This window comes from Lithobates pipiens, unplaced genomic scaffold, assembly GCF_037356315.1.
Source record: "Lithobates pipiens isolate NorthernLeopardFrog02 unplaced genomic scaffold, aLitPip1_a1.2 Scaffold_18, whole genome shotgun sequence".
Classification (NCBI taxonomy): Eukaryota; Metazoa; Chordata; class Amphibia; order Anura; family Ranidae; genus Lithobates; species Lithobates pipiens.
The window spans coordinates 473,210,158-473,282,246 of NW_027507758.1; the positions used below are offsets into that span (position 1 = coordinate 473,210,158).

At 42.4% G+C, this 72,089-nt stretch overlaps 1 protein-coding gene across 2 annotated transcripts; it reads left to right on the forward strand.

Moving 5' to 3' along the window:
* Positions 1–10,746: 10,746 nt before the first annotated feature.
* On the forward strand, positions 10,747–21,709 carry LOC143988629 (transcription cofactor HES-6-like). 2 transcript variants are annotated; one of them, XM_077488333.1, is made up of 4 exons: positions 10,747–10,956; positions 16,412–16,498; positions 17,391–17,472; positions 19,364–21,709. In XM_077488333.1, exons 1-4 carry the CDS (start codon positions 10,936–10,938, stop codon positions 19,738–19,740), a joined length of 567 nt encoding a protein of 188 aa, XP_077344459.1. In that variant the 5' UTR covers positions 10,747–10,935; the 3' UTR covers positions 19,741–21,709. The 2 variants fall into 2 exon arrangements, with proteins under 2 accessions (XP_077344459.1, XP_077344458.1); XM_077488332.1 differs by lacking the exon at positions 10,747–10,956 and adding an exon at positions 11,235–11,288.
* Positions 21,710–72,089: the final 50,380 nt, after the last annotated feature.

Consider the following 72,089-nt stretch of genomic DNA (forward strand, 5'->3'; position numbering starts at 1 on the left):
GTTTGAGAAAGACTGCAATAGAGTATGAATTTTCCTGCACAACCTCCAAAAAGTTCACAACTGTGCCCTGGCCATATTCATGCCACATGAAGAGCTCCTGATCATATAAAACCTAGCTCCTCTATGCTCCAATTGTTTTGTATACAGTTTTGAAGAAAGGGGAAAGGTCAGCCATTTTTCTATCAGCCACCATGGTATGTGCAAGGTGTTGTATAAACAAAAGGAAAGTTGACATAACATCTTTTTTCTTCTATTAACACATCGCTGGCTGCATGTTTCCTAAACAGAGGAAACAACTTTATAAACTCTTGTCTCTTTTGAATCTGTATTACCCCGTTGACACATAAGCCCAGCTGATGGCAGGACACAATAACCGTGACGCCCCCCTGCTGCTCTATACTTCTGTCATCTTTCCAATAAATATCACCCTTCCATTCATATCAAAGAGGATGTCAGAAGAGCAAACCACACATTAGAGCTAATTATTTCCCTGAAATTCAGTACAGAGTGACACTAAATGGAAAAAGGTGTCAATTATTTGAGCTTTATCGGAAGTGATGCTAGTGCAATATGTTATATGAAAAGAATTACTGTATACATTTACATTTATACATGTAGAATTAGTCACTGCTCTTTACAGCATTTCTATTAGCTAAACTGGGACACGTGAATTTATTTTATTTCCCCCTCTCTTCTTTATCCCTTTCCCCTTTTCTTCTCAATGTCTCCTTTTTTTAAAATAACAGTTCCGATCAGTGTTTCTCAACTTTATTTCAGTCAAACCACCCTTTAAAATTGTGGACAGTCTCGAGGCACCCCGTTCTAAAATGTAAAAATTATTCTAATGCCCTGTACACAAAGCCGGACTTTCCGCCAGAAAATGTGCGACCATTCTGTGTTGTCAGAACTTCCGATCGTGTGTGGGCTCCATCGGATTTTTTCTGTCGGAATTTCCGACACACAAAGTCTGAGATCTTGTTCTAAAATTTTCCGACAACAAAATCCGATCGTTTAAATTCCGATCGTGTGTAGATAATTCTGATACACAAAGTGCTACGCATGCTCGGAATAAATTACGAGAGGAAAGCTATTGGCTACTGGCCTCTTTATAGTCCCGTCGTACGCGTTGTACGTCACCTCGTTCTGAACGATCGGATTTTCTGACAACTTTGTGCGACCATGTGTATGCAAGACAAGTTTGGGCCAAAATCCATCGGAAAAAATCTGACGGATTTTGTCATCGGAATGTCCGACCGTGTGTACAGGGCATAATAGTTTTACATAATGCAGCAACATCCACACATGTAGGTCACCCAAAATTAGAGGTGATTTATTCCTCCAAAGCAAATAGTTTTGCACACTGGTACTGACTAGTATTCCAATGTTTCTCTTCTCCCTCAATTTCTTGACATCAGTCAGCTAATGTCACCCCAGTGCTGAGTTGGAGGGGCAGAGGACAGTTAAACAATAATGCTGTGGAGGCAACCAACATCCCCCTAATCAACTAATGATGTGATTGGTTGTTAGGATGACGGTGGCTAGAAATTCATAGTGATGCATAATGAAAACCTGTTGCTTTGTGTAACTAAAACACAAGATTGATCCACCTACGGCCTGGGCTTGTAAACATCTGCCTGGGCATCCTGTTTGAAAAAGGCTGGTTTAGGTCAACTAGTCCTGTGTTATGTCCATAATAGCAGGCACCCCACAACCATATCTTGCATTAAGTCAGACAAATAAAAATAGTAAGATTTTAATTGTCCTTCAAAAAAACACTTTCCTTTTGTAACACTCATACTGCAGATCTTTGTTCTTCTGAAGAACTACAGCCCTCAATAAATCTTCTGCCTGTAGCCTGGTCCCCTGCCACACTAGTCTCAGTATAACAGGGAAGTCATGTACGGACTGGTGGATAGAACCAATGAGAAAGGCAGGGGGATGGTGATTTTACTCTTGGAAGTGTCAGATGCTGAAAGTTCTTTTAAAACTGTAGCTCTTACTAAACCCTCATTTTTATTTATTTTTAAATAACAAACATGCCAAACTTACCTCCACTGTGCAGTTGGTTTTGGAGTGGCCCCAATCCTCCTCTTCTGGGGTCCCTCAGCAGCGCTGGTGGCTCCTCCTCTTCTCGAGTGCCCCGCCGGAGAAGCGTTTTGCTTCGGGACACCCGTGCGCGTGCGCTCCTGTGTCCTGCTTCTGCTGACACAGAAAGCAGAACTTGGCCCCGCCCCTACACTCGCATAATTGGATTTGATTGACAGCAGCGGGAGCCAATGGCTGCACTGCTATCGATCTATCCAATCACAACACAAGATACCAGTCATAGCTGGTGTGTTCGTCCCTGGGGTGAGAAAGACAGGGCTCGGGTAAGTAAAACGGGGGGTCTGGGGGTCTGCAGCATGAGAGAAGGTTTTTCACTTTAATGCATAGAGTGCATTAAGGTGAAAAAACACAAGGGTTTACAACCCCTTTAACGTCTCATTTACATGTGCAGCAATCATTGCAGTGGATTGCTTTTCAGAGGCATTTTACAAGCGGTCTAGAGGTGATATATTGCTTCTGTGTTAATCATTGGAAGCCTGCTGCACCATGGGCAACCACATGCATCACACATGGTTGCAGAGTGGTTGTGGCCCAACCCTATTCATTTGAAAGGGTTGTAATTGGTGACAGTAATGCCTGTTGAACACAACCTGTGGTATCCGTTTTGCTACAGCACACCATGGCAATGTGGCCATAATGTCTTTCAGCTCTGTACTTAGGGGTAGTAAAATCAGTTCTCAACTGCCTGTTTTTACTGCGACCATCCATCGAAGTGAGGCCTAAGAAAGTGAAGGCTGGCAGCGTGATTAGTAATAGTAATTTTGTTACATTTCAATAAAGTTAAAAAAAGGTAAAAGTTGCAATGAGTTGTAACAATGCATTGCACCACCCTTACACAACACACACATGGGGGTGGATATTATACACAGCCCTTGTGAGCAGTCTTACCTGTGAAAGTTTGTAAATATGTTCATACTGGGTGTACTTGGTCAAACTTGTGATTGGATGGTGAAGGAACAGCTCAGTGATGAAGTCCTCCTTGTGCTCTATCCTCCAATCATTAAGCACCATTTGTATTACCTTTACAGTACACAGTACAATGCAGTAAGCCCCCTCCTCTTCCTGCCTGATTGCTGAAGTGCAAGGACATCCAAGAGACTACTGCAAAGACCGACTATGCTAGTATTTTAAAGACATTTATTTTTTTACCCCTTTATAATGAAGGTAAAACTAACTTTAACACCTGAATACAGTTTTACAACTTTGGTCTGTGTTGTAACACTGAATATACATATAACATATTGTTGCATCTATTGCTTGTACGGGTGAATAATACCTTGCTTTATTCAGGATAAATTGGCTTCATTCGCTGGTAAATGTTTATTGGTAGCACCTGGTTTTCTGATTTTGATTTTTTTTTTATTATTATCACTGGAAAACTGGCTGAAAAAGATTAAAAAAAAAAAGTTAGCTCTATATTTCTTGCCATTACCATGAACCACCACCATCTAACAAACCAAAAATAAATTTTCCTACTTCTTATGTGCATGGGGATGTCAGATTATATGCATTATATTTATTTGTACGTGTTTGTACCATGCTCTGAGGGCTCACTCACAAATGCGGCAGTCTGCCTGATTTTACCACCCCTCCAACCTTATGTGTGAACGAGCCCTGAAGCTCTGATCTAACTGTTGTATCTTCATTTTTAAACAGACTTTTTTGTTTGAGACTCCTCTAGCTACGAGAAATAGCTACATATCTATTTAGCTACGAGAAATAGATACAATGTACCTGCAGTTAGAAAAAAGATACAAGAGAGGGTTCTAAAACATAGTGATCACTGTGAATGGCTTTTACTTGTTATCCTGAGACCAAGAGCAGTCAGTAATGGTTTGCACTCCCACCACAAAAACATGTCATATATACTGTATATGCAGCGCCACATGCACAAAGCTCGCTTTGTGATGCTGCATATATGTGTGTTACCTTGACGGAAAGGTGCCCACACTCACTGTTCAAAGAGACAGTGGGGAAACTGGAGCACACAGAATGTAGTGCACTTGTGCATAGTAACACATAATATAGTATATAATATTAGCAATGTATGTAATAGTTGCTTTTATATCAATTGTAGTAATGATTTTCCTTTGAAACAAAGAAAGATATATTAATTAATTCATTAATTCTTAGTCAGTCTATTTAAGTTTATCGGGGGTTAACCCATACTTATGGTCCATACACAAAGCTACAGGCATACCCCACTTTTAAGTACACAATGGGGTTTATTTACTAAAGCTGAAAAGTGCAAAATCAGGCTTACTTCTACATAGAAACCAATGAGCTTTCAGGCTTTATTACAGAACACACTGGGGTTAGAAGCTCATTGGTTTCTATGCAGAAATTAGCCTGATTTTGTGATTTTGTGTACTTAAAAGTGGGGTATGCCTGTATATGTATGAGGGTCGTGTTTTGTGCTAATATCTGTAGCTTTGTGACATACAGTGGAGGCTTTTTGCCTTTATTGCTTTCAAACATTTATACTAGCACACATTCTCTTTCACATATTTTTGTTTCTGTTTAGGTTAGGTTCACTCATTTATGAACACGTTCCAACATTATTATTATTAATACACTCATCTTAGACTATTTCTAATTGTTGCATACATCACATTTAACTTATGTATATGAGGGGTTTTCTCACATATACTTAAAAGTGATAAAAACAAAAATATTTTACACATCTAATATATATTTTTTTTTTTTCACGTATTCACATATATATTCTTTTCGCATACATATGGATTTGTTAGGAATTAAAAAGTGTTATTATTCATTTTTTATACAAACCCTTCCTTTGGGTCTGTATTCATACATTTACTCTTTCACATAGATATATTCACAAGCACTTTATTCAATCACATAGGTTAGTCATGTTTTTGATTGAGCCCACAGAATTTGTTGATTGGACTCAATGAATCACTTATTTGGTCACATGGTCAAAAGAGACAAGTATTTATATGAAATTCATGTTTGTGATTGTTAGCTATGGTTAAGCACTGTTTGATATTTGAAACGCGTCAGATCTTCTGTCTGTTCTGCTGTGGCATGTATTTTTGATCATATTTTCTACGATTAAAGGCAAATTGTTGGAGTGCGGCTGTCCAGAATTTTTTCTCATCCTCATTGCTATATGCATTGCCAGCATCTGTGGCTTCTAATTTAGAGGAGAGGTTCATTCCACTCTGATCTACCTGGAGCATTGATACACTTTTGCTTATTTGAGCAAGCTGAAGCTAGAAGCTGATTTGTTACTATGAACATACTGAAATGAATAGTAAATGAGCGCATCCTCATCAGGAGCTGGATGAAATTTGCTGTATTTGGCCAGCTTAAAATGGAACTTAAAAGCGGAGTTCCACCCAAAAGAGGAACTTCCGCTCATTGTACTCCTCCCCCCCTCCAGTGCCACATTTGGCACCTTTTGGGGGGAGGGGGGACAGGATTCCTTTCTTTCACAGGTATCCTGTTCCCACTTCCAGGAGCTCCAGGAGCTTCCAGGAGCCTCAGCTGCGGGTATTGACGTCACCGCCCAGGCTTCCTCCTCCTCCCTCTGCTCCCGGGCCAGTAGGAGAGAGGAGCGGAGCCTAGCGCATGCGTGGTAGGGTTCGGTTCCCTTACTCGCAATGGAGATGGCATGCACCCCCCGACAGCTGATGGAAACATCAGCTGTGGTGCCGACATTGCTAGACTCCAGGACAGGTAAGTGTCCGATAACTAAAAGTCAGCAGCTGCAGTATGTGCAGCTGCTGGCTTTTAATTTTTGTAGCGGTGGGCGGACCTCCGTTTTAAAGCATTTTTGTTTTCATTTTGGATAAAGTAAGGAAGGGTTAAAACCCCTGACAGTTTTTTTTTTTGTTTTTGTTTTTTTTTGCCCTCTGTGGCTCATTGGGGAGACATTCCTTCACTTCCTGTCCCAAAGTCAATACAGGAAGTGAGAGGAAATTCCTCCAAATTAAGGGAATCCCTGGTTGTCACCAGAACTAGTGTCCCTATTGGAAGATTTCCCCTTTAACACTGTCCTGATGACAATTCAAAATGTGGGAATTGCTTTCACTTTTTCTCTTGGTGATAACAATAAACAGAACAAATATATTTGATTTAATGTAAGTAAATAGATTTACTAAAACTGGAGCACACAGAATGTAGTGCACTTGTGCATAGTAACCAATCAGATTCTAGGTTTTACTGTCAACGTTTAACTGAGCAAGCTGAAGTTAGAAGCTGATTGGTTACTATGCACAGCTGCACCAAATTCTGAGTGCTCCAGTTCCAATAAACTTCCCCACTGTCACCTTGGCCATGCAGAGCAAAGTGATAGTGTCTTTGCAAAGCCTACCCCCCACCATCACCAACTCCCTTATACAGTCATACCCCACTTTTAAGTACACAATGTTTTTTGTTTTTTTTACTAAAGTTGGAAAGTGTAAAATCAGGCTCACTTCTGCATAAAAAACAATAAGCTTCCAGGTTGTATTACCAAAGCTAAATTGAACAAGCTGGGGTTAGAAGCTCATTGGTTTCTATGCAGATGTGAGCCTGATTTTACACTTTCAAACTTTAGTAAATAAACCCCATTGCGTACTTAAAAGTGGGGTATGCCTGTAGTTATCTTGCTTGTGATCCCTTGCTGCTTCTTAGTCTGTATGAATATTGGGAGCAAAGTGAGTAAAAAGTGGGTTGGGGGTACCCTTTGCAGGGATACTTTTATTTTGCCCTGCATGTACATTGTGACAGTTTGTCTTTAAGCAGGTAACAGGTATGTTTGCATGTTACTTTTCAACAGGGTATGCGCTGAAATATACTGTAGATGCAGAATTGAAAAAATTGTTAATAGTTGTCCTAGGGCCTATTTACCTATGTGCATGCCTTCTTGTGTTTTCGGCACATTGAGTGTGAATGTAGTCTAAAATTACATTCCTAAAAACCTCCCATCAAAACTTCTTCCTGTGTTTCGTTCTTTTGCATTGTAAAAGTTTAACGATGCAATTTTTAGTGGGCGTTTATACCTCTCTGCTTTCCTGCAATAAAATACATGTGCTTTACTGCAAAGGGAAATGCCATTTGTTGCTCTGTGGCTGCACTGCAGCTTAGCAAGTTTTGTCAAAACAATTGGCTAAAAAACACTTTAGAGCATGAATGCATATTGAGCAAGCCTATTGAAATGAATGGCAAAACTTTCTTTTTTGTTTTGGATAAAGTGAAGAGGGATTAGAACATTTGTCAGTTTTTTACTGCTGTCTGTGTCCCCTTTAGAGAGATTCAACCTCTCTGTCCATTTTACCATTGTCATTGAAAGTAAGAGAAATCCTACATTTTGGGTTTCCCCAGCAAGGTAATAGAGGGGAAATCTTTCAATGGGGACGCTAGTTCTGGTGACTTGGGTGGGGACCAAGAGATTCCATTAATTTGTAGGGATTTCCTCTCACTTCCTGTTTTGGCTATGGGACAGGAAGTGAAGGGAGATCTTCCCAATGTGACAAAGATGGCAAAAAATAAACCTTACAGGAGGTTCTAACCCTCCCTTACTCTATCCAAAATGAAAAAAAAAAAGTTTTGTCTATAGTTCTACATTAAAGTGCACCCAAATCCTCCCATACACCTTCCTTTAGAATATAATACCACATCCTAAGTAAGGCCGGGTTCACACTATAACCCGCTGTGGATCGCATGGGAGTGCTGTGCGTCCCTGTTCCCTGTTTCAGAGAGGAATCAGGGCTGATTCCATGCCTGAATCTGGCCCTGAAATGAAGCCAAAGACGCACAGTGTTTTTGTGCAGTGCGCTCCGCAGCCGCAATGGAGATATGTGAACCGGCTCCATAGGGAGCCAGTCACATTCTCCTGCTATGCGAATTGGATGCGGGGAAACACACATCTAATTCACATAGGTATGAACCCGGCCTAAGAGTGTGGTACAGTATTTCTATTTTTGTGCTGTGCCTGCCTACCTATTCTGCCTGTGCAATCCCAGAGTTTTATTCTGCCTGGAAAGTAAAATTTCAGTGCCTAGCTTGCAGCCTGTCAATGTCTATGACATGGAGCTAAACACTGTACTGAGTAGTGATAAAAATAGCCTTTGCATTACTATATATATGTAAAAATCCTACGTCTATGGTAAGACTAACAATGGACTTGAATTGTACTGAGTAGTACTTGCATTTAGAGCCCTATGCATTCAGCGATGTATGCCCGAAACGCAGGTATTCTGCATTCTGGGCATTCGTCCCTGAATGCATAGGGGTCCTAAACCCCTTATGATGAAGATGATGATGGTAGTAATCAGAATGAATGTTTAGCCCTGTTCAGTATACCTGTGATTAGATAAAATAGAATTATGTGCATCCAAGGGCTGAACTTGCTTGCATGCATGTAAACACAGGTACACTGAGGCTCAGTTCACACCTGTTTGATTTGTTGCACATTTGCTGAAGCACCAATGCACGACAATCCATTTCATATTATCTTCTTTGAGGCCCATTCAAACCTATGCATTTTCCTGCAGTACGTTTTTGGAAGAGATGCAGGCGATTCTTTTGGTGCAGGAAAGTGTGATTTTGGCCCCACAAACTTTAATAGGAGCTTGTGGAAAACACAACGTATTTGATGGGGTTTTGTGTTTAACAACCAGTCTCTTCTCCTCCTACTAAAAGAAAAAAACATGAAGCATGGAAACACATGAAACATGCGCTTGCAAATGTGACCCAATGTGCTACTAGGGCCAGAAGGATGGGGTCAGTGGGGCAGAGGATGAGGCGGCACTGCTGGGCACAGATGAGGTGGCACTAATGAAGCTGCACTGATAGGCAACACTGAAGGGCACTGATAAGCAGCACTGAAGGGCACTGATACGCAGCACTGATGGGCACTTATAAGTGGCATTAATAGTCATCACTGATGGGCACTAATAGACAGCACTGATAGTCAGGACTGATGGGCATTAATAGGCACTAATAGGCAGCACTGATAGGCGGTACTGATAAGTGGAACTGATTGGCAGCACTAATTAACAGCACTTATTGGCACTCATTGGCAGCACTGATGGGCACTGTTGGGCCTGCACTGATCATCAGGAGACTGATGATCAGTGCTTTCAATATAGATGTCCCCTTTTTCACTGGCTGGTTACCGGGTCTCTCCTCAAGCTGCGACAGCGCGAGAAAAGGAATGCCAATAACTGGCAAGTGTATTTACATTTTGATCAGCTGTGAATAGACACAGCTGATCACTTGGTAAAGAGCCGCTGTGATTGGCTCTTCACCCCAATCACAGAACGTGCCAGGTGCATGCTGCAGCAGGTGGGAGGGGGGCTCAGTTCTAGGAGGGTGTCAATAGAAGGTATCACAAAACTGGATGACCACACTGTAGCTGTCATTCGGCTATAATGTGGCTGCCTGGGGGTGAGTGTTGCCCCCCAGAAAAATGCCTTGTTTGCCTCACGGCAGATATGCCCCGACTAGGGCCCAATGCATAGACAAAGTAAGGATCCTTATTCACTACTAAGTCAGTTCCCACCACTGTGCTGCAATAGTGGGTGCAGAACAATGCAGTACTTTTTTCAGCACAGTGTGGTCCACTGCACCGTGGTCTATACAACGGAATTAAAGTGTCTGTTACCCCAACATTTCATATTCCTGATATGTCTGTTGTGCCGTGTACTTGGGCTAAACTGTATCCTTTTCTCTACGTATTGCTTCCTTTGTGTGAAATCCCTGGTGACCCTGCCAATCCCTCTGCTTTCCTATTTTAAACTGACCATGCCGACACATGTATGAAGTCCCCCCCCCCCCCCAGCCATTCACTGGGAAGATCAGTGTCCTGCTGTTTCTTTGCCTCCCGCTGACATACCACTCTAAAATCTCCATCTAATTTCTGGAATCCCCTTATGCAACCGAGAACAGGGATCATTATACAAATACAAAAAAAGCTATATATATATATATATATATATATATATATATATATATATATATATATATATATATATATATATATATATATATATATATATATATATATATATGCACTACAACCTTCATTTTATTTTTTACAACTTTATTGAAGTGTCACAAAATGACATTTAAAGTATATGTGAACCCTCACATTATGAAAAAAACGAATTCAGTTTAAAAATGAATATGAAAGGCAAATATATATATATATACATTTTGCCTTTCATATTCATTTTTAAACTGAATTCGTTTTTTCCATAATGTGAGGGTTCACATATACTTTAAATGTCATTTTGTGACACTTCAATAAAGTTGTAAAAAAAATGAAGGTTACAGTGCAGTGTTCTGTTTCCAGCACATTGCAAGTAAATATTGCACGCCAGCGGCCTGTGGTATTGCACGTCTGCAGTGTGAGCCGGGAAATTGAGGTAGGACGCATAAAGTATATTTACTCTCCTTGGGCTCGGGAGCCCAGTGTGAATACGGCCTAGAAGACTGGAAGTAAATGACCAGGGGAGAGTATGGTTGCAGACATGCACACACCTCGGAACACCAACTCAGCAAAGCAAGAGCGGGCGGCGCCGCCAACCAAACAATCTCCGTCCGCTCTCTGCCACCTTCTCCTGCCCTACACAGCAGCTGCCGCTCGGGACAATAGGGAGCGCTGCCATTGGGCCTCATGTCACGTGACGTCAGCCTCGGTCTCTCATTCACATGCAAAGAAGGCCGAGCGGCTGGGAGCAGCGAGCAACCGCAGGGTGACGTCACAAAGGGACCCGGGGAACGTTGTCTAGTCACATGGAGCGGGGGGAGAGGCAGGTGTGAGAGATCGCCCTATAAACACACACTGGGAGCCCACACTGTGCCTACAGTCACACCATGGATCGGGGGGAGAGGCAGGTGAGAGCTGGCTTCTCTATACACAGCATGGCCGCCAAGGCCCGGACCCACCACCACACGGCCCATACATTGCACGTACAGTGTGTGTACATTGTGTGCACATTGTGCTCTACCTGAGAGCTCATGCGGGTCACCTCCCTGCAATGCACACCCGGATCTCCGTGCACCGGGCTACGCTCTTCTCTATGTGCCCGATATAGGCATTGTTTCCATTGCTTTATGCATTGCAACATTTCACTCTCATTGTATTCAACTGTGATCAAAGCTGGCTTTACTGATCTCTGCTCTGTGACATGCAGGGGATGAGATGGAGGAGGAATTTGTATTACATGGTGAGATGGAGGAGGAATTTGTATTACATGGTGAGATGGAGGAGGAATTTGTATTACATGGTGAGATGGAGGAGGAATTTGTATTACATGGTGAGATGGAGGAGGAATTTGTATTACATGGTGAGATGGAGGAGGAATTTGTATTACATGGTGAGATGGAGGAGGAATTTGTATTACTTGGTGAGATGGAGGAGGAATTTGTATTACATGGTGAGATGGAGGAGGAATTTGTATTACTTGGTGAGATGGAGGAGGAATTTGTATTACATGGTGAGATGGAGGAGGAATTTGTATTACATGGTGAGATGGAGGAGGAATTTGTATTACATGGTGAGATGGAGGAGGAATTTGTATTACTTGGTGAGATGGAGGAGGAATTTGTATTATATAGAAGGACTGATCAGAAATTGGCATTACATGGAAGAATGGCTGAGGAATTAGAATTAAGTGGAAGGATTGATAGCTTTGTATTACATGGAAGGATTGATGAAGATCTGATATTACATTGAGGAATTTGCATTATATAGGATTGATCAAGAATTGATATTGCATGGAATGGTTAATGCAGAGTTTGTATTACATGGAAGCATTGATCAGGAATTTGTATTACATGGAGGAATGGCCAAAGAATTGATATTAAATGGAAGGATTGATAGATTAATATTACATGGAAGGATTGATAAGAACTGATATTACACTGAGGAATTGATGAGACATTTGTATTGGCAGGCTTTATAAAAAGTTGTATTACATGGAGGGCTTGGTCGGGAATTGGTATTAGTTGGAGGAATGGATGATAAATTGATATTAAAATGAGGGATTGATGAATATATATATATATATATATATAGAGAGAGAGAGAGATCCATATATCTTATGGAAGGGTTGATCAGGACTTTGTATTATATGGAAGGATTGCTGAGGAATTGGCATTAGATGGTGAGATGGATAAAGAATTGGTATTACACAGAAAGTTTGGCGAGGAAATGGCATTACATGGAAGGACTTATCAGGAATTGGTATTCGTTGGAGGAATGGATGAGGGATTGATGAATCTATATTACATGGAAGGGTTGATCAAGGATTTGTATTGCATGGAAGGATTGGTGAGGAATTGGCATTAGATTGTGAGATGGATAAGGAATTGGTATTACACAGAAAGATTGATGAGGAATTTGTATTGCATAGAAGAACTGAGCAAGAATTGGTATTAGTTGGGGGAATGGATGAGGACTTCACAATAAGTGGAGGGATTGATGAATATGAGATGAATAAGGAATTGGTATTACATAGAACTGATGAAGAATTGATATTCAATGATAGAATTGATGAAGAACTTGTATTACATGAAGGAATGGGTGAGGATTTGGTATTGCATGGCTTGATTGATGAATTTGTATTACATGGAAGGATTGATCAGGAATTTGTATTATCTCCCCTCACTTTTACATTGTAAGCTCTATGGACAGGGCCCTTCTAATTCTGCTGTGCTCTAACTATACTGTCTCCCTTTATAGTGCAAACTGGTGATATATAAATCCTGTATAATATTTAATTATATGGTATTGATGATGAATTGATATTACATGGAAGGACTGACTGGGAATTGGTATTACATGGAAGGATTGATCGGGAATTGGTATTACATGGAAGGATTGATTGGGAATTGGTATTACATGGAAGGATTTATTGGGAATTGGTATGACATGGAAGGATTGATCGGGAATTGGTATGACATGGAAGGATTGATCGGGAATTGGTATTACATGGAAGGATTGATTGGGAATTGGTATTACATGGAAGGATTGATTGGGAATTGGTATTACATGGAAGGATTGATTGGGAATTGGTATGACATGGAAGGATTGATTGGGAATTGGTATGACATGGAAGGATTGATTGGGAATTGGTATGACATGGAAGGATTGATCGGGAATTGGTATTACATGGAAGGATTGATCGGGAATTGGTATGACATGGAAGGATTTATTGGGAATTGGTTATGGAATTTGTGTGTGACTTTATTTCCCAATGTTAGAATCAAGTCTAAGTACAGCTCTGTCATATACAGGGATATGTACATGTATAGTGCCCATTGTTATTAATATGGTTATTCTAGTTTTATTTCTCTCAGCCCCTAGAAATAGATTTTTGTGATTGTGCCTATAGGCTCCACTGTTGTGTTTACGGCTAAGTAAAGTACACAAGCAGCTGTCAGAGCCCATTTAAATCTATGTAATGGTTTTGTTAAGCATTGTGCAAACTGTTGCTCATAATAATGTGTGTAGAGGTAGATGTTTTTGTAGTATTAGGTAGATGAGTTGTGTGATAACGGTGTCCTGTTATCTGTAGCATTAATGTGTTTTTATTAGGTTTTTGAATTTAGAATTCTGAATTGGGGTTAATCGCCGTTGACTAAGCCTTTATAATACCTGTTGTCAATACATTATATGCATTTTGATGTGCTGTCATTGGCCTCCCTATGCAATAAAACAGAAACAAATGGGCATTTATTTTTAAAAATGCACTACAGAGAAGAACAGATATTACCTTTATTATAAGGGACCGCCACGCATGCATTTTTGCATGTCGAAATGCATGTGTTAAAACCCAGTAGTGTAAATGAGCCCTTAAAGAATGCAAAACAAAAGCTTTAGGGAGAATAGCTTCCTTTTTTCTGTATTTAAATTAGAGTTCTTGTTAGCCGTTTTTTTAAACAATGAAAATATTCAACCCATCCATGAACTAATAACAATAGTTTGGGGGTTATTTACTAAAGGCAACTCCACTTTGCACTGCAAGTGCACTTGGAAGTAAAGTCGCTGTAGATCCGAGGGGGACATGTAAGGAAAATAAAAAACAGCATTTTATCTTGCACATGATTGGATGATAAAATCAGCAGAGCTTCCCCCTCATTTCAGATCTACTCCTGAGGTCTACAGCGACTGCACTTCCAAGTGCACTTGCAGTGCAAAGTGGATTTGCCTTTCGTAAATAACCCCCTTTGTGACATAAGGGACAATTATGTCAATTAAATTTTTTTCATTTGACTTTTATTTTATGCACAGTAACATAGAGGCATTTTAAAAATAAAATCGTACTATTTGTAAATAAAACAATAACATTGTTACTGGGCACAGTAAAGAACAAATAAATGGTGCCATTCCAGCCCAGAATTTCCATTGGTAAAAGATGATAACTTGTAGCAAATATAATTTCTCCCCAAATCCTATTTATACTTGGTGTGGGAATAGTTATAAATGATAAGGACAGAAATCTGTTAATCTGGCATTGCACTAAAATTGTTGTCTGTACAATAAACTGCATTTCAAATAGAACGTCATGTACATCAGTCCTCAGTATATAATGTGTACTTAGAAAATGTACAATCTGCTTATGTCATAAAACTAATAGAGAAATAAATGCCATTTTGTTTGTTGCTGTTAATGTATGTTTCTAGGCTTAAGGCTGGATTCACACCTATGCATTTTTAGTGCTTTTTGCATTTTGCAGATTTGCACTACAGAGCGTGTTCCATAGGAAACAATGTTAAATGGACTGTAGTGCAAATCTGCAAAATACAAAAAGCACTAAAAATGCATAGGTGTGAATCCAGCCTAAGGGTATTTTTAAGTGTTAGTTTATGTGTACATTAAAGTATTAAAAATACCTTTTGAATGCACTTTCCTGCAGAGAAATATTTAGATAGGATATTGTCAACCTTTTCACTGTCCACTATTTACCTGTAAAATTATTTTTAGATTTACTGTAAATGAATATGGCCTTTAAAACAACGGCTTTTCCCTTGTGCAGAATAGGAATATTTGTTTAATATTTATAAAGAGCAGAACCCTGGAACAAAAGCACAACTTTGTCCATAGTAATGAATCAGGCGTTATTTATTCCCTGTTGGAATGAGACGAGGAATATTACTATGAGTGACAACTCCGTTTTTGTTTAAATTTTCTTTTCTGCATTTGTTTTATTAATTTTCATGAAAAAAAAAAGTTTACAAAAAAATAAATAAAAGACCATTATCATGACATAGTTTACGCCGTATTTTCAATAAACAAAAGTGTTTTTTACCAAGAAGACAATGTCAAAGAGTTATACAAGGTCACATTGATGTAATCTTGCATCTGTGTGTGTTTCACATTTGGATAGTTTTGACATTGACAATAGCAATTGAGCTGGTATTCTTCAGTACATGGACATGACCCTAGCCTAGTAGGTGTTAGAGTTGAACGTTCTGGGGTTGATTTACTAAAACTGGAGAGTGCAAATTGTGGTGTAGCTCTGCATAGAAACCAATCGGCTTCCAATTATTTATTTATTTTCTCTTTTTTTGTCAAAGCTTAATCGAAAAAGCTGAGGCTAGAATCTGATTGGCTACCATTCACAGCTGCCCCAGATTTTGTACTCTCCAGTTTTAGTAAATAAACCCCTCTGCATTATACCCTTGTGTTAGATTAGGAGAGTTGCTCTGCTACATTTATGTGCGTTTGGCTAGTGGGCACGATGTTCAGTGTATATACAGATATAAGGTTCTTTGAAAAGTGTTTTTTTAAAGGCTGAGATAGATCTCTCTCAGGGTAACCTTAAAGCTATGGAAAAATAAAATTAAATTAAACTTGAACAGAATAATATACCCTATAGAAATAACAAGCTCAGTCTCCCTTGGATGTTTAAAGCATACCTTGTGTGAGGGTGTGCATTACCTAAATTAAAAATCAGGCAAGTGTAATGATTGTAGAATGTCTAACGCTAATGGCAGATGGCTTCTTGGTAAATGGGGCATTTAAGATGGTCCGGTCAATATTTTCCCTCCACTAGGTTGAGTGGAATAGGAAAAGGAAGGCATAAGAGCTCTCTTTTCTTGGGGAGTTAGTGCATTGGCTATATACAAAGACCACCTTTTGGTAAAACGGTTGAGATTGATATTCTCTTGTCTCGCTTACATAGTGACAGTTTTTTCTTAATTTTTTATTAATAACTTTCAACTGGTACAAAAGTCCTTACTTTCAGCCTTGTGCGTGTGTTTTACTTGTTATGGGTTTTCCATCACTCTCCTGCTTTGAAGGGGAGTGTTATTACATTTACTTAATTTTACATTTTCTTTTCAGACAAGAAAACCACTGGTTGAGAAGAGGAGAAGGGCAAGGATTAACGAGAGCCTACAGGAGCTAAGGGGAATCCTGGCTGACAATGAGGTGTGTGCCAGTCTAAGAGATTACAATCTAAAGTCCCTGTCATGCATACAGTACATTCATACATACTAAGGCCAATTTTAGACAGGAGGCAATAAACCTACCAGCGTGTCTTTTGGCCTGTGGGAGGAAACTGAAGTACCTAAAGGAAACCACGCAAGCACAGGGAGAACATGCAAACTCAAAACAGATAGGATACTGGTTGAAATTTAAATCGAAGACCCCAGTGCTGCAAGGCAAAAATGCAAACCAAGTGGTTGTAAACCCTCCTGAAAAAAAAAAAAAAAAACATCCTGTAAGATAAAGGCATAATGAGCTAGTATGCTATTATGGTATTACCCAAAAACGAAGTCCCCGCAGCCGTCCTAGTCTCCCCCTACGGCCAGCGACATCTATCCAGGAGGTTACTTCCGGGTATCACAGCTCCGGCGCTGTGATTGGCCTGAGCCGCAATGACGTCACTCCCGCGCATGCGCTGGAGCCGTCGGAGAGGACACAATACAACTGAAGCAACAGCATGTACGTGCCATTGCTTCAGTTGGCTTAAGTGCGAATGTGCCGATGACGTTGGCACATGCAAATACAGGGATATCTCCTAAACCGTGCAGGTTTAGGAGATATCCAGTGCAGCTACAGGTAAGCCTAATTATAGGTTGCCTGTAGTATAAAGTGGTTGTAAAGGGTTTACAACCACTTTAAGCCCCTATACTACCCTTTGCACAGTTTAACTTGTCCACCCAATAGAAATAAATAGCTCATAAAAATATAAACATAACATCTACTTCATAAAATTATAACTCCATTTAGATACAGGACATTAAAATGTACAGTAGGAAAGGATGAAAGAGATTGTAATGATATTAATGTGCATTTTTTTCTTTCTTTCTATTACTAGTTTCAGTCAAAGATGGAGAACGCAGAAGTTTTAGAGCTCACCGTGAAGCGGGTACAAAGGATTTTACAGAGCAGATCAGCTGGTAGGTATTTGAATTGTAAATATTTGACACACATTTACCATATAATCTGGTTGCAGCTGGATAAGTAATAGGCAATATTTGGTCCCATTTATGAAAACAGTGACCAATTCAATTTCTGGTAGTTATCCTACAAAATGAAGATAACAACCGATCAGCTGCTATATTCTGCAACATTGTTTATCTTTTTTTTTTAACTCATGTTCACTATTGTAATTTAGTAACAATGTATATATACATTAGCTACTCTAGAAGGAGGTCTTTCAGTTTGACAATACAGTACTGTATGTTACAAATATTTCTTAAAATGGAATCCTAGTCAAATATTAAAATAATAATAATAAAAAAAAACTTTCCTTTTTATGTTAACTAAAATCATTAAATCTATTTTAAAAGCATCATTTATAATACTGCTAGTAGAAAATTGGTTTTATATTATGCCTGCTCAGCAGCAATTAGAGTTGGACATTATAAACAGTGACCCATCAAACTGTATGACATTATCATTGGGTCACTCATCGGCACTCCTGGCTCCTCCTACCTGCTGTGTCCCCCCAGAGCAGGCAGCTTGCTGTAGGGGCACTCATGCATGCTCGCTTGCGAGGCAGCTCTGTGTGTCCATAAGACCTACAGCGCATGGCTCGGCCCTCCACACTACCCCGCCCCCTGCCCACTCCTCACTGGCTGTGATTGACAGCTGGACATCATCAGGAACCAATGGCTCCCACTGCTGTGTCTGGGCCAATAAGAAGAGAGAGAACTTCTGCTCTTGTGCACATTGCTGGATTGAGATCTGGCTGAGTAAGAATTTGGGGGGGAGCTGCTTGCAGAAGGTTTTTTAACCTTAATGCATAGAATGTATTGGGGTAAAAATAAAAACTTCTGTTTTTAGAACTACTTTAAAGGGGTTGTATAGGTTTGTTTATTTATATTTTTTTAAATAACAAACATGTCATACTTACCTCCACTGTGCAGAGTGGCCCAGATCCCCGTCTTCTGGGGACCCTCGGCGGCTGTCTCGGCTCTTCCCTGCAAGAGCTAATTCCCCTCTGGGAAGCACTCTCTCAAGGGGGTAGCTTGCAGGCGCGCTCCCGTGTGATACAGTCGCTGGCCATAGTGTGTCACTCGGCCTGGCGCACTGCGTCATTGATTTGATTGACAGCAGCGGGAGCCAATGGGTGCGCTGCTATCAGTCATCCAATGAAGAGCCCACAGGAGCTGGGGGAAAGCAACGCAGGATGGGGGATGCAAGGTGATTTTTCACCTTAATGCATAGGATGCATTAGGGTGAAAAAACAAAGCTTTACAACCCCTTTAAACTGAGCCCCAGGAAACTTGAAAACTTTCCTTTAAAGAAGGGCTGTGCCCACAAGGCGCCTGCGCTGCAAGGGTTATTTGGGGACCATAGCTCTGCTTTGGACAAGAGGGCATCAAACGACAGTCCACCACTGGAGCATGGGGGAGCACTGCCTGCTGGAGGAACTGTGGATCAGGTAAATAAAATTGGGAATGGGAAGAAATATTTCACTTGCTTAGTAAATAAAGCACACCAGTTTGCTTGCAAGTTTTCTCCCATGCACATGATCGGATATTCACGGTGAACATGTTTCTCCCTTATTTACTAATATAAGTCAACAGTCTCCTCTTTTTCCCCTTTTTAAATCACTCTAAATGAATCAATGTGATGCAGACAAGTTCAATAACAATAAAAGTTTGATCTCAATGCCCTCTGAATTTAGCAGTAAAGATGGCCTATAGATGGTATGATCTTTTTAGTATTCTGTGTTATGATACTGCTGAAGGTAGAGATGCTTATTCTGACGGCTGTATACATCATGATAACTAGCTCTGTGTGATATGAGAGTACTGATGTTTGCCTTGTTTATCCTTGCAGAGGCTGACCGGTTGCAGAGAGAGGCCAGCGAGCGTTTTGCTGCAGGCTACATCCAGTGCATGCATGAGGTGCACACCTTTGTGTCTAGCTGTCCTGGCATTGATTCTGGCCTGGCTGCAGAGCTGCTCAATCATCTATTGGAGTCCATGCCTTTAAGCGAGGGGAACATACAGGATCTGGTCCTTGATGTGCTTCTGGATTCTCCTGTCTCGGATTCTTCCTGTGGCCTGGGATTGTTGGGATCTTCTTCTGATGACAGCTGTTCTGATGCAGAGGAATCAGATATGGTCAAGGGAGGGACAGAGCCTGTAGAGGACAGTGACAGGACCCCCGAGATTCAGCCACCTCCTGCCCCTTCTATGTGGAGACCCTGGTGATCTAGACAAGTATATATGTACACTTGGGGACCTCTGCTGACCTGTACACCTATGCCGTGTACCTTAGTCCCAGGACAGCCAGTGCATGTCATGTCTTCACGTTTGGATTTTCTATACTGTAACTTGTTACAGTACAAAGAACCACACAGCATAACTGGGTTGTTTTTCAGCCATCTCAATGCCTTTGATGTAAAGGTCATTTCATCTCGGACAAATCCTTTCCTCAATTGAGATGGCAAGATCACAGTATGGATTAAACTGCAGGATATACCCCTGTAAAGACACTCTCTGTAATCAAATGTACTGTATGTTCAACATTTGTTATACTGTGCAACATGTTTATAGTCATTGTATAGATACTATTCATTATACTGCGCAGCAGGTTCTTTATATAGGCACTATCCCTTAATCTGAGGCTTTTGTTCATGGAAGGCTCTAAAAGGTTTTACACTTTCAGTGGAAATGTAGGAACGTCTTCTGCCTTTTACTGGCGTCCAGTGTAGGAAAAATGAAAAATATTGCCATAATGTCAGATGGCAAGGGTTAAATCCAAGAGGCTGGGCCATTTTTAGTGGATTTAAGTATAGGGTCATAGGACTGTCACGCATATCCCTGAACATGGAAATCTTTTAAATTGAATGAATAGAACACACTGGGGATGATTTACTAAAGCTGGAAAGTGCGAAGTCAGGCTCACTTCTGCATAGAAACCAATGAGCTTCCAGGTTATATTACCAAAGCTTAATTGAACAAGCTGGGGTTAGAAGCTGATTGGTTTCTATGCAGAAGTGAGACTGAGTTTGCACTTTCCAGCTTTAGTAAATCATCCCCAGTGTGTTCTAGTAAATCAGCCCCGGTATTCTCTGGAACAGAGCTGTAATTCTGAATGACTGAGCTTTGTAATTTGTGCTGAATCTTGGTGAGGGTACAAGATGGACACCCTGTTATAATTACATACACCCACTCGTAATAGTAAGCATTAATTTATCATTATAATCACTGGGGGTCGTTTTAAGAAATGGTGCCTGTTGCACTGTGTATGAAGCAGAGTTGTCTGCTCTGACTCTCTTGGCTTAGAAGACTGTGCTTTGTGCTAGGCCTGCTTCTGTCATGTAGCTATACACACCTGGTACAAGCATACGTTGTCACAGCCTGCCCTGCTTATGCCCATGTCACTATACATGTATATGAACAAGCTCATCTCTTGAGTTTTGTTCCTCTATTGTTTCACAAAACCTTATGCAAAATGCAATTCTCCTAAACACAGATCAGCTTTACTAGAAAAAGACTGTTATGTGAGCAAAAGAGACGGAGGAACCTATGAATTTATTTATGTTTTTTTTGCTTAATACATAGTGCACATGGCAATATTACAGCATTATATTGTGTTACAGCATAAAATAAAGTTGTTAATCTAATGAAGGATTCCGTTAAAATCAGCATGATACGATAAGGGAAGTAGTTACGACACCTGGTTTGAGAAAAGCTTTATATAGGGGAAATGTAGGTAGTGTTTCCTCTGGCTGCGCATGCATAGTGGTAGTGCATTGAATTTTCATCCCTAGGGGGGATGTTTAGAGTTAGGTAAATTGAGGTTCTACCTTCAGTGAAGGAGACTATAGAGGATTGTTTGGATACCGATTTGAAGGGTGCTAAAGGAAACTTTCAGGAATATGTGTATATTAGAGCGGTAATGTGTTGTGTGTGTAATTTTTTTTTTAATGTATATAGATGACTGTTTTAACACTTTTGGGAGCAGGTGCCTGAATCTGTGTGATGCACTTCAAGCATATCTTGAGAAATACATGGTCTCCATTATGTGCATCCATCTGGCAAGCACTTATTCTTTATAAACTTTTTATCATGGATCTTACTGTCTCTTTTTATACTAAAATGTACTAGTGTGTGTGTACGTAGTCCTACTGTGCATTAATTTCCTATAAATAAATTAATGATCTTTGATGAAAAAGCATGGATTTCTTTTTTTTTTTTTTACACTATAAATTACACATCGAACATCTATTCTTCGATAACTACATTTAAAGGATTTGGCAACTGTGTACAAGAGCCGGACACCACATTGCAATGGTCTCAATAAAATTAGTAATTTCCCTACTTACTTGATAACCAGCTGTTACAAATGTTTGTGCCACAAGTAAACAGTACAATCTATGTGATCTTAAAAAGTAACTCCACTTTTGTGGGAAAATATATACAATTGTAATTGAATGCTATTAAAAATGACCTTGATCTTTTCAAACTGCAGTGCTGTCATTTACCTTAATTGTAATGCAATATGGCTACCTGGAAGCATTCTGTACACATTTGTGAACAGAACGCCCCCCAGAAATGTTGTTTCCTGCTTGTGGGATTGACTTATACCCCATACACACGGTCGGACATTCCGACCACAAAATCCAAGGTCTTGCAAACACACTGTCGCACAAAGTTGTTAGAAAATCTGACCATTCGGAACGAGGTGAAGTAAAAAACGTACAACGGGACTACATAGAGGCCAGTAGCCAATAGCTTTTGTCTCCAATTTTTTTCTGAGCATGCGTGGCACTTTGTGCGTTGGAATTCTCTAAACACGACCGGAAAAAGTTTGGATTCTCATTAGAGCCTTGCAGGTGCAGCAGCTGATTGATAATTTTTAAATCACACCCATACAGATTGACTCTGCACATGGACACAGACAAACAGCTATTTCATCAGAATAACAAAAGGTAGGAATCTGCTACAAAGTCTGTTAAAATCCTTGCAATTTACATAGATAAGTGAGAGGGTTTTTTTCTCTTTAAAGAATGGTGTAAAGCTGCTCTTTGAAATGAAGGGTCCTAGACAACCTATGACTCCAGAAGTGTAGGGGGTCAGTCACATCTAGCGCACCTAAATTTACCTACCGTATAGAGCATTGGTAGTTCTGTACAGTTATTTTGAATGGTAGATTTTTCAACTACATGATTTGGGGCTGATTTTATATCTCAGTGGGTTTAGTACAGCAATGTACCACATGTGAATGAAATCCAATCTATTTCATTCAATGGCTCAATTCAAATCTATGCAACTATATCCACTGCACTTTGACAGTGCACCCCAAACTGCTGTTTATGGAAGGTATTGTTTGTAGTGATTGGCTGCATATAGTTGGGCGCTGTCCACACTGCTGTACCAGTGTGTATCACTGTCCTGGCTTTAGATAAATACTTTAGGGTGCCTGCTCTGCAGTTATAACCTAACCCCCCTGGCGGTATTCCGGAGTCTGGCTCGGGGTGGAAGTTTTGTACCAAAAGCGGTAACCCCGAGCCAGACTCGGGACCACATCGCTGAATCCAGGAGGAGGTTTACTTACCTTCTCCCTTGGATCCAGCAATGACCCTGCACTGTACGAGCGACTCGTCCTCCGCTCGATTCATCACGGAGCCAATCTCCGTTCCCTGCGAGCGTTGAGACCCACGGGGACAGAGATCGGCGCCAAATTCAAAAAGTGAAACACACAGTATACATACAGTATAATGTAATCTTACAAATTACATTGCTGTATGTAATTATTTCACATCCCCTTTGTCCCTAGTGGTCTGCCCAGTGTCCTGCATGCAGTTTTATATTCTAAAAACTTCTTTATGCCTGAAAACTGGAGATTGTCCATAGCAACCAAAACTGTCCCTTTACATCAAAAATGATTTTAGACCAACTAGAAAACAGCGATAATAAATTAGAATCACTCGCAGAAATGAGCGATAGCGATTTGTGGGGAGATCCGTCATCAAATATTAAAAAGTAATGACAGTGACAATTCTGCAACTGAGCAAATTTCAGTGTTTTTGATTTAATTACATTATTGAATAATTTTTATTATTGTTATATTATTATTTGGTATAATTATTTATTATATTATAATTTATGATTTCATTTTTCAAACTTTATCATACCCGGGATGTCTGCTAGACTCTGGTTTGGACAGATATAAGTGAGTTATTCCTAAGAATTACAGGACTACAATATAAAACACCAAATTTTCATGCAAAATAATTGTACTGCTTTCAGCACCTAAAATCCGAAATAATCATACCGCCAGGGAGGTTAATGTGCATACTTGCACCTGCAGCATGTCTGCAAACCTATCTGAAACATCACAACTTTTGAGGCACAGGTAGAGTAGGCATGTCCCCCCCTCAATCTCACAAGTTGTCACCAGACCTAAGTGTAGTCATGTGGGGGGAAGCACCTAACACTGTAAATCTGTATTTGTAAAGGATCTCCTAGGGTTTTGTCAGACCTTAGAAGAGTTTTTCAGAAGTGTTTTCTAAAGTATAAATGTAGTTTAAAAGTCATGTCTTTACACAGACAAACATTGACTTTTTATTCACTTATGCTCTCCTCACTTTTGTCCTCCCATATGAGACAACACACAGCCGTCACTGAGTTGAAAGCCAATTCCATTACTTCTACCCATTCACTTTGCTTCTACTCCTTAGACCCCTTTCACACGGCACCATCAGTTTATCCACGTTAAAAACGTATCAGTTCTTATCCGTTGCTTCATCTGTCTTCTGTTCCATTAATCTCCATTTTCATCCACCTCTCGTTCCGTTAATATCCATTTTCTTCTGTTAATGTACACGTTTACACCCATTTTATCATATGTTTTTGTATCTGTTTTCATCCGTTTACAGCAGTTTCTGTGCCTTTAAGAAATTACCCAGAAAGCATTGCTCCTCCCATCCTACACCAACATGCGTGAACAATTTGCCGACTACTTTCTATCTCCATTAGGAGAAGTTCCATGGCAGTACCAATATATATAAGTAAGGCAGTGCAAATTTAAATGTATTCATTAATTTGGTTATTTCATTGTGTTTTGATAGTATAAAAAGACACAAAAGCACATGATATGTTCAAAACTTTTAGTTTTATTAACTTAATTTTTAACCCGTTTAAAATAAAGTTTTTTTTCACTTAACTGTTTTTTTAATTGTCAAAGTATGAACTTTGAATTATTTCTTAAACGGATCTTAACTGATCGGATGTTGATGGACATTGTCCGTTAACGTCAGTTAATATCCGTTTGGACGGATCTGGATGTAGCCTTGTAAAGAAATAAAAGAGGAAGCAGAGGTTAACGGATGGTCATCTCTTTGCCCATAGGAATGCATTGTCGTCCATTAACGGATAGACGGTCCGTCCGTGTGAAAGAGGCCTTACACATTCACTACTTAAACCATAATTTAGTGTCACTTTAACACTCTGGATTAGCTATTCTCAAACTGTTCAGGTACACCAGGTTTGCTGGGGGGAATGCAGGCCCTAACCACATTTCTTCAAGCTTGCCCTGGTAGATTATCAGCAGTAAGTTAGGTTCATCAATGTCCTGAAGGCAGAAAGCAGATATAAGAAGAGTGGGCAAAAGACAGGCAAGTTTGGCAAGCAATGGCTCAAAGTGAACAGAAGGTGATCAGATAGGGCAGAATGTGTGGCACAAGGTGGAAGGGCTGGGCAGATGGTGGACATGGGGTAAAATATAGACAAAGAGAATGGATAACACTAGAGTACTGAGACTAGTTACCACAAAATACAATTGACACTGTCTGCATGGAGTTTGTATATTCTATTGTGTTTGCATAATTGTCCTAAAAAAAAAAATCAGTCCACAGTCTAAAATATACTATTAATAGCTATAAATATAAAAGTGAACTCTTGTGAGCAGCTAATGTGTTATAATAAATTACTAAATTATTTGAAGTTCTGTTAAATGTTTTGAATTCTGTCTAACAATAAATGCGTTTGAACCGCTCACACCACTCATATATCTGTGCTGGAATAATGTAAAACAACCAGAAAAAGTGCCTGTGTGTAACTTCCTATTGAAAAACAAATAAATAAATATTGAATACAGTTCACCATTAAAAAATCAGTGCACAATATAACATAAAAATCGAATCCATTGATGCAATGCTTCAATCCATACATGCAAAAAGACTAGTCCATGCATAAATGTGCCAAAAAATAGTGTCCATTCAACATGAATAATTAGTAATAACTAAATCCATGATTTATTTCTTAAGTCCCCAGAGAAATGATCTAATTTGTGCTCATGTGCACCCTTCACTAGGTTTACAATAACCTCAAATTCTGACCACACTTTTACATATGGCCAGAAACAACTTTTTGTCCTGTATATTAGGACTGCATGCACTTCCTGAGAGGACTGGCCACAGATTTTGTTAATAGCTTCCACTCAGATTGGTCAGTGTGTGCACGTGCTTATGGCAAAGGTGATTACATTAGGTTGTAAGTTCCTTCGGGAGCAACAATTCATCTACATAGTTCCACATTGTAGGAAAAGTGTCACTGCTCTCTAATTACGTAAATTAAACTGCTATTGAGGGGACATAAAAAGTGAAAAAGTATTAAAAGTATTATTAAAAAAAGGATAATAGTGTGTAAGGCCGCGTACACACGGGCGGACTGTTCGTCCAACTTTGTCCGCTGAACAGTGTTTCAGCGGACAGTCCGCTCGTGTGTGGGCTTCAGCGGACAGTTTCAGCGGACAGTCTGACGAACAAAGTTTTTCGGAATTTCCGTAAGACAGTCCGCTGAAACTTGGTTTGAGCGGACAGTCCGCTCATGTGTAGGCTTGTTCGTCAAACTAAGTTCCGCGCATGCTCAGAAAGGATTTACACGCCGAAGGTTGCATTGCAGTGTATAGGACTTCGAATCTCTCGTCCCGTCGTACGTGCCGTTCACGTCATCGCGCAAGTTTTCAGCGGACTGTTCGTTCGTCGTGTGTGGTCAAGTCCGCTCATGCAAATTTTGAACGGACTGTTTGTCAAACTGTTTGACGAACCTAGTTGGGCGGACAGTCCGCCCGTGTGTACGCGGCCTTAGGCTTCACTCATATCAGTGTATTGCAAGTATGAGTGCAAAATTGCATGCTTTCCAACAACACACGGGGGCAAATCGCTGTAAATCTAAGGGGTAGATCTGAAATGAGTAGAAGCTCTGCTGATTTTATTATCCAATCATGTGCAAACTAAAATGCTGTTTTTTATTTTCCTTGCATACCCCTCTTGGATCTACAGCGACTTTACTTCCAAGTACACTTGTAGTGCAAAGTGGATTTGCCTTTAGTAAATAACCCCCACTGCCCCCTTTGCAGAGAATAGTGAAACCAGCTACTTTAAAGAGGAAGTAAACCCTGATGAGTTTACTTCCTCTTTCATTCCCTGCAAAGGCAAAGCATAATGGACTACTATGCATCGCATAGTAGCCCATTATGTGTCACTTACCTGACACAGGAGCCAGCGAAGTCGCCGCTGTCCCCTGTAGTCCACCGCATCCATCTTCTTGGTGGGGTCTCGCAGCTCCGCCGCTGTCATTCGGCAAAGCCGCGATGACGTCACTCCCGCGCATCCGCACGGGAGCCGACACGCGCGGCAGCTCCGTCGCTGAGAATGCCGCGCGCCTGCGCGCCGCTGTCTACGGCGCATGCGCCATAGACAGCGGTGCCTGTTTTCGGGCAAATATCTCCTAAACCATATAGGTTTAGGAGATATTGCTTGGACCTACAGGTAAGCCTTAATCTAGGCTTACCTGTAGGTCAAAGTGGTTTGTAAGGGTTTACAACCACTTTAAAGGTATGTGTAACATGTAAACAGTAGGAAAGTCTAGATCCTGACAAAGTCACTATCCATTCCTGCTTGTCATGGTTTGATAATGGCTTGCAGTCAAATCAATTAAACTATATATACAATGCAATTTATGGTCCTATATAGTAACATTATAGTAAAGTTTTTAGTTGTGGGTTAACACTAACAAGGTGAAGCTTAATGCAGTATTAAACCCAAAAGCAAACATTTATTATATTGCATCTTACCAATTCTTAAATGTGGTGGCTGTATGAGTTTTATTTTTTAGGCTTTCTTTCTTCTATTTTCATCTGGTGATCTGGCCAGTTAGTCTGTTGTTTTTCAAAAGAACAAGCTCTCTTGCATGATGTATCAGTTACAAGGATGAGGCAAAACATTCAATACTGGCAGGGTTACGTACAATAATCAGTTTTATTTATTTATGTAAAACTTTTCTCTGAAAAAGAAAGAAATAACGGTTTTCTGTAATTGCTTATAAAGTGTGATCTGGATTTTGGCTTCAATTCCCCCCAGGTTACCAATGCTGCTGTCCAGAGGTGCCCCCTATGCTTCTTCATCCATAGTGTGCTGGCCAGATCACCAGTTGAAAACAGAGAGAAAAAAGCTCAAAAAAGAAAATTAAGCTGCAGCCACCACATTTAATGAATATTAACCACTTGCCGCCCGCCCTATTACAAATTGACGGTGGCAAAGTGGTTTCATAATCCTGACCGGACGTCATATGACGTCCTCAGGATTATGAGCCGATGCGCGCCCCCGGGGGTGCGCATCGCGGCGATCGTTGTTGCGGGGTGTCAGTCTGACACCCGGCAACTACGATCTCGGTAAAGAGTCTCCGACGGAGACTCTTTACCACGTGATTAGCCGTGTCCAATCACGGCTGATCACAGTGTAAATGGGAAGAGCTGGTGATCGGCTTTTCCTCACTCGCGTCTGTCAGACGCGAGTAGAGGAGAGCCGATCGGCTGCTCCTCTGACAGGGGGGGTCTGTGCTGATCGATTATCAGCACAGCCCCCCCGAGGATGCCCACACTGGACCACCAGGGTCGCCACCAGACCACCAGGAAAAAGGTAATCCTCCCTAGACCACCAGGGATGCCAGTCAGCACAATGGATGCCAATCAGTGCCCATAATGGATGCCAATCAGTGCCCACAATGGGCATCACTGATTGGCATGCATTATTGTTTGGCACTGATTGGCATCCATTAGTACAGTATAACACCTGTGCCGCCTATGAGTGCCCACCTGTGCTGCCTATGAGTGCCCACCTGTGCTGCCTATGAGTGCCCACCTGTGCCGCCTATCAGTGCCCACCTGTGCCGCCTATCAGTGCCCACCCATGCCCATCTGTGCCGCCTATCCATGCCCATCTGTGCCGCCTATCCATGCCCATCTGTGCCGCCTATCCATGCCAATCCGTGCCAGCTATCAGTGCCAATTTGTGCCAACTATCAGTGTCCATCCGTGTCGCCCATCCGTGTCGCCCATCCGTGTCGCCCATCTGTGCCGCCTATCAGTGCCGCCTATCAGTGTCCATCAATGCCACCTCATCAGTGCCACTTCATTGGTGCCCATCAGTGCCGCCTTATCAGTGCCCATCAGTGTAGCCCCATCAGTGCCCATCAGTGAAGGAGAAAACTTACTTATTTACAAAGTTTTGAAACTGAAACAAAAAAAAAAACATTTTTTTTTCAAAATTTTCGGTATTTTTTTATTTGTAGCGCAAAAAATAAAAAACGTAGAGGTGATCAAATACCACCAAAAGAAAGCTCTATTTGTGGGAAAAAAATGATAAAAATTTAATTTGGGTACAGTGTAGCATGACCGCGCAATTGTCATTCAAAGTGCGACAGCGCTGAAAGCTGAAAATTGGTCTGGGCAGGAAGGTGTTTAAGTGCCCTGTATTGAAGTGGTTAAGCTTTATTACACTCTTGGATTTGGATTAAAAGGAGAAGTACAGCGAAAGCTTGATTGGCTGTATATTTCCTGTGCATCACAGGAGTGCAGTTCGTCCTGAAGCCTGCTGTCGGCTTACATTACAGAGCCGGTCCAGGCTGGGTAAAGATGACAATCATATCGTCAGGATCCACCCAGGAACCTGGACCAATACCTGGCTCAGCCTCTCAGCGAGCCGCTGAGAGCCTCTGCCAGCTACTCCCGCTCTCTCCACAGCCCTGTGACAGACACTCTCGGAGCACTGAGAACTGGGCGATTAGTGATGTTTGTTCGCTCTGTTCTCGATCTTAAGACTGGTACACACTATTTTTTCTTTTCGTTGAACCCAGCGGGCTGAACGAAGAAAAACTGACAGCTCAGAAGGAGCTGATGTACTAACTTTGCAATGTAAGTACAGTGATCTCCCCTGCTGTGCTATTGTGTTCTGACAGGGGAACGGCCCTCCTCCAGAACTCTCCAGTCAGTGCTCTCAGCCATTGGCTGAGGGCGCTGATTGGGAGCCGAATGGTAGTACACACAGGTCGAATGTCGGCTGGTTTCTATTGAACTGGCCAATGCCACCTGACATTTAGCCCGTGTGTACTAGGCTTTAGAGCCAGCAGGAGACAGATGCAGCATCCACCTAGGTAAGTAGGATTTCTAAAAAAAAACTAAAACCCAAACTTCTCTTTTAATATAATTCCACTTAAACTGGTCATAGATACATTGAAATTTGGCCAGTTTAGCAGGGACCAGATCAATTTAGATCCATGTGTGGGTATCCCTGTATGACAAAAGTCAATCGCTAGATCACCTTCTGTCAAACAGGAATGTTGGCAACGTTTTTGTGGATCAGTAGCTGAAGCCAATCAGCTGCAAGTGCTGATCAGTGTATTCTGACAGTAGAGAGTACCGCTGTCAGAATACAGTGGGGTGATTCTTTCATCCACTTCACCTGTGTGGATGGGGAAATCCATTTGTTTTTTCATTCATTCCGCTGGCAGAATGAAAAAAAAGACCCTGTATGATCAGTTTTAGGGGTTTTAGGAGCTAGCCTGTGCAGTCCGAGGCTGACCATACACTAGTAGATTTTTGAATGAATGTTTGTACGAACATTCATATAGAAATTCTCAGTACAGTCGATGGCTTGCAAATTTTGTTTGAAAATAATTCAAACTTTTGTTTGCTTATAACATTTGGTTTTGAAATGAATGGATTTTACCAAGCGAAAACCACATACATGTTAGAAATTCATTTGTTCAATGAAAAATTGCCATCCTGCTCCTTCTACTTTTCTCAACACTGCAGTGCCCAATCAAATATCAATTTGACCCCAACACTTATTAGAAAGTCTATGAAGGTAATAAAAGTTGTGCACTGTTATTCAGTTTAGAAGCAGACTTCATAAAACAAATATCTCTTTTCAAAACTGGTTTGAGTGAGCCTGATTTTGCACTTTTCAGCTTTAGTAAATAAACTCCATTGTGTCCTTAAAAGTGGGGTATATGGGCCATACCCATACGGTGCCATATCTATGAGCATGTTACTACATTAAAGTGTACATAGTTAGCCTGGTTGAAAAAAGACACAAGTCAATGTAGTTCAATCAATAGAAAAAATAAACAAGGAGGAGGAAGGCAAAAATGATTTTCTGATCCCCCGGGAGGCATTTGGATAGTCCCTGGATTAACTACCCCTGGTGCTATTACCTATGAATGTTAGTAACCAGTTATATTTTGTTCATTTAGGAATGGATCCAGCTCTTTTTAAAATAATCTACTGAGCTGGCCAAACTAGTTTTAGAATGAATCTGTTGCCAATATACTGTGGCTTTGGAGGGTGAATGAACATATAGTCCAGAGAAACACTTGGAATGTCTCTAAGCCATGAAGCCATCAAATCTCAAAATGAGCATCATCACTTTGAATGAGCAACAGGTAGACTTTAACCCTATAAAATACAGATATGTGCACATTGCACAGGTAGGACAATATCACAGGTTGGACAACCATCCAATCATAATGAACTAAGCTTTCCCCAGTAATATTTATGAGTTTGACATTGGGAGTCTATTAACTGCCCTTTACAGCTTGGAGACATTGTGCTTTGCTGATTAATAGCTAGTTTAAAGTACAAGTAAACCATGAAAGAGAAAGCTACCCCAGCTATCTGCATAGCATTGCAGTGCCTACAGACGGCTGAGCAATACAAAAATGCTACTTTATATGACAAAGATATTTCATGTTGTGAGATGTTTCCCCCTGACTGCAGCATTTCCTGTAATTACCTTCAATGTTAGTGTTAATTTCAAGGGCAGCATCTTGGAGCAGTGAATGATGTAGGAGACCCACATGAAAGGTGACTCCTGTTCCTTAAATGTATCCTTTGATGTGTAAATGAAGACCTGTTCCTTGGTAATTGTCAACTTCACATCAAAAGCTGAGCCTAGAATGAGTGTCCATTCTGGAGGCAGTAAAAGTGCCTTTTTGGCAGGAAGCATCATGTTCCCATAAGAAACAGCTGGACTGTGCTGTACTGGAAACATGCTGAAACTCAGGCATTCAAACTATCAGGCCACTGATTTCAGAGAATGGTAAGAATTCTGCACAAGAACATCTAAATGTCTTGCAATGTCTGCAACTAGTTTCTGTGTATGAATGTTCCTGTTGAGACAATGTGGAGGCCCAATTTCACTTCTTCCAGTGTCAGCTTATCACCAACGATGGACAAGGTTTACTGACCTGTCCAGTCACTGTCTGTAGTACATAAACTTCACTGGAGGGATGGAAGCCACTGTGATATTCATCAAATGTGTAACAAAGAGTGGGCCATGTATGAGAATAGTGTCCCTCTTTCTTCTTCATAGAACCAACTAGGGTTCCTCAAGAGGTTTCTAGGTTTTCCTTAACGAAGGAGACATTTTTGCATCTCTGAAACAGATGATCTTTTAGCTATCTGTAGGGGGGATTCTTCCCACTGACCAGCCCATGAGCTGTAGATATAGTAATAATTGGCAAGGGTTTCCTAAGTCCAAAAGGGTCTTGTTTTAAGGGTTCCTCCGTGTTAAAAATCACTGCCATTGAAAATGGACGGTCATTCTTTGTGCAGTTACTACTACTTTCAACTACCTTGTTAAAGCATAACTAAAGACAAAACTTTTTTTTTTTTCTGGATAGAGCGGAGAGGGATTAGAAAACCTGTCAGTTTTTATTGCAGTCTCCCATTAGGGAGATTTGTCCTCTCTATAGGTTCTGTTTCCTGTTATCGCTGAAAGTGAAAATAAAAGAGAATACCAAATTTTGGGTTGCCCCCAGAAAAGTAATAGAGGGGGAAATCTTCCAATGGGGATACTAGTTCTGGTGACCTGGGGGGCCCTGAGGGATTTTCTCTCACTCGCTAAGGGACAGGAAGTGAAAGTAAATCTCCCCAATCGGATACAGATGGTGAAAAACAAACTGACAGGGGTTATAATCTTCCCAAAATCACTGAAAAAAAGGCAACAAAAGCAACCTGTAAAAGAAGTCTTATAGCTGTTCTTTTGGTGGGCAATGAGTAAAAGCTTCACTGTCTTGAAGAGTTCCTAGCGCAACTACTGTGCATCGCTTCCACGTGTATCAGGTAGCGTGTCCCCCCACTGGATGCTGTGTTTTCTTCCACTTACCTCTACTTCATATGTGCACATCTGACCAGCCTCTGATGTTCATGACCACCTTCAGGTCATGGAGACGTTATATAATTGTAGAATTTTTGGTGCTGCACAGATTAATAAAATGCATACACAAATGCATATATACTTATAGGGGTGCTGCACAATTTTATGGAATACATGAATGCATCCATACATATAGGGCAGCAGACAGGCCAAATAGATGTGAAAATCCAGTTACAGCCAAATAAGGCCTTATTTTTATTTATACCTCCTCTGCAGGCTCTGTCGTTGTTTATTACGTCTCTATTTCCTGTAGTGCCATACAGTGGCTGTATGGCTGCATTTACTTGCCTGCTTACTGTAACCAAAAGGCAATGTGTATAGGAACAAGAAATCCTGGCTATCCTCCAAATGTTCATTCACTCCTGTTCTATGAAAAGTACATAGAGATCAATAGTGACTACACAGGGAGCTGTGTAAAAAATACTGCAGTGCTCTAGTTTGGCCTGTAATGTTAAAGAACAATAAATGAAAGCCAGGCCTAGTGATTTACATAGATAACTCCAGGTGGTGAAATATTTGAATTCTGCATATCCCCTGATATGTACAACACAAAAGAGCCCCAAAAATGTTCAGTGTAAAACATTTTGTGAATACATAACAGAGGTTTGAAAACAAGGATATTCATGCATAACGCATTCCAAATAAATAGGTAGGTTCACGTTTTCAGTCCTTTTTAAAGTGTATATAACACTTAAGCATCTGTGTATAAAAACACACATCCGTACATTAGTACTTAACGGGGTTGAAATATAATGGGGTTGATGTACTAAAGATGCAGAGCATATTCACTCTGTAAAGTGAACTAGGCTTTATGAATGAGGTGAAGCTGAAAATTCAGTTTGCAAATACCCAATCACATGAAAGGAAACAACCAAACACAGGAGTTTGGCTTGCACTTGATTGGTCGATTTAAATCAGCACAGGCTCACCTCATTCACTAAATCTGGCCACAGACGGTTTGAATCTTGGCTGCTTCAGCAGGGACTGGCTGAGATTGAAACCGTGTATGGACAGGCTAACTGTACCTAAGTGGATCGATCAATCAACTAGGGTACAACCAGTCTGTCGGAATGTACATACGATTATTGCCAGCAGTAATAGCTGCTAACAATAATCACTGTAACACCTGCAACCCATGGTTGCAGGAAAGAAAATCGCACCATGTATGGCCGGCTTAAAGCTGGCTATAGACTACTATAATTTCATTTTAATTGTAAAGGCAATTTTGTAATCATTAATGGGGCCAAATCAATGTTCGTTTTTTGACCACAGTGACAAGAAAAATCAAAGGAGCAGGATGAAGAATTTTTCAAGGAAGAATTTTTGTTCAGAAAATTACATTCCTTCAAAAATCTAATGCTAAAAGCAAACACAATTTTTAAGTGGTTTTCAAAGTATATTCATCCAGTTATCAAATGTACAAACATTTTTCAGAACAATTGTTTAAAAAATCTACTACAGGCATACCCCACTTTTAAGTACACAATGGGGTTTATTTACTAAAGCTGGCAAGTGCAAAATCAGGCTCACTTCTCTATAGAAACCAATGAGCTTCCTGGTTTTATTACCAAATCTTAATTGAACAATCTGGGGCTAGAAGCTCATTGGTTTCTATGCAGAAGTGAGCCTGATTTTGCACTTTTCAGCTTTAGTAAATAAATCCAGTTGTGTACTTAAAAGTGGGGTATGCCTGTAGTTTAGAGCCATCTTAAGATAAGTGAAAATTCACTTTGCAAAATGGAAGTTTACGTAGCTTAGTAGGTGAAGCTGTGTTCATTTCAATTACCCAATCCTGTGCATGATACAATACCTGTGTTTCATTGCAGGTAATGGGTAATTAAAATGAACAGAACATCACCCTATTTTACCAAGTCATCAAATATTTCGTAAGTAAGCAACCTCTATGCCTTTAGTGTGTTAACTCCACCTGTACCAACTGCTTTATATAGCATTGCTATTTGCATGGAATATATTATATATTCTTAACAACTGCTTCCAGGCAACATCCAGGGAGACACTTAAGTTGCCCCCCTAGTTTGCATGTACTCATAGGTTTCTATGAGTTTTTTTTTTTTTTTCAAGCCACATTATTAGATGCCTCTGTGAAGATGTGAGTGCGGACCTGGGGGGGGGGGGTTGTTTGACCTCCCCCCCCCCCCCCAAAGTTTAGCACCAGCCACCACTGTCCTTAAGTTAGCCATACAAAAATATAGCCTGCACTGCAGATTCCCCCATCTTTGCTGTTTAGCGTTGATGGGGTCAATTGTCGGGAGACACCATCCAGTTAAAAAAAAAACATCAGCTGACTTTTGTCGGATGAGCATGCTGGAAAACCAGCAGCCGACCGACTCCCGATCAGTGCTCTCTGCCACTGGCGGAGAGCGCGGATCAGAGTATTCTAGTGGGAGGGCCACCCCCCTATCAAAACACCTATCACTCAGCAGGGGGAGATCGCTACACTAACTTTGCATAGTTAGTACAGCGGCTCCAACCGGACCTGACAGTTTTTCCATTCAAACTGCTGGGTTGAACTAAAAAAAAAACCCATAGTGTGTACCAGGCTTTACCCTATCTACAGACTTTAATAATTCAGTTGTCATATCATGCAACATTCAGCCACAAAATACATTTTGTATGAAAGGTTATAGTAAAAAAAGCTTACATTCACATCAAGTGAATGCCTTTGGAGAGATGAGGAGGGGCATCTTAGCAGACGTCTCTGAGACTAGCTCCTTGGGGTAAGCAGTTAACCAGGGAAAATCAAACCTGGCCTATTGGCTCTAGAAAAGGCTCGTGCAGATGTCTGCATGACCAGGTAATACACATTATTCTGCCCATAAATAACCAGATTGCACTCATGTTTTCTGTAGACACTTATTAATTTGTGCTACAAATATATGGGGGAGGTCTTTGATTGGGGACTTCTACTAGGTGAGCACATACTGTATTTAGAAGTACATCACAAGGACAACTGTAACATTGGGCAGATCTGTGGAAATGCAAACATCATCGTCAGACTCATTAGCATGAGATTAAAGAGCCCTGCTACCATAGGGAATCAGTCACTGGGTCTCTTCCCCCACACAGGGAGCTTAGAATTTTCACACTTCCCCCAGGAAACACATTAGCCTGGAATTGTCTATCAGCAAGTCCCTGCTGAGGGAACAGACGATCCAAAGGCAGGCCAGCAGACACATCACACCCAGCCTGGCCCATTAATGTCACACAGGAACTCTAGTCATGACATACTTGGAGATACAGTAATTGGAAAATGTGACCTCCTCAGTATGACTTCAAAGCAGCAACAATTACAACCTATAGAAAGACATGTATCTTGACTTAAGGTGGTCATACATGAATCGAAATTTGAACAGTTTAGCAAGAATTGGACAAATTTAAATCCATGTATGGGCAGGCGGATTATACAGAAGTTGATCTACCAATCAGCCTATCAAGTTTTTACCGATCAGTGTTGCCAGCAGGGCAGGACTTAAGGTGGTGGAGGCCCCTGGGCTTGAGTCACTTTCGGGCTCAACTTTCTATACATTACTTTAAATAGAACAAAATGATACATAAATGTAAAGAAGATACATATTTTTCACTCCATAAGACGCACCTGACCATAAGACGCACCTAGGTTTTAAAGGAGGAAAATAAGAAAAATATTCTGGCCCATACAGAAGCCTGGAAAATAAAATGTACATTAACCAGTGGACAGTACGTTAGTCAGTGGTATATATTCCTATAATAAATAAAGATACACCAGTGTTTGTGAGTATAATCTGATGAGCGAGTAATTGGATCTTATTAGGCCATGCAGTATAGATCTCCCATGTGTCTCCCATGTTCCTATGGATATATAGCACAGTATGCACACACCACTCTCATAATACAAGCAAAGATATTTAAATAGTAAGAAAAGAAGGTGAGAAGCAATGTAATTAGCCGTGTCTCGTCCCATCTATCTAAGCACCTAGCATGATCTCCACATAAATACTCCCATAATATACATACCGTATATTTCAGCATTATAAACACACATGACGCTTCTCCATCTCTCTGCCCATCCTACTCATTCTGCCCCCATTGGCTCGCAGCAGGAGGAAGGTGTCCCCAGAAACGCCATGGGATGGATGGCCGTGATTGGTAACACTAACAGCAGATTCTCGTGTCACCCCGGCTAGTGGCACTGTGATTGGGAGCGGCGCGGCATTGCCTTGGGTGGCGTCAGCTTCTGGTTAGCTGGAGTGAGTGAAGGCAGACCAAGTAGGTGGTGTGTCCCATGTGTGTGCATGGAGCGAGCGGCGGCGACTCCTGCTCAATATTCGCGCCATAAGATGCACAGGCACTTTCCCACATTTTTTTTGGGGGAAAAAAATGCGTCTTATGGAACGAAAAATACGGTATTCTAAACATAAACGGGCAGGGCCCATGGGGCCCTCTATTGGGCGGGGCCCATGGGCTTGAGCCCAGTCAAGCCCAATGGTAAGTCCGGCCCTGGTTGCCAGCTATAGCCAGCAACACTGATCAATGTGTTCTAATGGCAGGGAAGTCTCTCCATTGTCAGAATGCAATAGCAGAGCGGGAGTGATTCTCACATCCACCTCAAATGTGTGAATGGGGAAATCGGGTTGTTAATTTTTTTTATTCGACCAGCAGGTTGAACAAAAAAAAAAAGAAACAGTAATGTATGGCCAGCTTTGGAGAACCAGAAACCAGCACATATGGTGACTGGGACTATTCTTAGCATGTGGTCTATGAACAATTTAATAGGGTGTAATTATTTCTGTGCCAGACACCTAACTTCTAGCTGAGCATTTGTTGTCTGTTGTGCTCTTTACTACAGAGGTTGTTGCTCCTTAGTTGTTGTGGTACTAGCTTGTCTCACCAGGGTGGTCATAAACTGTTAGATGCCAAAGTTTAATGTTACCTACCTGAAGGGGGCTCATAAGGCCTACTTATTACAAGTAGGGATGGGTAGAGTGATTTTAGTGAAATTTATTTTACCACAAAATTACCAAATGTCACCAAGGTTCATTCAGGCCCCATTCACACCTGTGCGGTGCATCATGATTTTTCCTGCTTTTTGCATGTTTGTTGCACAAAAGCATTGGGTGGCCCAGTCACTTGAACTGGATGCCCTTATTTGCGACAAACACGCCAACATAGCTCCTGTACCTTCTTTTTTGTGCATTTTGGAAATGAGCATTCTGGTGCATTTTTCATATGACAAAACACTTGACTACTTAAATTTGGGGTGCCCTTAATAATTAATGGTGCAAAAATTGCATTTTGCCCACATTCCCAGATACGTGTGGAAAAAGCGTCAAAGCTTGCATCATGCTTGCAGTGACATTAAGACATATTGGCACTGCAAGCACAATGCATGTTTTTGGCACATTTTTCAAGCGTTTCTGGGAACTCAGGCAGAAGCGAAATGCCAAGGTGCGAATGGGGTCTTACTGAATTGCTAAGACAAAACTTGTTTGAATATCTACTCTTTTGTTTTGTGTCGATTTAGGTGTATTTAGGCCAGTATGGTTTATTACATCTAGTGTTCTTTTTGTTTTTTTCCCTTTTTTCTTAATTGAATGTTTTTTTTTCCCTGTATGGTTATTCGGTAGTTTCTTTTACTTTTTCCCTAACCTTTGCGTGAAAAAATTTAAATAATGAGGCTTTTCTTGACACAAGAACATATCCTCTCTTAAGCTAAGTTCACACTTGTTAAAAATACTATTGCATTACCGCAAACCAGCAGAAGTGTTTGATTCGTTTAACGCAAGTCAAACAAAGCACCCCAGATGCAATGTCTTTTGATTTAAGTGGGAAGTGACATAGAACAGTGGTCATCAACCCTGTCCTCAGGGCCCACTAGGTGATATCATTTGCTGCACAGTGATTGCAGTATTCTAGTCTGCATCTCCCCACGGTAATACATAAAACCTGGCCTGTTAGTGGGCCCTAAGGAGAGGGTTGATGACCACTGACATAGAAGAAATAACTTTAGACATAAAAAAAATAAATGGCTTTTCTAGATTCTGCAAACTAGATTCTGTTACAATAAAGTAGAACTATAGCCAAAACTATATATTTTTTTTCCAATTTGGATACAGTAAGGGAGGGTCATAACCTCAGTTTATTTTTTGCTATCTGTGTCCCATTGCAGAGATTTACCTTTACTTCCTGTCCCATAGCCAAAACAGGAAGTAAGAGGAAATCCCTGTAAATGAAGGGAATCCCTTGGGCACCCCCAGGTCAACAGAACTAGTGTCCCCAATGGAAGATTTTCCCTATATTACTTTTCTGGGGAAAACCAAAAATGTGGGATTTTATTTTACTTTCACTTTCAATTAGGGTTGCCACCTGTTCGTGATTCACCAGGACAGTCTGGGTTTTGAATTATGTATCTGGGTTTCAGCCCGCATGACACCCAGACACAAACAGGAACATGGCTCGGAACAGGGCTTGAGGAGGGTGAGGGGGAACTATGCATGCCGCATTACTATTCTCTTTGGAGTGCCCAAAGGTGTCCCAGGTCTGTTACAATCCTATAGTGTATACTTAAAAAAAAAAATGACTGTATGCCTCTACAGTGTTCGGATTTGGGTTGAAGAAAAAGTGGCAATCCTACTTCCAAATTATAATGGTAAATAGGACAAATAGAGAGGGTGAATCTCCCTAAGACCCCTTTCACACTGGAGGCATTTTTCAGGCGCTACAGTGCTAAAAATAGTGCCTGCATAGCGCCTGAAAAAAGCGGTTCCATTCACTCCAGTGGGAAAGCCCGAGGGCTTTCACACGGGATTGGTGCGCTGGCAGGGCATCAGAAAAAGTCCTGCCAGCAGCTTCTTTGGAGCGGTGAAGGAGCGGTGAGCAGTGTCTTTAGATGTACTTTAATGTTATTATTTAAATGATAAAACGGGTACAGCATATTATGTCATAAGCGTTTATAGAATCAAAGTGATCAGAACTCACTTTGCCTCTTTGCAGACATGCTCTCCCATTTCCAGGGAAAATACACACCAGTGCCGGAATATCAAATAGGCAGAGTAGACACTGGCCTATGGGCTGCACACTGTTTAAGGCCCCTGCGACAATGGAGCAACAAAATATTGATTTTATCTTAAAAGAAAATGACAATGAAGCTTTCTTAATAATTTTTTTTTACAAATGATAAAAAAAAAAATGATTTCACTAAAAGAAACAAAAACTTTATATTAAAAACTCTATATAGAAAACACTGCATTCATATAATGTACCCAATAACAACTTAAAGTACATAAACCATAGACATTAGGTTCATATTACAGTTTGTCTCTTAAAAGCTCATCTTTGTTCAGTTTGTAAAACATTTTGGTACAACTTACGTCCGTGTCATGTACAGTAGTGATGGTCATCTCCATCTAGTGGCTGACATGCACACTACTTGGTTCAATTTTATCCTACTAGAGCTTGCTCACAAGAGACCTCCAGAAACCTGCGAAGGGGGCCCCAAGGTTTTCAAATGCTTAGGGGTCTCCACAGAATTTATTCTTAAACTAATACGCACTTACTTATTCCCCCCCCCCCCCCCCCTTTTTATAAGCTTTGCAATAGCTTGGTGCAGTGGGGGTCATACAACTCTGGGTGGTTTCTGAATAACCATTGTGTCAGCCTTACGTATCACCCTGCACACAGGAGCTGACTGTTGTGCAATCTATGATCTTCTCTATCGTTTAGCAGTGTATTCTGGGATACTATATTCCTCCAGTTGTTTTTTTTTTCTACCTTACCAAGATTTCATAAATGCTTGTCAAACTCTCTGAGTTGATACCTGTTCATTGACCAGCCGGTTCCATAGAGGGATCTGGGCTCCTACCTGTTTATATGTATACTTACCTAATGCATTCTATATACGGTATCAAGAAAGACCTGTGATATTTGGTTGCTTGTAAAAAGGTCTACAAATTTCTTTATGGAAAAAACCTGAGTGATGTCAACCCCACACCACTTTATCCAAATCAAAAAAAAAAAAAAAGTTTTGCCTTTAAAGATATTTTAGATAAAGTGAAGCTGCATTCATATGAATCAAACATTCATGTCTTAACAAAAATCCCGATATTTTAAATCGACCTCACACATGATCAGATATTCAAAGTGAACACAGGTTCACATTACTGACAGAACAGGCTCTATTACATTTTTCAAATCTACCTTGTTGTTTCAATAGGAAACATTCACATCAATGAGTTTTATGGCAGAGCAATGCAAAAAAACAGTGTGAGTTTAAAAAAATGCCAATGCACTAGATGTTGCATGTTTGCCTGTGTTTATTTTACCATGATTTATCACAAAGCAAATGCTTAATGTGCGTATCTGTATTGGCCTGCTTAACTCGGTACAATTTCACACACTAAATTCCATAGAGTTCTCGTTAGTAAAAGCTCTAAGGGGCCATTTACACTTGAGTGTTGCATTTAACGCATACCCGTATTTCATACATTGTGCAAGGGCAGCCTATTAATTTGACTGGCCTTCCTAACGCACCAAAATGCACAAAAAGATGCATTCGGCAATTAGCAGCACAGCTCACCAAAGCATGCAATAGTGCATTGCTGTGGATACAAGAGTTTATACAGAGGATACAAACCTCAGTAGTCGCATGTAGGACAGCTAACACCAGGAACTTTCTATTTTTGGTACCGCTACATAGGCAACCTGCCTACATACATATGTGTCTATCTGTCTACTCCTCACCTCTCTCCTTCAGTCTCCTCTCGTATTACTAACTTACTAACTGATATATCAGCATGGATGTTACACCACTTCCTTAAACAAAAAAAACTGAGCTATAAATATTCCCCCCTGCCCTGCCCCCCTCCATGGCTTTTCCATCAAAATCAACAATGCAACCATCAGGCCCTCCCCTCACACCAGGGTACTAGGTCTAATCCTAGACTCTGACTTGTCATTCCAGCCCCAAGTCCATTCGTTGTCAAAAGTTTGTAGAATTCACCTCTGTAACATCTCTAAAATTCTCCCCTTTTTAACAAATGAAACCACCAAGCTCCTCATTCACTCCCTTGTTATCTATCGTCTTGACTATTGCAACTCCCTTTTCATTGGCCTGCCTCTCCATAGGCTGCCCCCTCTTCAGTCTGTCATGAATGCTGCTGCCAGACTTATCCACCTTACCAACCGCTCAGTGTCTGCCAACCCTCTCCTCCAATCCCTACACTGGCTCCCAATCACCCAGCGAATTAAATTCAAAATACTAACCACCACATACAAAGCCATTCACAACTCTGCCCCGAGCTACATCACCTATCTTGTCTCCAAATATCACCCAAATCGCCCTCTTCGCTCTTCTCAAGACCTCCTATTCTCAAGCTCTCTAGTCTCCTCCTCCCATGTTCGTCTCCAGGATTTCTCCAGAGCCTTTCCCATCCTCTGGGGCTTGCTACCTCCACCTGTCCGGCTTTCCCCTACTCTTGCTACCTTCAGACGATCCCTGAAAACTCATCTCTTCAGGAAAGCCTATCATACCTCCAACTAATCTACCAGGTCCATCAGCTAATTCCCCACAGTTACAACCTTTTGTACCACCTGCCCCATCCTATTAGATTGTAAGCTCTTCTGAGCAGGGCCCTCTTAATCCTCTTGTATTTTATTGTATAACTGTATTGTCTCCTTTTTATATTGTAAAGCGCTTCGTAAACTGTTGACGCTATATAAATCCTGTATAATAATAATAATAATATGTGGGATGTCAGCCTAACAAGGGGTGTGCAATAACAAAAGAGACCGTCCAATGGGGCTACCCCATACAGACAAGTATAGTGTCTGTATGGCTAGTATAATCTATATAGACAGTAAAAATCTATACTTGAAAGAATGCACACTTTAGGTGTATTTACATGTTTACCAAATGTTTGGATATTCACAGATTTAGTATATATTTTATACATGTCCTTTGCAAACAATTTGTATTCTCTTTTGTGAAAACCTTAATAAAAAATATTGAAACAGAAATAAAAGAGACTGTCCACCAACTATTAAAGTAAAAACTGGTAATTGTACCATGAAGACCTTTGTTCAGACACTTCCTGTTATGGAGTGACAGCACTTTGCTCCTATCTCTATACTGTGTTCCTATGTTGCAAAACTAGTCTTAAAGTGTAACTAAAGGCAAAACTTTTCCTTAAAATTTTAGATAGAGTAAGGGATGATTATAACCCCTGTCAGTCTTTTGTTTTTTTTGCCGTGTGTGTCCCATCGGGGAGATTTCCCTTCACTTCCTGTTTCATAGGCAGAACAGGAAGTGAGAGGCAGCCCCTCCAAAGTGAGGGAATCCTGGTGTGTCGCCAGAACTAGGGTCCCCAGTGGAAAATTTGGGGATTTTCTTTTACTTTACCATTATAATTGAAAGTTAAACAGGACTAGAAAGGGCACAGTCCACAAATAATACTGTCAGGCATACTAATCCCTCTCTGCTCTATCCAAAAGTAAAAAAAAAAGGTTTGCCTTTAATTACACTTTAAAGTGGTTGTTTCAGCACACATTACACAGGTAAGGCTCACCGAGGCAACCATCAGAAACACTTCTCTGGGAATCGCCATTCAGCGATCAGCGGAGTGCATCCTTGTAGAGAGTAAATGCTGAAAATAGGTCACGGGAGATCTTAATCACTGAGATGCCAAAAAAGAAAAAAAAATTGAAAAAGGGTACAAACAAGTATTTTAGTGAAAAATCCGTTTTTTATTGAATTTTTTTTTAATTAATTTTATGATATACATATAACTATTTATTATTATTTTCATTATTATTATAATTATAATACAATTGATTATGACAAGTGCTCCTTAAAAACAGATGCATGTGATGGCCGGCAAGGGCACAATGACAGCGAAGGCATCCAATGCATCTCCTCATCCAATTCCACCAACTGTTAAAAAAGTCAGCTCTCTCCAGACATACCTGCCTCTAATCCATCCACTGCTATATGTGACTCTGAAATCTATAAAACTATGTTTACAGAGGACTGCTGATATGAGCATATTTGCAAATATGTTTAAACAAAGCCCTGTGTTTTTAAAGCGGAGTTCCACCCAAAAGTGGAACTTCCATTCATTTGTCACCTCCCCCCTCCAGTGCCACATGTGCCACCTTTCGGGGCGGGAGTGCAGATATCTGTCTTTGACAGGTATCCTGTTCCCACTTCCAGGAGCCACAGCCATAGATGTCACCGCTTGGCTCCCTGCTCCTTCCCCTGCTGCTGGGTTAGTAGGAGAGAGGAGCGGAGTGGAGCCTTGCACATGCACATTAAGGCTCCTGGTGTGAAGCCGTAAGGCTACAATGCCGGGTTCCCTTACCCGCAATGGCGGGGACAGCACCCGACAGCTGATGGAAACATCAGCTGCAATGCCAACATCGCTGGACTCCAGGACAGGCAAGTGTCCTATTATTAAAAGCCAGCAGCTTCAGTATGTGTAACTGCTAGCTTAAATTTTTTGCAGTGATGGGCGGAACCTCCGCTTTAACATAAATTATTAGACAGGGTCAATTTGGTTGTTTTGCAAGCTGGCTGGTAAGTGTGATGGGAAATCTATTTGTTTGTGATGTGTGTTGCCTTTTCATGTGCACCTTACTGTAAAGGCTAGTTAAAGGTTAGCCTTACTGTTACTGTAAAGGCTAGTTAAAGGTTGGAGTGGTTGCCAGGGGCGGCCCGTCTATAGGGGGCGCCTGGGCACCGCCCCCCCCCCACCCCCTTCTAGGCAGCAAAAAGAAAAATGTCAAAAAACAATTAAGCTGGCCCCTTAAAAAAAAAATCCTTAAGTGCACTGTGTTTAGACGCCGGACACAGTGCACCTATGGGAATTGCCACATCTATGCAATCATGAGATTGCAGACGTGGCGCTTCATTTGCGGGCGTTTAGCCCGCCTTGCAGCGCTTTGTGAAGCGCCGAGTAGCTTCCACCCATTCATGGTATATATTACTACGGCCAGGCGGTTTGATTGACATCTGAGATGATGTCACTTCCTGTTTTTTCTCGCCAATTGCCCCCAGGAGAGAGGAACCAGGACATTTGAGGAGACATCGCTGGAGAGGACAACACACTGCAAGGTAAGTAAGGGGGGGGTTTGATGAGAGGCTGCTGCAACTTGGTGGGACACATGCTGCTGCAACTTGGTGGGACGCATGCTGCTGCAACTTGGTGACACATTCTGCTGCAACTTGGTGGGACACATGCTGCTGCAACTTGATGACACATGATGCTGCAACTTGGTGGGACACATGCTGCTGCAACTTGGTGACACATGCTGCTGCAACTTGGTGACACATTCTGCTGCAACTTGGTGGGACACATGCTGCTGCAACTTGGTGACACATGATCCTGCAACTTGGTGTCACACATGCTGCTGCAACTTGGTGGGACACATGCTTCTGCAACTTGGTGACACATAATGCTGCAACTTGGTGGGACACATGCTGCTGCAACTTGGTGGGACACATGCTGCTGCAACTTGTTGACACATGATGCTGCAACTTGGTGGGACACATGCTGCTGCAACTTGGTGAGGCACATGCTGCTGCAATTTGGTGGGACACATGCTGCTGCAACTTGGTGGAACGCATGCTGCTGCAATTTGGTGGTGACACATGCTGCTGCAATTTGGTGGGACGCATGCTGCTGCAATTGGCAGTGACACATGCTGCTTCAAGTTAGTGGGACACATGCTGCTGCAATTTGGTGGGACGCATGCTGCTGCAATTGGTGGTGACACATGCTGCTTCAACTTAGTGGGACACATGCTGCTGCAATTTGGTGGGACGCATGCTACTGCAATTGTTGGTGACACAAGCTGCTGCAATTGGTGGTGACACATGCTGCTGCAATTTGGTGGGACACATGCTGCTGCAATTGGTGGTGACACATGCTGCTGCAACTTGGTGGTGACATATGGTGCTGCAACTTGGTGGGACAGATGCTGCTGCAATTTGGTGGGATGCATGCTGCTGCAATTTGGTGGGACACATGCTGCTGCAATTGATGGTGACACATGCTGCTGCAATTTGATGGTGACACATGCTGCTGCAATTTGAAGGTGACATGCTGCTGCAATTTGGTGGTGACACATGCTGCTGCAATTTGGTGGTGACACATGCTGCTGCAATTTAATGGGGACACATGCTGCTGCAATTTGGTGGGACACATGCTGCTGCAATTTGGTGGGACACAGGCTGCATTTGGTGGGACACAGGCTGCATGTAAGGAGGGACTCCGCTGGGGACACCCAATGGCATCTGGTGGCAGGTGACGTGGCTAGTGACACGCTCAGGGCTCCCACTGATTCTGCATTAGGGTGAGTTGAATAATTTCATTTTATATTACAATGTAATAATAGAAATAATGCACTTCAATCATCCTGAAACAATAACAACCATGGTGCCAGGATGATTGAAGTGCTAACACCAGGTGTTTGAAATATCTTTATCTGCTGATTGTTAAACTTTCTAGAAAAAACATATTGTTGTGTAGGATCTGGGCCTGCTGTCCCTCCATCCCTCTCTCCCTCTCCCTCTGTCCCTCGTTCATCTCAGACACTAACCACACCACCTTAGAGCCACGCCCACTATTTCGCTGAAATGGTCTGGTGCCCCCCTATCCTAAAACTTCACCAGCCGCCATTGGTGGTTGCCACTTTCTTGTACAGTTAATACGTTGGCACCCTTGCTTTCCAGCTTTGTGGCCCTTGGGTATAAATTTCACAATATCACCACAATGTCACCACTGCTCTGAAAGCAGATGCACCTTGAGAAGGCAATGTCACCAATGCTTTCAAGGAAACCATGTACATAAACCATGAGCTCTCATGATCTCATGATGAATATTCAGACAGATGTGCTCTCTGTCCAAATATTCAGCATGAGATCTCACTGTTTAGCTACAGGGTTTTCCTGATCCGAGCCTCAGATGGGGAGTGAGGACTCCCAGGTGCAGCGCCGCACACCCTCATCACAGCACCTACACCGCTGCCTCAGAGAGACTGGAGTGTTCACTCACCTTTTGCCTCCTACTGCTGATCACCAGAGGCCCTTGGGGAGAGACCGAGGGGGCCTCCCATTCTACAGTGAGAGGTCACTGCAGTATCCTAGGGGCTGGTGAGAGGGCTATTAGCCCATTTCTGCTACAGCTAGCAGGGACTGAGCCACTGTGAGCAGGACACCAAGTGTACTCAATCCATACTGCGCCCAGATGCTAATCTGGGACTAACATCACCACTATAAATGCGCTGTGGCAGTATAGTTCCAGCATTTGGTAGATTAAACTTTACTACTGCTCTCTGCTGTACTTGAGGTGGCCTTGCTACTGTTTATGCTGATCTGAGTTCCAAATATCATGTTATTATTATTATTATTATTCAGGATTTATATAGCGTCAACAGTTTGCACAGCGCTTTACAACATGAGGGCAGACAGTACACCTACAATACAAATCAATACAGGAGGGATCAGACAGCCATGCTCGTTAGGGCTTACAATCTAGAAGGGAGGGTCAAGTAGAAACAAAAGGTAATAACTGTGGGGGGTGAGCTGATGGAGAAAATGAAAATACAGTTGTTAGGTGTGGATGGGGTAGGCTTCTCTGAAGAGAAGGGTTTTCAGGGATTATCTAAAAGCTAATAGAGTATGAGATAGGCAGACAGATTGGGGTAGGGCATTCCATAGGAATGGAGAAGCTTTGGAAAAGTCCTGGAGGCGAGCATGGGAGGAGGTGACAAGGGAGCTAGAGAGCAGGAGGTCTTGAGAGGAATGAAGAGAACGAGTAGGTTGATATTTAGAGACTAGGCTAATGATGTAGCTGGGGGCTAAATTGTGGATGGCTTTGTACATAGTTGTTACTATTTTGAATTTAATTTGTTGGGTGAGCAGAAACCAGTGGAGGGATTGCCAGAGAGGAGTAGTAGACACAGAGCGATTGGTAAGGTGGATGAGTCTGGCAGCAGCATTTATGATGGATTGAAGAGGTGATAGACTATGTAGAGGTCAGCCAATGAGAAGGGAGTTGCAGTAGTCGAGACGAGAGATGACCAGGGAGTGAATCATTTGTCGTGTCATTGGTTAGAAAGGGGCATAGTTTGGAGATGTTGCAGAGGTTGAGGTGGCAAGATTTGGACAGTAATTGGACATGGTGCTTAACCACTTGAGGACCGCCGTATTGCCATTGTACGTCAGCACAATGGCACAGGCAGGCACAATCACGTACATCTACGTGATTGCCTTCCAGCGGGTGGGGGGTCCGATCGGACCCCCTCCCGCTGTTTACGGCGGTCCGATTCGGTCCAGGAGCGCTCCGTGATGAGGGGATGGCCGTTGGTTTTCGGCCACCCCCTCTGGATCGCTCCTGGCCAATGAGAAGCTTCCTCCCCTGTGTATTGTTTACACAGGAAGGAGGAAGTGATGTCATTCTCCTCGGGGCGGTCTTTTTGACCGGACTACGAGGAGAAGAGTAAAAGTAAGTGTGCACCAACACTACACTGACATGTAGGTACACACAGGCACACAAACCCCCCCCCCGATCCCCCCCCCGATCGCCCCCCGATCCCCCCCCCGCCCCCCCTCCCCCCCCAGTCACAGTGTCACTGATTGCATTGATCATTTCTTTACTGATCAATGCATTCAGTGTCAGTTGTGACAGTAAAAACTGTCAGGACAGTTAGTGTTAGGTCCAGGGTAGCCCCCTATCACCCCCCAATAAAGATTTAACCCCCTGATTGCCCCTAGAGTTAACCCTTTCACCCCCTTTTGCCAGTGTCACTAAGCGATCATTTTTCTGATCGCTGCATGTGTCGCTAGTGTCGCTAGGTAGCTAGTTATTTCTTTAGGTTCACCGCCAGGTTTTTATATCGCTAGGTACCCCGATATACTACCCAATAATGTTTTTAACCCCCTGATTGACGCTAGTTAACCCTTTCACCCCCTTTTGCCAGTGTCACTAAGCGATCGTTTTTCTGATCGCTGCATTAGTGTCGCTACAGTCGCTAGGTAGCTAGTTATTTTTTTAGGTTCACCGCCAGGTTTTTATAGCGCTAGGTACCCCGATATACTACCCAATAATGTTTTTAACCCCCTGATTGCCGCTAGTTAACCCTTTCACCCCCTTTTGCCAGTGTCACTAAGCGATCATTTTTCTGATCGCTGCATGTGTCGCTAGGTAGCTAGTTATTTTTTTACGTTCACCGCCAGGTTTTTATATCGCTAGGTACCCCGATATACTACCCAATAATGGTTTTAACCCCCTGATTGCCGCTAGTTAACCCTTTCACCCCCTTTTGCCAGTGTCACTAAGCGATCGTTTTTCTGATCGCTGCATTAGTGTCGCTACAGTCGCTAGGTAGCTAGTTATTTTTTTAGGTTCACCGCCAGGTTTTTATAGCGCTAGGTACCCCGATATACTACCCAATAATGGTTTTAACCCCCTGATTTCCGCTAGTTAACCCTTTCACCCCCTTTTGCCAGTGTCACTAAGCGATCATTTTTCTGAACGCTGCATCAGTGTCGCTAGTGTCGCTAGGTAGCTAGTTATTTTTTTAGGTTCACCGCCAGGTTTTTATAGCGCTAGGTACCCCGATATACTACCCAATAATGGTTTTAACCCCCTGATTGCTGCTAGTTAACCCTTTCACCCCCTTTCACCAGCGATCACAGTATAAGTGTCACTGGTGACGCTGGTTAGCCAGTTAGTTATTTAGGTTCCCCGTCAGGTTTTTATATAGCGCCAGGGACCCCCATATACTACCTAATAAAAATTTGAACCCCCTGATTGCCCCTAGTTAACCCTTTCACCACTGATCACCGTATAAGTGTTACGGGTGACTCTGGTTAGTTTGTTTTTTATAGCATTTTATATTCAAATCCGGAAGGCAGTGCTTGGTTTTCGGGGTCCCGTACGTGGCTAGGCTCCCAAAAAGTCCCCCACATGTGGTATCCCCGTACTCGGGAGAAGCAGCAGAATTTATTTTGGGGTGTAATTTGACTTCTGCCCATAGCATGTGTGAGCAATATATCATTTAGTGACAACTTTGTGCAAAAAAAAAAAAAGTTTGTAATATTCCCGCAACTTTTGGCAAAATATAAAATATTCCATGGACTCAACATGCCTCTCAGTAAATAGCTTGGGGTGTCTACTTTCCAAAATGGGGTCATTTGGGGGGGTTTTGTGCTATTTTGGCATTTTATGGCCTTCGAAACTGTGATAGGTAGTGAGGAGTTAAATCAAAAATTTGCACCCTTAGAAATCCTGAAGGTGGTGATTGGTTTTCGGGGTGCCGTGCGCGACTAGACTCCCAAAAAGTCCCACACATGTGGTATCCCCGTACTCGGGAGAAGCAGCAGAATGTATTTTGGGGTGTCATTTCACATATGCCCATAGCATGTGTGAGCAATATATCATTTAGTGACAACTTGGTGCAAAAAAAAAAAGTTTGTAATATTCCCGCAACTTGTGGCAAAATATAAAATATTCCATGGACTCAACATGCCTCTCAGTAAATAGCTTGGGGTGTCTACTTTCCAAAATGGGGTCATTTTGGGGGGTTTTGTGCTATTTTGGCATTTTATGGCCTTCGAAACTGTGATAGGTAGTGAGGAGTTAAATCAAAAATTTGCACCCTTAAAAAATTCCTGAAGGTGGTGATTGGTTTTCGGGGTGCCGTGCGTGACTAGACTCCCAAAAAGTCCCACACACGTGGTATCGCCATACTCGGGAGAAGTAGCGGAATATATTTTGGGGTGCAATTCCACATATAACCATGGCATGTGTGAGCAATATATCATTTAGTGACAACTTTTTGTAAAAAAAATTTTTATTTTTTTTTTGTCATTATTCAATCCCTTAGGACAAAAAAAATAAATATTCAATGGGCTCAACATACCCATCAGCAATTTCCTTGGGGTGTCTACTTTCCAAAATGGGGTCATTTGGGGGGGATTTGTACTGCCCTGCCATTTTAGCACCTCAAGAAATGAGATCGGCAGTCATAAATTAAAAGCTGTGTAAATTCCAGAAAATGTACTCTAGTTTGTAGACGCTATAACTTTTGCGCAAACCAAAAAATATACGCTTATTGACATTTTTTTTACTAAAGACATGTGGCTGAATAAATTTTGCCCTCAATGTATGACTAAAATTTAGTTTATTCGATTTTTCTTATAACAAAAAGAAGAAAATATCTTTTTTTTTCAAAATTTTTGCTCTTTTTCCATTTATATCGCAAAAAAAAAAAATCGCAGAGGCAATCAAATACCATCAAAAGAAAGCTCTATTTGTGGGAAGAAAAGGACGCAAATTTCGTTTGGGTGCAATATTGCATGACCGCGCAATTACCAGTTAAAGCAGCGCAGTGCGAAATTGCAAAAAGACCTCTGGTCCTTAAGGTGTTTATTGGTCCGGAGCTGAAGTGGTTAAAGGAGAGTTCAGAGTGCAGGACTACACATATAGTTGTGCCATCAATCTTATGCCTAGCCCCTGCTGTTAATCACTTTGTATGCTAAATTGTGTTATTACGATTGTTAATCCAAATTATGCTTGCCTAGATACCAACCATATTGCGTGACAGTATATTAACTACTTAACGACCAGCCACTGCAGTTGTGCTGTGGCAGGTTGGCTCTCCTGCACAAATCGGTGCCATTGTATGTTGGGCGCATTCACGGCGATCTGTGGGCACGCATGCGCTGCCGGAGGCATGCCCATTCACCAGCGGGAGAGCCAATCAATGGGTCGCTCCACAGAGAGGCAGAACGGGGATCAGCCAGTGTAAACAAACAGATCCCTGTTCTTTCAGGGGAGTAGAGTGAGATTGTCTGTTCCTAGTGATTCAGAACAGCGATCTCTCTCTACTCCCTGTCAGTCCACTCCCCCCACAGTTGGAAAGCACCTCCCTAGGGAACATTTAACCCCTTGATCGCCCCTGGTGTTAACCCCTTCCCTGCCAGTGTCATTTATAAAAACGAATCAGTGTCTCATCTGTCCGGGCAATGTCTCAGTCCCACTAAAAATCGCAAATCACCGCCATTACTAGTAAAAATACAATAATAATAAAAATGCCATAAATCTATCTCTTATTTTCTAGACGCAAAAACTTTTGCGCAAACCAATCAATATATGCTAACTGGGATTTTTTTTACATTTTTGGGGGGAATATTTATTATAGCAAAAAGTAAAAAATTATTATTTTTTTCAAAATTGTCGGTCTTTTTTTATTTATAGCGTAAAAAATAAAAACTGCAGAGATGATGAAATACCACCAAAAAAAAGCTCTATTTGTGGGTTAAAAAGGACATCAATTTTGTATGGGTGCAGTGTTGTACAACCATGCAGTTGTCAGTTAAAACGACGCAGTGCCGTTTCGCAAAAAATGGCCTGTCATTAAAGCGGAGTTTCGCCCAGTGGAAGTGGAACTTCCGCTTATTTGTCTCCTCTCCCCCCCCCGGTGCCACAACTGGCACCTTTCAGGGGTAAGGGGGGGACAGGATATCTGTCTTTGACAAGTATCCTGTTGCCACTTCCGGGAGTCTGTGCCGTGGCCCATGCCATTACCGCTGGGCTCCCTTCTCCTCCCTCCTTCATCCAATTCCACCAACTGTTAAAAAAGTCAGCTCTCTCCAGGCATACCTGCCTCTAATTCATCCACTGCTATATGTGCTCCTATTTAGGAGACTCTGGAAACTATAGAGCTAGGCCTGCTGTTTAGAGAGGAGTGCTGATATGGACATATTTGCAAATATGTTTAAACAAAATCCTGTGTTTTTAAAGCGGAGTTCCACCCAAAAGTGGAACTTCCATTCATTTGTCACCTCCCCCCTCCGGTGCCACATTTGGCACCTTTTGGGGGAGAAGATGTTAGTCTTCGACAGTTATCTTGTTCCCACTTGCGGGAGCCACAGCCACAGCCGTTGGCTCCCTCCTCCTTCCCCTGCCACTGGGCCAGTAGGAGAGAGGAGCGGTGCCTCGCGCATGCACAGTAGGGTTTCCGGCACAAGGCCATAAGGCTACACTGCCGGGTTCCCTTACAAGTAATGGTGACAGCAGCACCCGACAGCTGATGGAAACATCAGCTGCGATGCCGACTTCGGTGTACTCTAGGACAGGCAAGTGACCTATTATTAAAAGTCAGCAGCTGCAGTATGTGTAGCTGCTGGCTTTTAATTTTTTATTTTTTAGACGGACCTCCGCTTTAAGGGGGAAAATCTTCTGGTCCTTAAGTGGTTAAGTTTGCCTTCAGGCTGGGTTCACACTTGTGTGATGCGGGAACCAACACTGCCCTCTGCGAACCGGTGGGGGTGTCAATGTAAAGTTAATGACACCCCCATATTGGTTCGCAGATCGCAGTACAAACTGTCAAATGGTACAGAAATTGGATCACATGGGTGTTCACACCCATGCGATTCAATTCCAGAGAAGACCAAAAAAGAGTCCTGTACCATTTTGGTCCGAATGCGATGCAAATTCAGCCATAAAAATGGTATGGCTGAATTCGCATCGCACAGACATCGCATGTGATCTGCACAGCAATCTGGTGGGAATTTCATGCAATGTCTGTGTTCGCACCAGTGTGAATGCAGCCTTACTATCTGACTTGGTGCCTGTTTTCTTTGATATAGTGCTGCCACTGGGTACTAAGTATTAAAACAGAGGACCCATCATAATTAGCACTGTACATGGTCGGACAGCCCCCCCCCCCCACTCCATACAATGCTGGCCGATGGATGGCTTTGCAGTGCTCTGTTAGCGTTCAGTTTTATGAATGAGTGAACATCAATTTTAGGCTGTGCTATACTGTACATGGCATAAAAGAAAAAAAAAAAAAAGAGTGGGCTGCGCTACAAAAATAAATGAACTAAAAAAATATACCCATGTGAAAACTCACAAACAAGTTTGAACTTAGTGGTGTGTTTGTCGCAAACTAAAAGAAAAATTAGAATGCGACAAAAAAATCTACAGATTTAGAGATTTTCTAAAGGTAGAAAATGCTATATCAGTGAAAATAGCAAATACTTCATAGTGTAGTTAAACAAAGAGTACACTTAATAGAAATGAATAATCAAATGAATGTGAACAAATGCAAGCAAGACTCTGCTAACAAAGCCCAGACAAATAAAAATAAATAAAACAAATATATTGCACCTAATGGTATCTGAAGATTAAAATTAGGTATCGGAAAATGTGTGTAACAAAACTAAAAAAACACCTTAAGTGATATTCATAATATAAAGTGGACCTGCAAAAAAGATCAAATAATATAACAAAAAAAATTCTCTTATTTTAGAACAATCGTGAAACAATGTAACAACCAATAGTCCGTTAACTTATAACATTAGTGAAACGTGAATATGGGGATTGTGTAAGAATACAATGAGAATGGAGCAATGTTCAGAAAGTCCATATACAGTCTCTGTTTGTAAGGTTTCCCACAGTGAAGTAGTGACAGTAGAACTATCCAACACGAACGTGACTTGTGCTCAGCCTCCACCAATGATATTAATGCCGCTTACCAGAAACAGATGGTTCCTTATTACAGGGAACCATGTATAGCAGTTGACTGATTCCCCCAGTCCCGGGTCTACACGAATGGCATATAAGGGACTTCAGAGCCCACTCGTCTCTCGATACAATCCCGTTCGTGGGTTTACATAAAAGGCAATGAGACTCACAATAGTGTAAAACCCAAATATAACTTTTAATCGAACGAAAAAAGACAAATGCGCACTTACAGAAATGAAGATTAAAACGATCGTTACAGCAAAACCGAGCCGGCCGGTCTCAGTTAGCGCCCGTTACACCGAAAACATACAACACGAGATGGTGGCGTCAGGACGTCGCTCCTCCTCCCTACCCCGTGACCACGTCCTATAGTGACGAAACGCGTAGGGAGGAGGAGCGACGTCCTGACGCCACCATCTCGTGTTGTATGTTTTCGGTGTAACGGGCGCTAACTGAGACCGGCCGGCTCGGTTTTGCTGTAACGATCGTTTTAATCTTCATTTCTGTAAGTGCGCATTTGTCTTTTTTCGTTCGATTAAAAGTTATATTTGGGTTTTACACTATTGTGAGTCTCATTGCCTTTTATGTAAACCCACGAACGGGATTGTATCGAGAGACGAGTGGGCTCTGAAGTCCCTTATATGCCATTCGTGTAGACCCTGGACTGGGGGAATCAGTCAACTGCTATACATGGTTCCCTGTAATAAGGAACCATCTGTTTCTGGTAAGCGGCATTAATATCATTGGTGGAGGCTGAGCACAAGTCACGTTCGTGTTGGATAGTTCTACTGTCACTACTTCACTGTGGGAAACCTTACAAACAGAGACTGTATATGGACTTTCTGAACATTGCTCCATTCTCATTGTATTCTTACACAATCCCCATATTCACGTTTCACTAATGTTATAAGTTAACGGACTATTGGTTGTTACATTGTTTCACGATTGTTCTAAAATAAGAGAATTTTTTTTGTTATATTATTTGATCTTTTTTGCAGGTCCACTTTATATTATGAATATCACTTAAGGTGTTTTTTTAGTTTTGTTACACACATTTTCCGATACCTAATTTTAATCTTCAGATACCATTAGGTGCAATATATTTGTTTTATTTATTTTTATTTGTCCGGGCTTTGTTAGCAGAGTCTTGCTTGCATTTGTTCACATTCATTTGATTATTCATTTCTATTAAGTGTACTCTTTGTTTAACTACACTATGAAGTATTTGCTATTTTCACTGATATAGCATTTTCTACCTTTAGAAAATCTCTAAATCTGTAGATTTTTTTGTCGCATTCTAATTTTTCTTTTAGTTTGCGACAAACACACCACTAAGTTCAAACTTGTTTGTGAGTTTTCACATGGGTATATTTTTTTAGTTCATTTATTTTTGTAGCGCAGCCCACTCTTTTTTTTTTTTTTTTTTTTTCTTTTATGCCAAATGTAGTATAACATTTGGGTTGCTGCTTTTCTTTTCAGGTTTTTGTTTAACTTTCTTTGTCAAGCGCGGCGTTCCTCTATTTTCCTATACTGTACATGGCACTGGCCCAACATCGCTGGTTGGTGTTTTTTTTTTCGGTGGGGGGGGCAACAACCCATTCCCCCCCAACAGCACCCACCCCCGCTGTTTGCCGGTCAGTCAGGCACTTGCCTCGTCGGCGGTGGGTGGCAGGCAACAGGCAGCACGGTGCATTGGCTTTGTGTCCTCTCCTCCATGGCGGTTTTCCAGCTCCTCCTCCTAGGCATCCAGTAGGATCGCCTATCCTTTCAACCAATTGGGTGACCTGTGTCAAAACTCGCTTCCTGATTGGCCAGGAGGAGGAGCAGTGTTACAACAGCGACTATTCATTCGCTGTTGTAACATACCTAGGTAGGATCGGAGCGGACTTTCTGCGACCCATGACCACCCTATATTGAAGCCCATTAGAGCCGCTGGCACTCTGTAAATGCAGTTGCTCCAGAGCTTAGTAAATGTGGTAAAGCTTCACTTTGTAAAGAATGCCCAATGACAAACAAGGGAAATAAAAAAAACAGCATTTTTGCTTGCACGTGATTGGATGATTATTCAGGCTTGCAGCTCAGTGTAATATATCTGTGGTTGCTTGTACACACACAGGGCAGATACTTTACACAGAGCCAAAGCGCAGAGTGTATTTGGTCCCCTGCTATATGCAATCGGTACTGGGGAATTAAATAAATAAGTAAAAACAAAATTCTTCTTTAATATTTTATTTAAATGTTATAGTAAATTATCACATATGTATTTCAAATAATTCAACCAAAATTTTGACTGACAAACCGCTTGAAAAAAACCATATAATTAACAGCCATTCTGCCAAGAAATCTACAGCAACACCTGCTGGATAAAAAGGCTAAATGCTTGAATAGACTGCAGGCCTAATGAGATGAATCCTGTACACAGTATGCCTCTGCCGCTGTAATTCCCGCATAACTGCTAGATTTACAATAGCCAGCAAATTAGAGGGAGCTGTGTGGTGCCTTTAAAAAGTAGTGTGGGAACCAAATAATAAAGGCATAAACGTAATTACAAGCCCAATAATAGACACAAATGAGAACATTGCAGCAGGCCAAAATAAAGTACAGTTCTCAGCAACAGACAAAAGTATTTAATTGAATATACTAATGTGTCTCATTTAAATAGAGCCAAGCAATTTGGGGGTGCTTTATAGAATATGCAGAACTATAAGTAGAAATTCAGAAAGATCCTTCACAGAATGTGATAGTTAAACTTCTCATTTGTGCTACTTGTCCTGCAAATTTAGACTGCAAAGTCACATTACAAGTCATACCCCCTGACTTCCAAAGAATATTCATATCTGTGCGACTTCAAGTCCCAGCGACTTCAAAGTAGTCCATGCACTACTTTGGTCCGACAATGATGCGACTTGAGGTCCATAGACCTCCAAATTACTCAGGCATTGCTTCAAGTCCTGGCAAAATCGCATCAAAGTCACCGAAAAAATTGTGGCAAATGTGTGAAAGGGGCCTTAATGCTACATTTCCTATAACATTGTTTCTAATAGCAATGATCAAATATCTAAAAACCTATGATCTATAATTTCTGAAGACCTTGCATTTTTTTGGGATTCATTTGGTTCACATTTATAACCTCTAAACATCCAAAGGCAGTATCAATTAAGGCGATTCTTTAAGCTGGCCATATATGGACTGAAATTTGGCCGGTTGAACAGAAAGTGGATGCATTTTGATCCATGTGTGACCGGTGGTGTATTTTGGTTTTGTGATCTCCTAGGCAAGACTAAAATATTGCACTCCCTCCTCCCCATCTAAATTTGTCCCACCCCTTCCTGTTTAACCACTTAGCAACCGGCCCGGTAACTGTCATAGCCAAATGACAGTTACAGGGCGGTTGCTTAACTCCGGGAGGGCATACTATGACGTCCTCGCAGAATTCCTCTCTCGCGCGCCCCCTGGGGCCCGCACCCGAGAACTTCCGTGACCACCGGGTCCAGAGGACCCGGCGCATCACGGTGAATGGCCGCTGATCGCGGCCGTTTACCACGTGATCGCGCCGTCAAATGATGGGGTGATCACATGTAAACAAACCGGCATGATTTCCGGTTCCTCCCACCCCTCTCCGTACAGTGTGAGCGGAGAGGGGAGAGATCGGTGGCAGCAGCGGTCTGGGCTGCATGTGCAGTGCCCACAGCGCTGCTCAGTGACAGATCCATGGATCCATCCATCCATGCTCACCCATACATACTCTGCATACCCATCCATACTCTGCATACTCTGCATACCCATCCATACTCTGCATACCCATCCATACTCTGCATGCTCTGTATACCCATCCAAACTCTGCATACCCAACCATACTTTGCATACCCAACCATACTCTGCATACCCATCCATACTCTGCATACCCATCCATACTCTGCATGCTCTGCATACCCATTCATACTCTGCATGCTCTGCATACCCATCCATACTCTGCATACCCATCCATACTCTGCATACCCAGCCATAATTTGCATACCCATCCATACTCTGCATACCCATCCATACATACTCTGTAGGAATGAGTCGAACAACCCCCCCCCCCCCCCGGTTCGGTTCACACCAGAACTTTTGAACGGACCGAAAATTTGTGCGAATTTTAGAACCCCATTGAAGTCTATGGGACTCGAACGTTCGAAATAAAAAGTGGCTAGTATGCAAGATATTGTCCTAAAAAGGGTTTGGGGACCTGGCTCCTGCCCCAGGGGACATGGGCCAATGCCTAAAAATGTTTTTAAAAATAGACGTTTTTTCAGGAGCACTGATTTTAATGATGATTAAAGTGAAAAAAAAAGTTAAATATTCCTTTAAATATTGTGCCGGGGGGGGGGGGTGGGTCTATAGGATGCCTTTGAAGTGGCACGTGTTCCCCGTGTTTAGAACAGTCCCTGCACAAAATTACATTTAACGGAAAAAAGTCATTTAAAATTGCTTGCGGTTTTAATGTAATATCTGTTTCCGGCAATATGGATGAAAATCATTGAGAAAAATGGCATAGGTAGCTCCCCCCCCCCCCGCCCATTACTAGCCCCTTTGGGTCTTGTACGGATATTAAGGGGAACCACGTACCCATATTAAAAAAAAGGAAAGGTGTGGGGCCCCCAGGCCCTATATACTCAGAACAGCAGTATACAGGCGGTGCAAACAAGACAGGGACTGTATAGGTTTGTTGTGTTAAGTAAAATCTCTTTGTAATTTTGAACTGGTACATTTTTAAAGTGTAGCTCCAGTCAAAAAATCTATTTTTAAGCTTTTAGGAAAACATAGGGAAGGGTTATCACCCCTGTATAATTTGTTTTGCCGTCCGTCTTTTTTCCTCTCACTTCCTGTTGTCTCCTTCTGTTTGCAAGTAGGAGACGTTTGTAAGTTGGATGTTTGAAAGTAGGGGCCTGCCCTATATGCTCTGCAGAAATGGGGGCCTAAGGTGTTGGTGTTGCCACAACACTGTTAGCCCTCAAAGTGACTCTTGCTGGAGCGCCCTGCTGTGATCGATTATATCAAGAATTATAATTACATGCCATTGTTGAACAGTGGTAGAAAAATTGGGCCTTTGGTGGTTGTGGTGGTGGTGCTGGTGCCACAACACTATAAGTCCTCACAGCTACTCTCAGTGGGCACAGGAATGGGCCCTGCTGTGAAATATTATATCAAGAATTGTAATTGCATGCCCCTGTTAAACAGGGGCTGAAAAATTGGGCCTTAGGCACTGCTTGCTGGTGCCACCACAGTGCAAACTCTCCCAGATACTCTAGTTGGAGTGCAGGAATGAGCCCTGCTGCAAAGCATTGCTTCAAAAATTGTATTACATGCCCCTGTTAAGCAGGGGCTGAAAAATTGGGCCTATACACTGCAACCTCTACCATATACTCTATTTGTTGTGCAGGAATGAGCCCTGCTGCAAAGCATTGCATCAAAAATTATAATTACACGCCCCTGTTAAACAGGGGCTGAAAAATTGGGCTGGTGGCATCACCCAGAACCAAAAATGTTCTTCCAAGATATCAGCGGAGGAGGAAGAGGATAGACAGTCAACATAACAGGGCAGTCACTCAGCATCAGCATAGGCAGTCTTGAAGGGATGTGATATTTCAAAAAAAAATTATTCGGTTACATCAGCTTCACGTGCTTGGTAGATGGTGGTGATCCAAGACTGATTCATCTTTATGAAGGTCAGTCGATCAACCAAGTCGGCGGACAGGCGCACCCTGTGATCAGTTACAAAGCCACCCGCAGCACTGAAGGTGTGTTCCCGAAAGAACGCTGGATGCAGGACAGGCCAGTAGCTCAACTGCATACTGTGCAAGCTCTGGCCAGTGATCCATCCTCAAGACCCAGTAAGCCAGAGGATTTTCGGTGGGAAAGGTGTCCAAGTCTGACCTTGCCCCTAGGTATTCCTGCACCATGTAAATCAGACGCTGGCGATGGTTGCTCGAACCGATCATACCTTGGGGCTGCGGAAAATTGTAATATGTAAATCATCCCTACAAGACTGCTGCTGCTGATGCCAGTGCAGATGCAGTGCCAGGCTCCACCTCCATGAGGACACAATCATCCTCTTCCTCCTTGTCCGCTTCCTATGTGATGGGTGGGACAGCAGGAACACTGTCTGGATAAAGGGGGCCTCTGTTCTGCCTCAAGTGCCCTGTCCATTATTCCACACAGCGTTTGCTCCAACAGGTGGACAAGAGGTACAGTGTCACTGATGCATGTCACTGATGCATGCACTGTCACTGCTCACCATCCTTGTGGCCTCCTCAAACGGTGACAGGACAGTGCATGCATCCCTGATCATTCCCCACTGGCGTGGTGAGAAAAAACCGAGCTCCCCTGACCCTGTCCTGATGCCGTAGTCGCACAGGTACTCATTAATGGTCCTCTGCTGCATGTGCAGCCTCTGCAGCATGGCCAACGTTGAGTTCCACCTGGTGGGCATGTCACATATAAGGAGGTTCTTGGGCAGGTTCAACTCCTTTTGGAGCTCAGCCAGCCGAGCACTGGCATTAAATGATCAGCGGAAATGCACACAGACTTTCCTGGCCTGCTTCAGGACATCCTGTAATTCCGGGTACCTGCCCAAGAACCGCTGCACCACCAGGTTAAGGATGTGAGCCACACAGGGCACATGGGTCAGTTGTCCCTGTCGGAGGGCAGAGAGGAGGTTGGTGCCATTGTCGCAAACCACCAATCCTGGCTTAAGCTGGCATGGCGTCAACCACCTCTCGGCCTGCCCCTGCAGAGCTGACAAAATATCTGCCCCAGTGTGGCTCCTGTTCCCCAAACAAACCAGCGCAAGCTGCGTACTTGCATAGCCCCTTGAATGCCTATGGAGCACCGCTGGTTCAGAGGACAGAGCACTGGAAGAGGCCAAATAAGGAAAAGCGTGTCCCATGGCCACGTGCTGATGACGATGCACCGCGTCCACGACCAGCACTGTTGTCTCTAGATACAGAGCCTGCTTGCCCTCTTTTATTGGCTCGTGCCTGTCTGCCTCTCCTTGTTGGCCTTCCAGACATGGTAATGGCCTGCAGGGAGATGGGAAAACCAGCAATTGGGTAGTGTATACTGTGCTGGAGGCACAAAACACCCACTTACTCCTGCAGATGCCTTTATTATAGAACACCAGCAATAAAGGGTAGATATAGGTGTATACTGTGCTGTGCTGGAGGCACACAACACCCACTAACTCCTGCAGATGCCTTTATTATATAACACCAGCAATAAAGGGTAGATATAGGTGTATACTGTGCTGTTCTGGAGGCACACAACACCCACTAACTTGTCCAGGTGCCTTTATTATAGAACACCAGCAATAAAGGGTAGATACAGGTGTATACTGTGCTGGAGGCACACAACACCCACTAACTCCTGCAGATGGCTGTATTAGAGAACAACAGCACTAAAGGGTAGATACAGGTGTATATTGTGCTGTGCTGGAGGCACACAACACCAACTAACTCCTGCAGATGCCTTTATTATAGAACACCAGCCATAAAGGGTAGATATAGGTGTATACTGTGCTGTGCTGGAGGCACACAACACCCACTAACTCCTGCAGATGCCTTTATTATAGAACACCAGCCATAAAGGGTAGATATAGGTGTATACTGTGCTGTGCTGGAGGCACACAACACCTACTAACTCCTGCAGATGTCTTTATTATAGAACACCAGCAATAAAGGGTAGGTACAGGTGTATACTGTGATGGAGGTGCACAACACCCACTAACTCCTGCAGATGGCTGTATTAGAGAACACCAGCAATAAAGGGTATATACCGGTGTATACTGTGCTGTGCTGGAGGCACACAACACCAACTAACTCCTGCAGATGGCTCAATTAGAGAACAGCAATATAGGTAGCTACAGGTGTATACTGCGCTGGAAGCACACAACACCCACTAACTCCTGCAGATGGCTCAATTAGAGAAGAGCAATATAGGTAGCTACAGGTGTATACTGCGCTGGAGGCACACAACACCAACTAACTCCTGCAGATGGCAGATGGCTCAATTAGAGAACAGCAATAAAGGGTAGATACAGGTGTATTCTGCGGTGAAGGCACACAGACAACACCCAGTCACCCACTAACTCCTGCAGATGGCAGGTGGCTCAATTAGAGAAGGGCAATAAAGGGTAGATACAGGTGTATTCTGCGGTGAAGGCACACAGACAACACCCAGTCACCCACTAACTCCTGCAGATGGCAGATGGCTCAATTAGAGAACGGCAATAAAGGGTAGATACAGGTGTATTCTGTGGTGAAGGCACACAGACAACACCCAGTCACCCACTAACTCCTGCAGATGGCAGATGGCTCAATTAGAGAACAGCAATAAAGGGTAGCTACAGGTGTATTCTGCGGTGAAGGCACACAGACAACACCCAGTCACCCACTAACTCCTGCAGATGGTAGATGGCTCAATTAGAGAACAGCAATAAAGGGTAGATACAGGTGTATTCTGCAGTGAAGGCACACAGACAACACCCAGTCACCCACTAACTCCTGCAGATGGCAGATAGCTCAATTAGAGAACAGCAATAAAGGGTAGCTACAGGTGTATTCTGCGGTGAAGGCACACAGACAACACCCAGTCACCCACTAACTCCTGCAGATGGTAGATGGCTCAATTAGAGAACAGCAATAAACGGTAGATACAGTTGTATTCTGCGGTGAAAGCACACAGACAACACCCACTAACTCCTGCAGATGCCGGAACACTACACAAGGCCGCCGCGCTGGCGGCGTTATATAGTGTGGGGCATGTACTTCACAGCCTGGGCTATAATTTGCCACAGGCATCCTGCCTGTGGCCAATCATGGCTCTCCTCGCTGCCGGCGCTGTGATTGGCCAAGCATGCGGGGTCACAGTGCATGCTTGGCCAATCATGAGCCAGCAATGCACTGCGATGGCGCAGTGCATTGTGGGGTGTGAACGCCACGTGAATTTGGCGCGAACAGCCTACAGAGTTCTGGCTTCACCGAACGGGCGAACACCAAGCTCATCCCTAATACTCTGCATACCCATCCATCCATACTCTGCATACTCATCCATCCATCCATGCTCACCCATCCATACTCATCCATCCATCCTCATCCATACTCAGCATACTCATCCATCCATCCTCAGCAATATTAATCCATTGATCCATGCATGCTCAGCCATCCCATCCATAATTAGCCATACCCAGCCATACTCAGCTGTACCCAGCCATACTCAGCCGTAGCCAGCCATACTCAGCCATAGCCAGCCATACTCAGCCGTACACAGCCGTACACAGCCATACCCAGCTGGACCCAGCCAAACCCAGCTGTACTCAGCCATACCCAGCCATACTCAATTGTACTCAGTCATACCCAGCCATCCTTAGCCATACCCAGCCATACACAATCGTACTCAGCCATACCCAGCCATACTCAGCCATACCCATCCATACTCAGCCATACCCAGCCATACCCAGCCGTACTCAGCCGTACCCAGCCGTACTCAATTGTGCTCAGTAATACCCAGCCATACCCAGGCATCCCATCTATACTCAGCCATACTCATTCATGCTCAGCCATCCCCATTCATGACTCATCCATCCCCAATGAATGCTCATTCATGCCACTACAATGCCTCACAAAAGATTATACATTGGGTTGTTTTACTTTCCAAAAGGGGGTAATTTTTGGGGCGCTTCCATTGTCCTGGTTCTCCAGGGCCTTCAAAAATGTAAGAGGTAGTCAAGAAATTATATGTGTAATTTATGCTCCAAGAACACCTGATGGTACTCCCTGCATGTTGGGCCTCTGTATGTTTCACGCTATGTAAAAGTCTCACACATGTGGTATCGCCATGCTCAGGAGCAGTAGGTTAATGTGCTTTGGGGTGTAATTTGTGGTATGCATATGCTGTGTGTGAGAAATAACCTGCTAATATAACAAATTTGTGAACAAAAAGAAACGAAAATCTTGATTTTGCAAAGAATTGTAGGAAAAAATCACAACTTCAAAAAATTCACCATGCCTCTTACTAAATACCTTGGAATGTCTACTTTCCAAAAAGGGGTCATTTGGGGGTATTTGTACTTTCCTGGCTTGTTAGGGTCTCAAGAAATGAGATAGGCTGTCAGTACTTCAGGTGTGATCAATTTTCAGAGATTGGCACTATAGCTTGTGGACGCTATAACGTTCACAAATACCAAATAATATACACTGATTTGGGTTATTTTTACCAAAGATTTGTAGTGGTATAAATTTTGGCCAAAATATATGCAGAAAAATTACTAATTTGCAAAATTTTATAACAGAAACGATGAAAAATTCATTTTTTACAGAATTTTTCAGTCTTTTTTCTTTTATAGCGCAAAAAATAAAAAACCCAGTGGTGATTAAATACCACCAAAATAAAGCTCTATTTGTGTGAAAAAAGGACAAAAATTTCAAATAGGTACAGTGTTGTATGACTGAGTAATTGTCATTCAAAATGTGAGAGCACCAAAAGCTTAAAATTGGTCTGGTTATTAAGGGGGTTTAAGTGCGCAGTGATCAAGTGGTTAAGATACACCCCTTCATCTGTAAACTTTACCCCTTTGTCAGGGCTGGGCTCAGCCCTTCCTTCTCTGAGCTGGCCGCTCAGCTGTTGGTTAATTGCCAGCTCCTATTTCTCCACAGTGACTCACCTGTTGATGATATCCTGCTCGTCAATCCTGCTTACTTAAGCCGTCCAGCCCAGATGATCTCTGCCTTCCCCTGGTCAACATCACAGAGTTTCTCTGTGTGCCTGTTAAAGACTTGCTTGGCTGATGTTCCTTCTGGCTCCAGATCCTGCTTGCTGTTCCACTACGCTGATTCCTGGCCTCCTGACTTTCTGACTTGTCTGACTATCCGTTCCGGTTACCGAACTTTGGCTATTTTTTGACTAAGTTTGTTCTATTTACTTTTATTATTAAACAAGGGTGATTTAACTGTACTTCTGTCTCGGTTTGATTCATGGTTTCGACAGTAGGTGAGGGGCCATAAATTCAGAAGATGCAGTCAATCCACTTGTTGGTAATATTTTTTCCAGATTGGATTAGCAGGATCACCGCATGGATCAGTTTGCCATGGTGTTACAGACGCTCCTGAGACACATGGCTCACCTGGAATCTCCCACTGTGGCTGCTCTGGTACAACCTGTGTTGCAGGCTGTCCCTGCTGCTACTCCAGTCTCTGTGCAGGCACCCGCCTCGATTATTACCTCTATAAGAGGTATGTCTGGTTCCACTCCACTTTCCCAGCGATTTGGGGGCGATCCAGTCTAATGCAGAGGGTTTCTCAACCAGGTTGAGATATACTTTGAGATGCTCTCCCAGGCGTTTCCCACGCCACGGACAGAAGCAAAGTAGGTTTCGTGATATCTAGATAGATAGATAGATAAACAGACAGACAGGCATATAGATAGAATGAAAAAAATTTACTCATCTATTGCCAAATTTAGGTGGTTGATCTGGCTTTGCACTGTGACTTAAAGTGGTTGTAAAGGTAAAATGTTTGTTTTACCTTAACCACTTACCCACTGGGCACTTAAACTGCCTTCCTAACAGACCAATTTTCAGCTTTCAGTTCTTTCACATTTTGAATGACAATTACCGTATTTATCGGCGTATAACACGTACTTTTTCCCCTTAAAATCAGGGGAAAATCGTGGGTGCGTGTTATATGCTTATCCCCCCCCCCCGCCGTTTCTTTGCTTCTCTGTCGTTCTCGTCATCTTTTGGCTATTTTCAGCCGCACTCGGCCATTCACGGCTATTTTCGGCCGCACTCGGCCCTTCTTGACGGCTTTCGGAAAGCTACCGAGAACGGCCGAGTGCGACCTAAAATAGCTGAGAACAGCTGAGTGTGGCCGAAAATAGCTGAAAGCCGCCGAGCGCCGCCAAGATACACAGGACATCTCTGTATATCGGCTGCGCCATTTTTAAACGGCAAGCCGGCAAAGACACCGTGACAAGGCTGCAAATGACTGACAAGGCTAAATGGAAGGCTGCAAATGATTGACAAGGCTGCAATGGAAGGCTGCAAATGATTGACAAGGCTGCAATGCAAGGCTGCAAATGACACTGACAAGGCTGCATTAATGGGCATTTAAAAATTTTTTAAAGCTTTTTTTCCTTAAACTTCCCTCTTAAAAGTTTTTTTCTTTAAAATTCCCTCCTAAACTTGGGGTGCGTGTTATACGCCGGCTCTGGTTATACGCCGATAAATACGGTACTTAGTCATGCAACACTGTACCCATATGAAAATGTTGTCCCTTTTTTCACACAAATAGAGCTTTCTTTTGGTGGTATTTGATCATCTCTGGGTTTTTTATTTTCTGTGCCATAAATGAACAAAAGACCGAAAATTTTGTAAAAGAATAAATTTTTCTTCATTTCTATTATAACATTTTGAAAATAAGTAATTTTTCTTCAGAAATTTGGGCCAGAATTTATACTGCTACATAGCTTTGGTAAAAAAATAACCCAAATGATTTCATATTATTTAGTGTGTGTGAAAGTTACAGAGTCTAAGGCCGCGTACACACGCGGGGACTGTTCGCCCAACTTTGTCCGTCAAACAGTTTCAGCAAACAGTCCGCTCAAAATTAGCATGGACGGACATGGCCACACACGACGAACGAACAGTTTGCTGAAACCGTGCGCGATGACGTGAACGGCACGTACGACGGGACGAAAAATACGACGTCCTATACACTGCATTATAACTTTCGGCGTGTAAATCCTTTCTGAGCATGCGCGGAACTTAGTTTGACGAACAAGCCTACACACGAGGGGACTGTTCGCTGAAACAAAGTTTCAGCGGACAGTTTTTCGGAAATTCCGAAAAACCTTGTTCAGCGGACTGTTCGCTGAAACTGTCCGCTGAAAGCCCACACACGGGCGGACTGTCCGCCGAAACACTGTTCAGCGGACAAAGTTGGGCGAACAGTCCCCGCGTGTGTACGCGGCCTTAAAGCTATAGTGCCAATCACTGAAATTTGATCACATCTGATCACACCTGATGTACTGAGGCCTATCTTATTTCTTGAGACCCTAACAATCCAGGAAAGTACAAATACCCACAAAATGACCCCTTTTTGGAAAGTAGACATTCCAAGGTATTTAGTAAGAGACATGGTTAGTTTTTCAAAGTTGTCATTTTTTCCCACAATTCTTTGCAAAATGAAGATTTTTTTTATTTTTATTTTTGTCATGCCAAATTGTCATTATAACAGGTTATTTCTCTCCCATGGCATGTACATTCCACAAATGACACCCCAAAACCTGTCAAGCATGGATGTTCCCGTGTGTGCGCCCCAGGGGTTTTCTGGGAGGACGTCATAGTACGCCCTCCCAGAGTTATTGAAGTGCCCTGTAGCCGTCATTCGGCTATGGGCCGGTTGGTAAGTGGTTAAAGGGTAACTCCACTGTCATGGGAAAAAAATAGCAAATAATAATTAATAAATCCCTGGCAACAAAAATTCAATTTTTGATAAGATACTGCCAATAGGAAATAATGTCTAAAGGGATGCAGACCCTGCAATTTTCCTCATTAGAACCCTGATTCTGCAGCAGCTGGTTGATAATTATGAAACCACTCCCATTAGACTCACTGAGAACAGGGATTTCTTCAGAATAACAAATGGTAGGAATCTGCAACAAAGTTTGTTAAAATCCTTGCAATGTACATAGATCACCTAGAGGGGATTTTTTTTTCTCAACAAATGTGGAGTTATGATTTAAATGCTGTAAGCAGAGAGCAGGGGGTGGGGCTGAGCCGCACTGAAAATTGAAGTGCCTCCATAGAAGGTGGCTTCCTGTGGGGGCACTTGGAGAAGAGGAGGAGCAAAGAACACTAGCAGAGGACCACAGAAGAAGAATATCGGGGCTGCTCTGTGCAAAACCAGTGCAGGTAAGTATAATGTTTGTTATTTTAGACCGGCTGAATTTCGATCCATGTATGGCCACTGTGGTTGAACATAAGTCAATCTATCAATTGCCTTCTGTTCAACTGCCTTGCAGCAATGATTTACGTTTTCTGACTGCAGGGAGTCTCCTCGTTGTTAGAATACAAAAACACAGCGGGGAGAATTCCTGTATCCACATCAAGTGTGTGGATGGGGGAATCGAGTCAGCGGATTTAATGAAAAAAAAAACTGACTCATCTATGGCCAGCCTTATAGTACCTAAAGACAAGATGACCACCCTCTGGTCAACCCAGTTAACTGTGCAGGCATTTCTGTACCAAATGATTGTCATGGATGGATTTTCCCAGCTGATCGCTAATGATCTCCAGAGACAGGGCTCATTTTATGAATGATTGATGGAGGATGCCATTACCTCTCTGTGAATGCTAGTTCCCTGGCTGTCATTCTGATATTTGACTTCAATACCGCCTAGAGATAAGCATCTAGCATTTCTAAAAGGAAATCTGCAATGGTAGCCCCCCCATAACGCTCCCATTAGAGGCACTGTAAGACCCCTTTCACACTGGGGCGGTGGCCACGTTCGTGGTGAAGCGTTGCTCGTTTAATGGCACTTTACCGATGTTTTGTGATGCTTTTCGGCCACTGGCAGGGCACTTTTAACTCCAAAAGAGAGGTTAAAAACTTCCGTTTTGCGGCGCTTCCAAATCGCTTTGAAAGCGCTGCCCATTAATTCCAATGGGCAGGGGCAATTTGGGAGCACTGTATACAGCGCTCCCAACCCACCCCAAATATGCTGCTTGCAGGACTTTTTTTTTCCCTTCCCACAAGTGCACCGCCCCAGTGTGAAAAGGCACACTGGAATGAATGAGAGGCCGTTTTCAGGCACTTAGCAGAAGCTATTCTTAATGCTAAAGTGCCTGAAAACTGCCCTAGTGTGAAAGGGGTTTAAGGTTTGGTAGACTTCTGGATCTGCTTGTGCTCACCACAGCTTGAATTGCTGCACCAGCTTTCCACATACTGCTCTTAGGAGTTACTAGACTCTACAAGCAAAGTTACTGAAAAATATACTTGTGCTTGACTATTTTGCAGAGTGTAGTAAAAAGCATATGAACTTCTTTCTCACAATTTTTATTTTGCTTTTTTTTATTATATCATTTATTATATCAAGTAAAATATCTGTGTAACAAATCTAACCACATAGTGATCCCAAGGTCGAGCTGTGCATTTGTCCCATAGACCTAGTGAGTGGTGAATACATCTATCGCTTTCTGAAAGATTTTGATTATATGGGAATAGAACCTCAATTTATGACACAATGCATAGACAGTCATTTTCATAGGTTTCTATTCCCCTTCCCACTATCACCCACACATTATATAATAATTATTTGCTATGTCAATTAATACCCATGGAGATTCTGAAGTACCAGATGAAGATATGAAATTTCATTAAAAGTGTCTGAGATGTGAGAAGGGGTAGGTAGAAGGAAGGGAGAGGAAAAAAAAAAAAGAAAAATGTATATAATATCGAAGGAGAAGAGGGGTTTTGAGGGAAAAAGTGAAATGGATCTCTTTTCAGATGCTGGCAAAGCAGCCTCTGTCTGGCATTCATGGTCATCCAAGTGAAAGAAGCCTATGGCCTCTTTTACACTGGGGCGGTGCGGGCTCTGTCGGTAAAACGCGCTATTTTTAGCGCCGCTTTACTGACATTTTAGCAGCAGTATTCGGCCGCTAGCGGGGCGGTTTTACCCCCCTGCTAGCGGCCAAAAAAGGGTTAAAATCACTGCAGAGCGTTGCTGCAGCGGTGCTTTGCCGGCGGTATAGCCGTGCTGCCCCATTCATTTCAATGGGCAGGAGCAGTGAAGGAGCAGTATACATACCGCTCCTTCACTGCTCCAAATATGCTGCTTGCAGGACTTTTCAACCATCCTGCCAGCGCACCGCTCCAGTGTGAAAGCCTTCAAGCTTTCACACTGGAGTGTGAGGAGGGGCTCTTTCAGGGTGCTTTGCAGGCGCTATTTTTAGTGCTGTAATGCCTGCAAAGTGCCCCAGTGTGAAAGGGGTCTAATGGAAACACAGACAGGAATGAAAACCTGACAGGTGTTCGAATCGCTCTTCACTCAAAACAAACAGCTGCTTTCAGTCCTACTTTTCTCAGGGTAGCCATAAGGGCAGTGGCTCCCAAGGGCTTTTAGGCAGCCGAAAATTTGAAACTAAATCATAAATGGAATTTTTATTGGTACAAAATGACATAAAATCTCAATGACACTTTCAAAACATATGCTCTGATATGCATGACCTCCATATGTGACCAACAGAGGGGAAATTTATTAAAACTGGAGAACACACAATCTGGTGCAACTGTGCATAGCAACAAACCAGCTTCTAACTTCAACTTGTTCAATTAAACCGGAAGCTGACTGGTTACAAAGCACAGCTGCACCAAATTCTGTGTGCACCCGTTTTAGGCCTGGTTCACATCTATGCATTTTTGTGCATTTTCAGTTTTGCAGAAACACACTACAGTCCATTCAACATGGTTTCCTATGGATGTATTTCATTTCTGTGCACTTTTTTGGAAAGGGCCAGGGTTTTTTTTTCTGGTTTTTGGTTCCATAGACTTCAATTGTTTAACCACTTAACAACCGGCCCATAGCCGAATAAAGGCTACAGGGCGGTTGTTTAACTCTGAGTGGCCATTAAATAATGGCCTCCCAGAATTCCACTCTCACGCGCCCCCTGGGGCACGCACTCGAGAGCATCTGTGACCGCCGGGTCCGCAGGACCCGGTGCATCACGGATCACGGTAAACGGCCACTCATGTTATGACGCCAGTTCCTCCCTCCCCTCTCTGTACCGATCGGTACAGCGGAGGGGGAAGAGATCGGTGTCAGCAGCGCTGTGGGCTGCATCTGCAGTGCCCACATCGCTGCTCACGGAAATGTAACCCCTCAATTCCCTGCAAATACTCTGCAATACCCAATACCCTGCAATACCCATTTTATTTTTTGCGCTATGAACAAAAGAAGAGCGACAATTTTGAAAAAAAACACAATATCTTTTACTTTTTGCTATAATAAATATCCCACATTTTTTTTTAATAAAAAATGTTTTCCTCAGTTTAGACCGATATGTATTCTTCTACATATTTTTGGTAAAAACAAATCGCAATAAGCGTATATTGATTGGGTTGCGCAAAAGTTATAACATCTACAAAATTGGGGGTAGATTTATGACATTTTTATTAATATTTCTTTTTTTTTACTAGCAATGGCGGTGATCAGCGATTTTTATCGGGACTGCGATATTGCGGCGGACAAATTGGACACTTTTGACACATTTTTGGGACCAGTGACAATTATACAGCGATCAGTGCTATAAAAATGCACTGATTACTGTATAAATGTCAATGGCAGGGAAGGGGTTAACACTAGGGGGCGATCAAGGGGTTAACTGTGTTCAAACTGTGGGGGGGGGGGGGAGAGAAATGTGGGACTGACAAGGAGAAGAGGGAGATCGGTGTTCATACCCCTGAGAAAACTGTGTTTACACACAGAGATC

What these genes read in the sequence shown, in the direction of transcription:
- LOC143988629 (XM_077488332.1), top strand. Translation starts at nt 11,250, where the DNA reads ATGCAGGGGATGAGATGGAGGAGGAATTTGTATTACATG. An exon ending in GGAGGAATTTGTATTACATG is followed by an intron (nt 11,289 to 16,411) that starts GTGAGATGGAGG and finishes TTTTCTTTTCAG; the next exon opens with ACAAGAAAACCACTGGTTGA. An exon ending in GAATCCTGGCTGACAATGAG is followed by an intron (nt 16,499 to 17,390) that starts GTGTGTGCCAGT and finishes TTCTATTACTAG; the next exon opens with TTTCAGTCAAAGATGGAGAA.